The sequence below is a fragment of the Homo sapiens genome, chromosome 9 (genome assembly GCF_000001405.40).
Source record: "Homo sapiens chromosome 9, GRCh38.p14 Primary Assembly".
Classification (NCBI taxonomy): Eukaryota; Metazoa; Chordata; class Mammalia; order Primates; family Hominidae; genus Homo; species Homo sapiens.
The window spans coordinates 93,928,433-93,997,424 of NC_000009.12; the positions used below are offsets into that span (position 1 = coordinate 93,928,433).

Here is a 68,992-nt window from a genome sequence, read left to right on the forward strand (position 1 = left end):
CCACCCTAAGGGCTTCATTTTACCTAAATCACCTCTTTAAAGGCCCTACCTCCAAATGCAGTCACGTTCTGAGGTACTGGGGGTTCGAGCTTGAACTCCCAGTACATATGAATCTTGGGGACATAATTCAGCCCATCACAGTGACTTAGTGAGAGCAATGTTAGTGGACAAAGCCAGATTTAGGGTGCAGAGGGTGCGAGAGGAAGAGGACCTGAGACAGCTGGGGAGGGCAACTCCTTAAGAAGCTTAGCTGTGAATGATGTGTGCTGGTTCTCTACGGCTGGGTAACAAAGCATGCCAAAATAACAATTAAAATAACAATTTATTTTTCTGGTGACTCCTACTTGGGCTTTGCTGGGGCTCTGGGGTGGCTGGGAGTGCTAAGATGGCCTTGTGCGTACAGCTGGCAGTTGGTCTGGGCCATTGGCTAGGAGTATCTTGGTTCTCAGCCCCAGGTTCTCTCCATGTGGCTGCTTGGGCTTCCTTATGGCATGGTTGCTAAGTGTCAAGACCCAGCACTCCCAAAGGACAAGTCCAGGGTGCTAGTGTGTATTAAGCTTCTGTTTGCATCATGTTTGCCCATGGACCAGGCTACTCACATGGCCAAGCCCAGAGTCAGCACGGGAAGCATGGCTCATTGAGAGCCACCTAAGTCAGTATGCCACAGGGCCAAGACACAGCTGACTAGCGGGAGGGCACTCTAAGGTTGCAGCAGGATGTATTTTACAAATGGTTGTGACTTGCTCATGTTTAAGAGCTGACCAGAAAGTGGTCAATAGAGAAGGGAGAGGCTGAAGATAAGGGCAGCAGAGTGATGATTTAAAACATGCAGAGCTATGCTTTACTGAGCATTTACTGCATGCCATGCTCAAATCTAAGAGCTGGCAACAGCCCAGCAATGCAGTTCCTAACTGCACCCTCATTTCACAGATAGGGCTCAGTGCTCTAGGACTGAGCTGTGTGCACAGAGGGAGTCAAGAGGTCTCCTATTAAGCCTAACCTCAAAGTCCTCGTCCCTAACCACACACTTCACTGCCATGGAGGAGTGAAGTAATGCTCACTGGGTGTGATGGGCTGGTTTGTGTCCCCCCAAATTTGTGTATTGAAGTCCTAACCCCCAGGATCTGAGAGTATGACCTTATTTGTAAATAGAGCTATCCTATAGAAGTAATTAGTTAAGATGATGTCACACTGATGTAGGGTGGGCACTAATCCAATATGACTAGAGTACTTAGAAAAAGGGGAAATTGCCAGGCACAATGGCTCATGCTTCTAACCCAGCACTTTGGGAGGCCGAGGCAGGCAGATCACCTGAGGTCAGGAGTTTGAACCAGCCTGGCCAACATGATTAAACCTAGTCTCTACTAAAAATACAAAAAATTAGCTGGGCATGGTAGCAGGCACCTGTAATCCCAGCTACTCAGGAGGCTGAGGCAGGAGAATCACTTGAACCCAGGAGGCGAAGGTTGCAGGGAGCTGAGATCGTGTCACTGCACTCCAGCCTGGGCAGTAAGAGTGAAAACTCCATCTCGAAAAAAAAAAAGAAAAAAGAAAAGGGGGGAATTTAGACACAGAGACATGCACACTGGAGAATCCTTCCTAAAGATAAAGGCAGAGGTTGGGGGTGATGCTTCTACAAGCCAAGGAACACCAGTGATGGCTGCAAACTACCAGAAGCTTGGGGGTGGCCTGAACAGGTTCTCCCTCACAGCCTCAGAAGGAACCAACCCTGCCGACACCTTGATCTCAGATTTCTGACCTCCAGAGCTGTGAGACAATGCACTCCTGCAGTTTAAGCTGCTCGCTCTGTGGGACTTTGTTACAGCAGCCCAGGAAGCTAAAGCACTGGAGGAAGAGGCCAGGGAGGCTGGAGAGAGTGGACCCTAGAGCTCCGGGGAGGAAACGGCTTCAGGCAGGAGGAGGCTCCATCTTCCTCCCTAAGGGGAAGCAATTAGCGATTGCAGTGTAAACCATCCCAGTGGCCGGGCGTGGTGGCTCATGCCTGTAATCCCGACAATTTGGGAGGCCAAGGCAGGTGGATCACCTGAGGTCAGGAGTTTCAGACCAGCCTGGCCAAAGTGGTGAAACCCCATCTCTAATAAAAATACAAAAATTATCGGGGCATGGTGGCAGGTGCCTGTAATCCCAGCTACTCCGGAGGCTGAGGCAGGAGAATTGCTTGAGCCTGGGAGACGGAGGTTGCAGTGAGCCGAGATCATGCCACTGCACTCCAGGCTGGCTGACAGAGCAAGACTCTGTCTCAAAAAGAAAAGGAAGAAAAGAAAAGATGAAAAGAAAAGAAAAGAAAGAAAGAAAGAAAAGAAAAGAAAAGAAAAGAAAAGAAAAGAAAAGAAAAGAAAAGAAAAGAAAAGAAAAGAAAAGAAAACCATCCCAGGCACTCATGCCTGTAATCCCAGCACTTTGGGAAGCCAAGGTGGTCTGATCACTTGAACCCAGGAGTTTGAAGCCAGTCTGGGCAACATAGCTGAACCCCGTCTCCAGAAATAATACAAAAATTAGCCAGACATGGTGGTGCACACCTGCAGTCTCAGCTATTCAGGAGGCTGAAGTAGGAGGAACGCCACTGCAATCCAGCCTGGGTGACAGCAAGACCCTGGCTCACACATACACAAAAGTGGCTTAAAACCTCCAGTTTCTTATCTTTCACAAGTCTATGAATGCACCAGGCCTGTTCGTGGCATTGTCTGGTGACTCGGACCTGGACTGGCTGGTCCCATCTATCTCTGTTCCATGCGGTCTCTCAGGAGCTGGCAGCTTAGCCCAGCCTTGTCCCCATAGGCAAGGGCCAGTAGAGCCGAGGTTGCAAGGACTCCTGGGGCTGAGCTCAGAGCTGGCATGTCTTCAATTCCGCCACATTTTATTGGCTGAGACAGACTCAAGGGGGCCGGGGGCAAGGGCATGGACACAGGGATGCCTGGAGGGGTGAAGAATGGGATATTTTCACAATCAATCTATCACAGGTGGTGGAGACTTAAAGGCTTGAAATCATCACCACAGAGGAAAGGGGGCAAGACTGACCAGGAACCTCAGAAGGATCTCCCAACAATGCCCACTCCTCTGCAGAGGTGGGAGACCCTGAATTTGACAAACACTTGAACTGAGCAGGTGTGCACTTGAGTCAGCACCTCTGGCTTCAGGGAGAGGCAGGTGCTGGAGGTCCTGGTCTGTGTGGTGTTTGGGACAAGGCACACAGGCAGAAAAGTCACGGGAGCCCCTCAGCCTTGTTTAAGCCCTGCCTTCACCACCCACTTGCCAAGCAAGTTACTTCCCTTCTTGGTGTCTCTGTTTCCTCATCTGTGAAATGGAAAAAAGAAGAACACAGTCCCCACTTAAAATCCAGAAGACCCTGAAAAATGGGAGGTGTTTTGGTAAGTTTGTGGAAACCTGGGTTGGTGCCATGCCCCGACCTTGCATGAGGCCATCTGTGGACTATTTACCCTCTTGGGATCATCATCTCCACAATCCGTTCATCATGTTTGATAACATGAGACACATACATAATGCACAGTGCACGTGCCTTCCGACATCTGAAACACTTAAAGCCTGAACCATCCAGCACCAAGGTTTCATACTAGGCAGTTGGGACAGGAACTGCTGGAAACGTGGATGAACTGACCTCATAACGTGCCCAGCCCAGTGCCTGGTGCGTGGTGAGTTTCCCGCTGTCACAGTTGAAGGGACCCACGGGGGGAAGAATCCAGCTAGTATCCCCCTCCCTGGTGTGCTTCTTAATATCTCAAGAGGCACAATGCCTCGCAAGGGCCGACATTTGTCCAGTGAATGAATGAGTGAATGAATGTCTTAGCTCCATGACTGCTCCGCACTCTCTTTAAGGGCAGGAGCTGTGCATTGTTCCCCTCTGTACCCATGATACCTGCTATAGAAGCCAACCTGAAGCAAGCACTAATAGATATGGGATGAACAGGGACCTCATCTTTGCACCACAGCATGAGCTCCTCGAGGCCAAATTGAGGTTCATGAATCCCATGGCTTGCGTGCAGGGCTCAGAGCTGCACAGGGCAAATGTCTGGAGACTGAGTTAGCCAATGGATGAATGGAGCTCTGCACTGTTGAATCGAATCAGTTCTAGGCTGATTTCCATTTGCTTCTAAAAGCACTAAGAGAATTTCAAAATTTCTTAGGCTCAGTACTATACAAACAGGAAAAATAAAAGTCTGTGGGGCTGTACTTGTCAGCTGTGGCTGCCATAACAAAATGTCACACAATGGGAGCCTTAAACAACAGATATTTATTATCTCACAGTCCTGGAGGCTGGAACTCTGAGATCAAGGTGTCGGCAGGGTTGGTTTCTCCTGAGCCCTCTCTCCTTGGTTTATAGACAGCGTCTTCTCCCTGTATCCTCACAGGATCATCCGTCTGTGTGTGGCTGTGTCCTCATCTCCTCTTCTCATAGGACTCAGTCATGTCGGGTTAGGGCTTACCCATATGACCTCATTTTGCCTTAGTTACCTATGTAAAGACCCTGTCTCCAAATACATTCACCTTCTGAGATTCTGGGGGTTAGAACTTCAACATGGGGTTGGGAGAAGGCACAATTTGGCCCATCACAAGGATTCATGCCATACATAGTTCTGACCACAGCAACTCTGCTGTCTTAAAATTAGAAGAGCACAGACATTCACATTCCCCCAAAACAGAAAGCTCTTTCCAACTGCAATGGCAGCTCGGCACAGGGAATCAAGGGCAGACTCTTGTCCACCCTCAGTTGTGTCCCTTCCCTGACCCGGGTCTGCAGTTTTCACCTGTAAAATGGGGACACAGGAACAGCTGACGACTAACACCCCACTTGGCTTCCAGCCTGGTGAAGGCAGGAGCCAGCGCCAACCAGCTACGGGAGCCATTCTCTGTGGCTCAGTCAGGACATAGGGACGGGGCCCTGCCCTGTGGCGGAGCTGAGCCCCACGTGGGCTCAGCGCCAGAGTAGTGACTCCATCTTTTGGTCCTTTCAGCACCTCAGGGAGCCCAGCTGGCCCGCACCCTTAAGCAGAGTCAGGAGGAGGCTCACACCCAGAGGGAGCCTGGCCGTGTGTCCTGCAGGGTGAGCGGGTGCTCGCATGGCCTAGGCAGCTCTGCATTCCTCATACCTTCCCTGGGACTCTAAAAGTAGTGTTTGAGCCCCAGGTGGAGGGGCAGAGAGAGTGGGAGTGGGGGGTGAGAGTGAAGGAAAGAAAAAAGTAGGGAGGAAGAGGAGAGAACCAATACCAGGGAGATCCAGCAGCAAATGCTGCCGGGGGAAGGTCCCTCTTGTACGATTTCCACTTGACCATTTTGTCGCTGGGCCTCAGGAGCCACCTCGTCGCCAGCTTCCTGACCCTCTAGCGTGGGTCCAGCTGCAGAGAGAGGCTCCCAGGCAGGCCTGATTGGTCAGCACTTGGGACTTCTCCAGGGGGAGCCCCAGGAAAGAGTAGGGAATGTATCTGCCTGGCCCTGTCCCTCCTGTATTCCACCAGCCAAGGCCTCCAGGAAGTGACACCCCTGCACTTCAAGCCCTAGGAAGCCTGAACTCCAGGTTTGACAGTGAGGGGCCACCCAGCGTAGCCTGGCACTGCACAAGCCAGCGTTGAGGGGATCACAAAGGGTGCATGGTGTTTTACCCCGTAAATTCACACTAACCACTCTGCTCCTGGGTATCTGCCAAACGCTCTTTCAGCCTGAGAGGAGCCCTGGTGTGGTAGGGGATGGAGGTGACAATTGGGGTCAGCCCGGGGTCTACCACTGGGGAAGCAGTTCAGGGACCTCCTGGGCACAACCCAGCAGCCGTCAGGAGCAATGGGCGGGATCCCTCCCAGCAACACAGACAGACTGTGAAAAACCACAGTGCGGTGTGCAAAAAGCAAGATGCAGAAGGAGGCACGGTTACAGCACAATTTCAATGGTCTACGTTAAAAACTCATCTTATTCATTCATTTCCTTGAACAAACATTTACAGAGTGCCTCTATTAGCCAGGCACTGTCTTGAACATCCAAACAGTGATACACACTTCATAAGAACATAAAAGCAAACCCCCTAAATACATCAGAACAGTCATGCGTAGGAGAGGGAACGCAGATAAAGGAGAGATACAGGGCCCAGGGCCGGATGGCCAGTACTTTGCTTCAGCTGACTGGAGCCCACAGACCGAAGGCAAAACAACACATCCATGAGTGCCTCTGCCTATCTGCAGGCAGTTTTTAGGAAAAATAGAAGATTCCTCTTGTGGGAGGAGAATGCAGTCTAGACCCAGTACTTGCAGTTCAGCCAGTGAAACGCAGGCCAGATTTCAGCCCCACTCACCACACAGTTGTCAGCCTTGGGCAGTGCTGGACCCACAAAACTATGCATGGCTGTCCTGCGTGCAGCTCAGCAGTTAGCACACCCAGTGGTAACACACAAGGTAGTAGGATAGGGAGACAAAGGGAAGTAGAGAGATGATCGATTTTAAAAGTACAGGAGAAAGGTGAGAGTCTCTGAGCTTCAAACCTGTATGGAAGGACACACCCCAAATCCCTGTGGCTAGCAGTCTTGATAGGAGAGGAATTGGAGAGACTCACGGAGGGGGCTGGGATTTCAGGTAAATTTTATTTTAGTCTTTATTGAATCAACAGACGCTTGACTTTTTAATTAAAAATAAAGCAAAGGATCCATTTTGCCATTCTGGTTGAGTGCCATTGGGCGGGAGCTGCTGGACGGCAGGAGATGCAGCATAGGGAGGAGGGCACAGCATAGGGAGGAGGGCACAGATGGGCTCTAGATGCTGGGCCCTGTGCCCACCAGGAGGAGGAGAAAGCACCAGGGCATGGGAAGCTGAGTCTCTCTGCATCGCCCACCACCATCCTCGGGCCTGAAATGCTTGGCCTGGCCTCAAGTCCCAAGAGTGGCGTGCAGGCCCCTGGGGCACTTAGGTGGAGAGTGAATGGTTAGGGGTCATCCATACACTTTGTTTCGTCCTCTGCCACTGCATTAGAAACCTGGCATACCTTCCAACACCTGCTGGTGCCCTTTTGAATAGAGAGAGAGCAGCCCTCAGGATCTAAGGCTTCTGACTCTGCAAGATCATGGTTTAGCCAGAAGTTGATGAGCTTTTTTCTTTTATTGTATTCTTTTCTTAAATTTACTTTCTACGTACGGCAAGACGATACTGGTTTTCCACTTATTGCCATGATATAGTCTTTCTTTTTTAAAAAACAGTTTATTTACATCTTATAAAACTAAACATACTCTGACTATATAATCCAGCAATTACACTCCTGGGTATTTACCCAAAGGAGTTGAAAAATGTATGTCCACATGAAAACCTGCGCATGGATGCTGATGGCAGCTTTATCCATAATAATTGCCAAAACTGGGAAGCAACCAAGATGCCTATGGATAGGCTCATGGATAAACAAACTGTGGGACATCCAGACAACGGAATAGTATCCATTGCTAAAAAGAAAGGGGCTGCAAGTACTGAGAAGACAGGGAGGAAGTTTACATGCATATCACCAAGTGAAGAAGCCAATCTGAAAAGGATACATGCTGTGTGATTCCAACTATAGGACATTCTGGAAAAGGCAAAACCCTGGAGCAGTAAAAAGATCAGTGGTTGCCAGGGTTTGGGGGAAGGGAGGATGAAGAGATCAAGCACAGGTGGTGTTGAGGGCAGTAAGTCTACTCTGTGGGATTCTATAGTGGTGGATACATGGCATCAGACATTTGTCCAAACACACAGAGTATATAGCACCAAGAGAGAACCCTAACATCCGCTGGGGACCCTGGGTATCGCTGTGCATTAATGTAGGTTCATCAGTCGCAGCCAATACCCCACTCTGCCGGGGGATGCTGATTATGGGGAAGGCCGTGCATGCGTGGGGAGGGGTATAGGAGAACTTGCTGCACTTTCCTTCAGTTCTGCTGTGAACCTGAAACTACTCTAAACAATAAAGTCTAGTTTTTAAAAATTAGAAAATTCAGAAATATGAAAAGAAGAAATTATGGTTATTACTTTAAAATAAATGGAGAGATCTACCAACCTAAAAAACAGTGAATGGGTTTAAGGAGAAACATGAAGTAATAGATAGTCACTCAGTCAGTCAGCCAGCCAGCCAGTCAGTCAGATAATCAGTCAGTCATACAGATAGACAGTCAGATAGTCAGTTAGTCAGTCAGATAGTCAGTAAGTCAGTTAGTCAGTCAGTCAGCCAGTCAGTCAGCCAGTCAGTCAGTCACTCAGTCAGCCAGTCAGCCAGTCAGATAGTCAGTCAGCCAGTCAGTCAGTCAACCAGTCAGTCAGCCAGTCAGTCACTCAAATAGTCAGTCAGCTAGTCAGCCAGTCAGCCAGCCAGTCAGTCAGTCAGTCAGCCAGTCCGTCAGTCACTCAAATAGTCAGTCAGCCAGCCAGATAGCCAGTCAGTCAGACACAGGAGGCTCCTACTTCATCCTCGGAAGGGCTTGGAGTGCTTCCTGGAGGAGGCAGTTTCTACACTGAATCTTGAAAGGGAAGCAGGAGTTCACCAGGCCTAGAAGCCAGGCAGGCATTTCAGCAATGTGTCAATGATGTGGTTGGCCAAGGGAGGATAGGGGTATGCTGTGAGTGAAGCACCAGAGACTGAAGTAAGCATGTTCCTTTGAGACCCAGTGGTGTGGCCACTTCCCACACAGTGTCTACTTCTAAGATGGACACTCAGAGCCAAAATCACCCTCAGGAAAGAGTCACGCCCAAGACTGCCAGTACAGCCCATGAGAAGCCCAGGCTGACCCAGCCTGTCTTTATTGCAACTTGGAAATGGACCACTTGTTCCCTCAGTTGAGCACCAGCTGAATGAACAGCTTGAATTGAGGTGGAGTACTCACAGTTAAGGTTTCCCAGGACTGAGGGTGCCTGAAGAACTGACTTGCACATGCACACCCAGCTCCAGACAAGTGTGCAGGGAGGGAGGGTGGTGTGGACTTAGTGTCACGTGACTATGTTCTTACTGCAACCCATGCAGTGACAGAGGGTTTTGTGCCTAATACATAAAGACTTTTACAAGTTAATAAGAAGAAAATAGGTACCTCAGTAGAAAAATGGACAAAAGTCTTTCATTTTGAGACAGGGTCTCACTCTGCTGCCCAGGCTGGAGTGCAGTGACACAATCACAGCTCACTGCAGCTTTGACCTCCTGGTCTCAAACAATCCTGCCCTCCCAGCCTCCTGAGTAGCAGGGACCACAGGTGCATGCCACCACACCTGGCTAATTTTGTACTTTTTGTAGAGACAAAACATAGTAGACACTATGTTGCCCAGGCTGGTCTCAAACTCCTAACCTCAAGTGGTCCTCCCACCTTGGCCCCCCAAAGTGCTGGGAGTGCAGGTGTGACCCACCACACCCGGCGGAAAGTCTTGAATAATCATTTCACAAGAGAGGATATCCACGTGGCACTATATATATGAAAAGGTGCTAATGCAAATTAAAATCCCAGCAAGCTAGCACTACACACCCACCAGATAAGTTACAATGAAAGAGGCTGACTATGCCCAGTGTTGAGGAGGACGTAGAGCACTAAGGATTCTCCCAGGAGGAGGATAAGATGGTGTTGTCACTTTGGAGAACTGTTTGATCCAGGAAAGCTGAACCTATGCATATGCTATGACCCAGCAGTTCCACCCCTGGGCACAGACCCTACTGAAATGCATACGATAGATTGACGTAAAGATGTTACTTAATCCGTCAGCACATCCATCACTCATTCCACAAGTACTTATCAAGAACCTCCTATGTGCCAATCACTGTCCTGAGAGCTCAGGACACACATGATAAAAGAGACTAAAGTGCTGGGAGATTGCATTCTGGAGGAAGAGAGACGTAAAGACAAAATAAGGACAGCGGATGTGTGCCCAATAGGTATATAAGCTGTGGAGCACACTGGAGCAGTGAGTGGGGAGAGGGGGTGGGCCAGACTAGGGGTTCTGGGCTGGGGCTATAATGGGGTGCTCACTAAGGAGACAGTATCTGGGTACCTGAGCAGCTTGTGAGAGGCCAGAGGGAGTGGACTGTGGGCAAGTCTGGAGGAGGAGAGTCCAGGCAGATGGAAGAGCATGAGCTAAGGCCCTAGGGCAGATGTTGGAGGAATAGCCAAGAGGTCAGTGTGGCTGGGGGTCTTGAGCAGAAGGGGAGGCAGAAGCAGTAGAGAGGGGAGGGGGCCTTCAGGAGAGCCAAAAGAAAGGCAGGGTCTGGCTCGGCGCGGTGGCTCACACCTGTAATCCCAGCACTTTGGGAGGCCGAGGCAGGCGGATCACAAAGTCAGAAGATCAGACCATCCGGGCTGACATGGTGAAACCCCGTCTCTACTAAAAATACAAAAATTAGCTGGGTGTGGTGGTGCATGCCTATAGTCCCTGCTACTCAGGAGGCTGAGGCAGGAGAATCACTTGAACCCGGGAGGCAGAGGTTGCAGTGAGCCAAGATCGCGCCACTGCACTCCAGCCTGGCGACAGAGCAAGACTCAGAAAAAAGAAAGAAAAAGAAAAAGAAAGAAAGGCAGAGTCTACCTCCCCACAGATAGGAGCTGATGGAGGCAGGGCTGGCTCTAACCCCTCTGTGTGTCCCCAGCACAAACCAGGCACTTCACAGCTTCTCAAAAATGCAGCAAATCAAGCCAGCCCCATGGGGACAGGACCTGGGCTGCCTGGTCTTCCACTGTGTCCATCAAGTGTCTAGACCATGTCCTGACAACATTTCTTATCTGACCAGCTCCTTCCCTGGGGCCTTGGCAGTGACCACCTGGGCAGGCAAGCATCTCATGCCACCGTGTGCAGGAGACCTGCAGCCCACACATACAGGCCCCAGAGGCTGCAGCACCACAGATGGGAGGTGTGCCAAGGCCACCAGGCGAGGTACTAACAGCATCCCATAGGCAGAGCTGCCCTCCATGCTGTGGACCACTCCACAGCCCCACAAAAATCCCAGGCCTCAGCAGACAGCCTCCTGGTCATATTACAAGCAGCCTAAATAAGAAACCTTTAATAAAAAGGAAACACATACAACCCCATTTATATAGCGTGTAAAATAGATTAAAATAATTTTAAATGCATGAATAACTCACAGACTGTTTAAAAAAAAAATCACAAGCAGCACTTTGTGGTGAAGACATCCAGAAACAGAGGCTTGTCCTGCAGACAAGGGACCCCAGAAGAGAGGGGCCAGGACATAGATGGTGAGAGGTGAAGCCAGCTGGACTTCCTGGGTCGAGTGGGGACTTGGAGAACTTTTCTGTCTTACAAGAGGATTGCAAAATGCACCAATCAGCACTCTGTAAAAACGCACCAATCAGCGCTCTGTAGCTAGCAAGAGGATTGTAAAATGTACCAATCAGCACTCTGTAAAATGCAGCAATCAGCACTCTGTAAAATGCACCAATCAGCAGGATCCTAAAAGTAGCCTCCCTAAAAGGGAGGATTGAAAAAGGGCATTCTGATAGGACAGAAACGGAACATGGGCGGGGACAAATAAGGGAATAAAAGCTGGCCACCTCCCAGCCAGCAGCGGCAACCTGCTCTGGTCCTGCTCCGTGCTGTGGAAGCTTTATTCTTTTGCTCTTCACAATAACCCTTGCTACTGCTGCTCTTTGGATCCGTGCCATCTTTAAGAGCTGTAATACTCACCGTGAAGGTGTGCGGCTTCATTCGTGAAGTCAGCCATACCACAAACCCACTGGAAGGAACCAGCTCCAGACACAATGGGACCCCTACGATGTAGTCCTGAAGGCTGGCCTTTCCAGGAGTGGGACACTGAGCCTGGCTTATACCCAGGTACTACATAGAAGAGCAAGGTATATAGCGCCATGAGCATCCAGCCTGAGTCCTCCCTTCCATTTTCCGTGCTGTCCACCAGCTCAGACACACGGGCAGAGATGGTGGCCCTGAGGTTTGGGCATAGGCACGGAAATGGTGCTTTGGGTCTCACCCACTCCCCCTTGGCTTCCGTCTCATTTAGGAAACAACTCTAAGGGCTAGCGCTGCCCACTTGCTGCAGCTGTCTTGTGACCGCCCCTCTTGAATCACACACCTCGTGTGATGGGGAACTTACCCCCTGACAGACATCTCTGGCAGCTGACGCTAGGAGAAAGCTTTTCTTTGCCGGCACCAGCTTCCCTAGGAGAACAGCCCCAGAGGTTGTTTCCCAGAACTCCATGGGGGGACTGTCCCCAGCCTACCCTTGCTCCTCTCATGGGACCTGGGACCTCTCCTGAAGCCTACCTTGGTCCTCCTACCAGGACGCACGCTTTCCTCCTCGATCAAATGAGCTGCTCCTCTTCTCTGTGAGTCCCCAACCCTGTTCCTTGCCCATGCCTAATCACAGACATCAAGTCCCAGCTGCCTGGAGGGCAGCCAGCAGGGAACTGCCAGCGGCTGGCACCACTTCCCACCTCTACTCCCCAGGGTCCTTCCCACCTGCCACAGCTCAGGCCTCACATTAATGCTCCTCCAGCTCAGCAGCAGCAACTGAGCGCTCCTCAGGATGCACCTGAATCCCACCTCTGTCCACCTCTGCCACATCTGATCCAGCCCCATCATTTCTCATCTGGATGGTGGCAGTAATTCCCACGGCTCCCTGCCTAGACCCTCCTCCCACCCCCAGACACAGCAAGAGGAACCCTCAAACCTCCGTCAGACCCCCTCTCCAAGGAAAAGCTAGGCCCAAGCCTGCCCCACAAACTCTTGCCGCACTGGCCGGGCCCTTGTGCCTGCTGTGCTCCTCCCCTCCCACTTCTCGCTTGCTCCCGTGTCACCACCACCTCCGTGGGGCCTGTCGGATTGTGCACCCATTCCTCTTCCTTGGTTTATTTTCACCAAAGCACTTCCATTTTGTGACCTATTACATCTTTACTTACTAATTTTGTTCACTGTCCCCACAACTAGATGTGGCTCCAAGGGTGGGGTCTTGTCTGTCCTGCTGTCAGCTGTGTCCTAGAATCATCAGATGCCCAGCTGTGTTCACTGAATGTACTAACAAGTGAAGAAAGCAGTCATCAGCTCAGAGTAAATGATGCAGAAGGTGAGGGAATGCATGCTCTCTGAGGGAATGGGCCAAGCCCAGAATCTTGTCCAAAGAAGGCACAATAACTTTTCAGTTGTGGTAAAATATGCATAACATAAAATTTACCATTGTGACTATTTTTAAGAGTTCAGTGGTTTTAAGTACAGTCACATTGTTGTGCAACCATCATCATCATCCATCTGTGTAACTCTTTCCATCTTGTAAAACTGAAAATCTGTCCCCCTTCAACACGAATTCCCCATTGCCCCTCCTCCAGCCCCAGAGTAGGCTCACTGTGCACTGGCTAGCAAATTGTCAGAGTCCAGTGAGAGAACACACAGGCACCCAACAGGTTACATGAAGCGGGTTTGTTCCTTACAGTAGGTAGCAAGGGACAATGGAAGCCTGGGATCCCCTGTCTTGTTCATTCATGTGTGCCCCACTTGCACCCCAGCTGAAGGGTCCTGGAAAGCAGGTCTTGGGCTGGGTTTTAGACCATGGAGCAAAGAGGCTTGCTGGCTAAACCATTGAAGGACATCCTGCTTCTATGGGGGGAACTGGAACAGAGCCAGGGCTGCCCCAGCCGTCCCTCTCTATGGGTGTCATATCCACAGCACATTCTACAGTTATTCTTGAGGACTACAGGTGAGTAAAGGGGGAGAAGCGAGATTGTCCAAAGCCACCTAAACCCTGGCACCCCCGTTCTACTTTCTGCCTCTATGACTTCGATGACTGTAGGGACTTCATATAACTGGAATCACACAGTATTTGCCCTTTGCTGACTGCCTTATTTCACTTAGCATAATGTCCTCAAGTTTCGTCCACGTTGTAGCATGGGTCAGAACTTCCTTCCTTTTTAAGTCTGAATAACATTCCATTGTGTGTACAGAGCACATTTTATTTCTCAATTCATCCGCTGATAGACACTCAAGATGCTTCCACCCTTTGGCTATTGTGAATCATGCTGCTACGAACATGGGTGTACAAATAAGGCACGAATAACTTCTTATTGTAAGATCAAATAAGTGAATGAGGAAATGAATACATGAATGAATGAACAAATAAATGATATGTAAAGGGCATCCACACTTGCGCTTCTCCCACAGCCCCACTCACTCCCTGACTATGATGCTGGTTTCTGCTGCTGCTGCCGCTGCCTCCTCCTCCTCCTCCTCCTCTTTCTCCGGCCTTGCGCATCCCCCATCAGCAAGAGCACAGGAGCTCCATGTGGACTGGGCCTCCAAGAACCCGCTGAGCTGCCCAGCGGGGCCCCTTCACAATGAAGCACGCTGTCCCTTCTTTAGAAGGGATTCTGCTTTCTTATGTTCACAGGATGTCCAAGGTCTCCTTGAAGATCAGGAAATGCAGGCAGCCATCCCAGCCTCTGAATAGCTGCTGCCAGCATTACACAGACCGGGCATCAGACGGTGTGCGATCCTCCTTGCTTTCTCCTCCTTTCTTTCCCTCTTCCTTCCTCCTCCTCCTCCCTGTTACACACCAGGGAGGCTGCTGCATGATTGACGCAAAGCCAGTGGCTGCTTGAAGGGGAACGTGAGGATTCCAGAAGCTCTGAGCTGGGCAGGGTCCTCTGAAAGTCTCTACTCTTAGCTGGTCTTAAACCTCGCTTTGCAGCTATCCTGTTGTTCAGATAAAAGCCTACCCAGAGCCACAACAGTTCGGAGACATGAGGGGAGCTGCTTTCATGGTTTCCCCTCCCCACAGTGGCCCTCTATGGAGCTTGCCCATCCACTCATGTTACACAGAACAAGACCAACACCACACAGCTGACAAAGGGTGTGGGGTCCAGCAAATCAACCCAGGGGCAGCTGGAGCTTGACCTTGCAGGGGAACTCTGGGAGCCAGTGTGGACAGCACCCCTTAGCATCATCTATCTGGGGGTGAGGCGGGTGTCTATCCACAAACTCCCGCCCACCCCTGGTTGAGGACCACTTTCAAGGGTGGAAGGGGTGAATTTCTTGGCACTTTCAGGCTGCTGCAAGGGCAGGCTTTGGTGGCAGCCGAAGTCCTGAGCCAACTCAAAGCCAGAGCTTATAGCTGAAAGAACTGGGCCATCACTCATTCATTCATTCGTTCATTCATTCACTGCAGGGCCTGACGGGTTTGACTGAGAGCTGCTGAAGCATCAGTGTAGGAATGACATAGCCTGACCTATGAGACCCTGAGGAGCCCCAAGAGTGGAGCACCCCTAGGGTGACACCCATGCTGCCAAGGGACTGTCAATCACCCTGCCCCTGCCCCTGCCTCAGTTTACCACCAGCAGGCAGGGGAGGAGAGGGCATTGCATTCCACTGGCTGTGACAGGGAAGGCTAAGCTAACTATTGTCATATGAGATCTTCACACATGGGTCATAACCAGACAGTGAGAGTTTGGCCGGGACCTCCCAGTGTGTAAGTGTCAGGGCAGCAGGACATTCATTCATCTGGTCCACAGATCTTTGCTGTGCACTTGCCACATCCCAGCACTGTCCAGGAACTGGGGTGCACGACAGGCAGGGTCTCTGCCCTTCCGGAGCAGACATGCTGGTGGGAGAGATGGGCAGCTCCCGAGGACTGCCCTCGTGTAAGTGCCATGAAGACAATGGAAGGGAATTATGCCAGACCCTCAGGGACCCCAGCACAAACTTGCCTCCAAAGCCCAGGCTCTCTCCTTGACAATAGTCCATCATCAGCCCACAAGGAGAAAGGAGCAGCAAAGGCCTGCAGAGAGCCAGCCCTGTCCCCTTGCCCAGAACAGGGGTGCCCCCTGCAGTTCTGTGAGCTGCTCCATCCTAGCAGCTCCCATCAGCTCCAGGGACAGTACGCGAACACCAAGTTATACCCTCACATTTATTCCAAAAATCTTTTGGGAGGAAATCCCACTCATTGCATGTCCAGGCACCTAATGAGGACATGAGATCATGTTATCAGTTCCTATTTTAAAGAGGGGGATACTGAGGCACAGAGAAGACAGGTAACTTGCCGAAGATCACACAGCTAACAAATGATGAAGCCCTGGGTCTTAACTACAGTGCTAGGCTGCCCCATGGCTCAGCTGTGCTTGTATTCGGGGCCTTCACTGATTGAACTCAGAACAGCTGTATTCTGGAATGAATTGCAACGCAGTTCAGCCAGCTAAGCCTTCTCTGGGAATCTTCTCAGGGCTGAAGGTACAGGACTAGCTCATCAAGTTACTTTGGGCTGAATTACACCCCAGCTCTGCTTGCCATTCACTAGGTGTGAGACCCTTTTCTAAGCCTCAGTTTTCTCATCTGAGAAACAGATTTCACCCTCTCTATCTCAAGAGGTTTTTAGGATTAACCACACTGGGATTAGCCACGGCCATGCCCAACATCAATGCTTCCAAAATGGTGGAGATGGGGGTGGAGAGGCCCCATCCTGGGCCTGGCACACATAGCTGGTCCCCAGTGCAAGCTGGCTTCTATCCCTGCCTCTGCTTGGAGAGGGCCTGGGCTCCCTTCAGGCTCCAGGGCTGGGAAACGATGCCACTTGGTGCTCCTGCACCACATCCCCACATGGACCCCTGGACCATTCCCAAATCCTGACTGCAGGACCAGCCCAAACCCCTCCAGACCTTCCCCCCGCCCACACTCAGCCACCAGCCACCATTCAGACAGGAGGAGGGACTCCTACAGATACCCCTGGGGGAAAAAAAAGAACCACTCAGCCAGCATCCTCCTGACTCTGAGGTTGGGGGGCGGGAGCGGTGTCGGAGCATTTGCAGAGTAAGTTCTTTAAAGTGCAGGGGAATGCTAGGTGGACAGGAGCTGTGAGAGACCTTGCCCCAAAGATAGATCCCAGGTAGATACAGAAGGCATTGTGAGTGGTGGTGAGTGCCAGAGCGCACTGCAGTGTGAGTCAGGGTCAGAGCAGCCCTCTTCTGCGAAACGACCCTTTGGAGCCCAGGACGGAAGAAGGAGACAGTCCCTGGCAACCGGGAGCACAGGGAAGAGCATTGCAGACTGAGGAACAGCATGTGCGAGTGCCCTGGGGAAGGAGGGAGTTGGCTCATTCGAAAAGCAGAAACACAAGGAGGAAGTTTTCTGTCACTTTCCATTTTCTCCACTACCAGGCAGGGAACTCGCCCGTTTCTGTGCTCAAGGTCACATGGTGGTCTGCGGGACAGCTGGGCTGCCTTCCTTCAGTAACTCTTTCCTCACCCCAACTTTTCCACCTTCTTCTCCTATCTGCTCTTTCCCTTTCCTTTCTCCAGCCTGTCTCTCCATTTCTTCCCCTCCCTTTCCGCCGTTTCTGTGCCTCCCCACCCCCACTCTCTCACACACACTTCCCTGTTTCCCCTTTTCTCTCTCTTAGACACTGCCGCTGTCTTCCACCTCTGTCTCTCCTTTCTGCATTTCTTACCCCGTGTCTCGGTCCCAGCTCCCTCGGGGTCGAGTCCCTCTGCGTGTCCTCCCCTACCTCGGCCTCCACCTGCCCCTTGCACGGGCGGCGCCGCCTGCCATGCGCAGCACGAGCCTCGCTAATGCGTTTCGCATGGCGCGTCAGTCAAACGCCCTTCTAATGTCCTTAAAGCACGCAGAAAATTGCATCCTTATGAAAAAGGAGAAAAAAAGCAAATTGCCTGGTGGAAGCGGAGCTGCCGCGGGGGCTGGGGCGGCAGCGCGTGCGGGCGGAGTTGCGTTCGGCAGGGCGGACTTGGGGCGGCTGTCAGGGGCTCTCCCGGGCCAAGGCGCAAGAGCAAGACGCTGCCTCCTCCCAGCGCTTCCAAGTGGCGCCTGGGCCCACATCCTTGCCTGCTCTCTCCCACTCTTCCACCTCTCCTTGCTCGTTCCGGACACCCTGGCCTCCCACTGCACCACCTCCCTCCGCTAGGCTCATAACCGCCTCCGGACCTTGCACTTGGTTTCGCTCATCCCCAGGCGCTTTTCACAACACAGACCCTTCCTCCTGGTCACTCAGGTCTCCACTGAAGGGTCACTTCCTGAGACCAATCTTCCCAGACCACCCTGACTAAAGCCCCCACCCCACTCATCTTCTATCACCTGCTGCATTTTCCACATGACAACGACCACTCTCTGAAATCATCTTGTGGATTTAATTGTGGCTTCTTCACCGTCTGTCCACCCCTCCCCAGCACAGTGTCTGGCACGCAGAGGGCATGTTGAACAAATTGGTGAACAAATGAGTGAGACTTATTCCAGGCAGGCAGGGGCTTTGGAGACTCTAAGGCATGTGGGGCACTCCAAGCTGGACCTTGAGGCTGCTGAGTGAGGGGCAGTGGAGACTAACCAAGCTGAAATCAGATCCAGTTCGTTGCTAATGACTTTGTGTTCCTGGGCAAGTTGCCTAACATCTGTGAGCTTTATCTTCTGGAAAATGGGAGCAGGAGCACCTAGCTTACTGGGGTGTCCCTGGATCGATAAAGTAATTCAGAAGAAATGGGGGGGGGGTTCTGTCCCTAGCGCTAGGAATTGTCTGCCATACTCAATAAGTGCTTGTTAAAGGAATGAAGGGCTGACATAAGAGCTTGATACATATCAGCCAGTCCATGCTGCCACTGATGTCAGATGCACGATTATTTCCTGAAGCATTGAGAAAGAAACGTTGTTTAAATATTGCGAATGAAGCCATAACCCATTGCTCTCATATCACCTGGAATTTTTATTTTATACTTACTCAAATATCTCTTTTAGGCTTATTAGCACATAGATTTAAAAAAAAAAAAACCACAGATCACTATTGAGTTTACATCAAAACGGCAACTATCAGCGCAATCAATCATCAGTGGAGGTATTCCTAAAACTTCTTTGAGAAGCCTTCTTTGAGAGAGGTCAGAGGCACCTCTCTCAATGGACACCCTCTAAGCTGCTCTTCCCCTGTGAATTTCTATGCCTTGCTGAAGAACCACCCCCCACCCCGCCCCGCCCCAAGCTTCTCCTCCCCTGTGAATTCCTTGGCCTAGCTGAAGGACTCCCCTCTGTGGTCTTCCCCTCCAGTGTTGGTGCCTGAGAGGCCAGGGGCCACCACTGTTCACTGGAATGGCTAAATAACCTCGGCAGTACACCCATGGGAGTGGGCGGGAGGTCACATGGAGCATCCATGACACCCACAGCCTCTGGGACCCTCGTCCCCATCTCAACTGTCATGGAACCCAGATTTCAGAAATGGGAAGATGCTGTCTTAAAGTCGAGACCTAGGGACACTACTGTGTAAGAGCTAAGACAAATTGAACTTCTGAAGTCACACCAGTGAGGGTCCCCCTTCCAAAGTCAGAGAGATCCCAAGAGGAAAGGCCCTTCCCTGGAGGGGCCTCTGACAGTCCTGGGGCAGGAAGTTATGAGTGGCCCGGGGGACCAGAATAGAGGTAGAGAGCTGAGCCAGAGTCAGCACCTGCTGGCCCCTCGGCTGCCATTACCTTCCTGCCCCGCCCAGCGGAGCGAGGAGTCCCAGCTCCCTTACCTCCCTACAGTGGGGTTGGGGAGGTGGCATTTGAGAAGTTTTCCTTCAGCTCGGAGATCTGGCCCCGGGCTGAGCTGGGAGGGAGGGTGGGGGCTGTAGGTGGGACCGCTGGGGAACCCAGCCTGAACAGAGGGGACAGAGGTTCCCAGCATCAGCTAGTCTCCTCCGTGGACACAGGAACCCAAAGTGGGCTCAGGGGATGTCCTTTGCGTTCCTTCTCCGGTACTGTCATTTCTAGGGCAGAGGCTCCCTGACCTGTAGAAAGGAAATCAGGCAGGGGAGCAACTGAAAACAAAGGCGGTACCAGGTTTCTGCTCGGACCCTGGAGCTCCAGGGAGATGGGGAGAGATGGCCGAGTGAAGGTGCTCACTCGGGGTTGAGAGGACCACATTTTGGCCACTCCTAGCTGGCCCTGCTCGGTTTCCCTGTAGGCACAGTAAGACAGTGCCCTCCAGCTCCAGGGGACAAAAACTTCAGATTCTGCTGTTGTCGACTTGGGCTGGGACCCGCGCTTCTTCTTTTTTTTTTTTCTTTCTTAGTCCCCACAAGTGACCCTCTAGGGGAATCCAGAACAGGGAAGGGAGCAAGCCAGAGGAACTTTTTTTTTTTTTAGGTGAAAAGCCAGGGGGAGGGATGGGGCGCCCCCGCTCGCGACTACGCCTGCGACTGTCCTCGCGCTGCGGGGGCTGTGCGTGGAGCCCGCGGTAAGCTGGAATATCCAAGCCAGCTGCAAGTGGCCTTCCGTTCCCCACACGCCTCCTGCGTGCTGGGCCCAGCTGGGCGCCGCCCAAATCTTCTCTCTCCCGAGACTCTCCAGCTCCCCTTCTACTGACCAGGAGAACGTCTTGCTCCGGCCAGGATCACACCAGTGGAGAAGCGACCCCCTCCCCCATCCCGGGCCGGGGCCCTTCTGACAAGCCTCCCCAAGGACTCCCTCATTCCCCAGGCCACCTTGAACAAAGCACACTGAGCGCAAACTTCGCGCCTCTGGGGGAACGCTGCGGCCAGGCTAATCCCAGCCCTCTCTCCTCCCCCAGCCCTTCGCGTCCCCAGGGTCCAGGCGGTCGCAGGCGCTCCCCACTCCCGCAGGGCCACAGCTCTCGCGAGACTCCTGAGCCCTCTCCCTCCCCTGGCTGCGGCCCCCGGGCTCCGGGAAGCTCAGCCACCTGGGCCCACGCCATATCTGGGTTTTTTTCCCAGGACTTTGGGGATGAGAAGAGACTTGTGCATAGAGCGGAAGAGGAATGGGATCCAAGGGACCTTTCCTTCAAGTCCCGGGCCTGAAATGAAGGATGCGACTGCTGCCTGCAGGCAGAGAGACAACCTCAGCGCTCGGTGGCTGGGGCGCAGTGGCACGCAGGGCGGGCGCCAGGTAGCTCCGGTCGGGCACGCGCAGTCCGACAGACTGTGTCACCTTGGAAGACAGGATGCGGCCCTTTACCTAGAGTGGCAGCTTTGTGGGCTAGGTCAGCACGGGGTCTCCGGGCCGGCGGGCAATCGTCTGCCTCTGCGCCTTAGCTCCCTGGAGCGGGCCTGGAGCTTCCGTTGGGTCTCAAGGGTTCCACCAAGCAAGGAAGCCCTGAGCTGCCCAAACACAATGGCGTGCAGCCCTCTCCTCTTCCCCAGTCTCGGGGACTCGGTCTGCCTCTGCGTTCCCTGTCCCGGCAAGGAGCACAGAGGTGAAGGCAGTGACAACAACTCCACCCCTCCCGCACTGCAGGGCCTGGAATCTGGTCTCCCTCATTTGAGGCCCAACTTCCCCACTGACCCACAGGTGACCCCCGGACCGGAGTTCCCGCATCAAGTTCCCCTCTGTGCCGGGAGGTGGCTGTTCTCGCTGAAATATTGGGGCCCTTGTGCTCTGACTCCGGATTGGCCAGACCCCCTCCCCAACCCCTCAGAGCCCTGGTCCTACAAAGACCACTAGGTCCAGAACAGCAAGGCACCTTGGGAAAATGCCAAAGATTCGCAAGGCAGCTAATCTGCTGAAGGTTGCCTTCCTCGGATTTAGTAAAACCGGAGAGCCCTGAACTAACTGTGACTGATGCTGGTCAGATCCCCCTCCTTTCCCCTCTTGACTGGTGTAGGTGCATTCTACCTTCTTTCACAACTCTGTATGGTAGAGACATAGCTGGAAACCAGGTCCCTCAGGCCTCCCTTTCCACAGAAGTCAGACCTTCACTTCCTGTCCTTTCAAATGGAGAGGATTAAATGCAGTCACGTAAGTCACTTGGCTGCTGGGACCAGCGCAGGAAAGTTACTGTAGGGTCACTAGGTTGAAAGACGTAGGAGTAACCCCAAGGCTGGAAGGGATTAAGGGCCGCAGTCACAGACTGATGATTCATTCATTCCAGGCGGTCAAGGTTGGGTAGGTTTTCTGGCTCCTCAGGAAAAGCAGGCGAGTAGTCTGGGAGCTGTTTGCAAGGCTGAATTAAGAACTCAGAGTGAGCAAGAGCTGGTTTACCACACCTGGCAGGACTGGGGTGAGGAAAGTGGCTGCAGCCTTCGGAAAGTGCTTGCTGTCTCCCTCTCCTCTCCCCACGCCGCCCTCCCCCCGCCACCCCCCCGCCCACCCCTCATTCCTTCCGCCTTGAGGTACCGGCAGGGGAAGTGCAAGCTCAGGTTCTGGGAAGAGCCTATCAAGCCAAGATCTGAAAGGAAAGGTGTTGCCACAATAGGTGGGGGCCAGAAGAAGTCACTTTCACATTCTGAAACACAAAGCCTGCAGCTGAGTTGTTTGTTTGTTTGTTCCTGAATCTCTTTTGTTGTTGTTGTTGTTGTTATTGTTGTACCTAAATCTCTTTTCCTGTTTGAGTCTGGAAGGACCTGGCTTCAGGAACTCTGAATGGCCAAGTTTCATAGTCTTCCTGAGCTTTAACCAGTAAAGTGGTCATCGCTCCATCCCCACCTCTGGTCATCCTCCCCACCCCCAGCTTCAGGAAGCACAAGGACAGGAACCCACAGGCAGCCCTGAGCCCAGCCTAGACTGCGGGAAGGCAACTGAGACCTCCATGAGAAGGGGGCACCTGAGAGCACATGCAACCAAGCTGTGTCCCTGCAAGGGACCACCCTCCCTAGGCCGGTGTCAGCTGAGTCCTCTCTCTCCGTCGGCCAGGTGCCCTCACTGCCCAGAGGTGGAACTCAGCAGCCCAGGCGCCGCCGCCCTGAGTATCCTGCGGAAAATGTGAGAACTCTGGGGAGCCATTGCTGCTGCAAGGACCCGCGGGCGGGCTACCGCGCTGGTGGGGGGGCTCTGTCCAAACCTTGCGTCCTCGACTTCCCATCCGCCTCATAAAGGGTTGGTGAAGACCATCTCAAGGACCGCACGAACTGGTCCTTCAAGTCCCAGGAAACCGAAACAACAACCGAGGCGGCTCTCTGTCCGGGCCACTTCCGGAGCGAGCTCTGCGGCGGACCTCTGGCTCCCGCTCCTTTGGGCACCCGCGGTGCGGCCAGACCGCTCCTGCCAGCGACTCTCTGGCTGGCAAGGGAGAGGAGGTGGAGTTCAGACTGGCCCCTCACGCCCAGAGTGGAAGCGATTCCTAGGATCCTGCAGCCACCGAGCCGCCCGCCGTGCCTAGCCCGGGCTTGATGGTGAAGAGCACAGCTGCCTTCGACAGAGCCGGAGGAAAGGAAGTTTAAGAAGCAACTGCCCGCGTTCCGCTTATCTTGCCGAGCCCACCCCCACCCCCACCCTCACCCCCTGCGGATTCAGAAGCTGCTCCACCGAGCCCGATTGTGTCATAAAATATTTTATTGGAAAAAAAGTCACCGTCTTCGCAAGAGGGGGTAGGGGCCCCAGCGACATCGGGGACCCGGCCTCCAGGCCGAGCCGACGGGTTGCCCCGGGGCAATCTCAGGCCGTTGTGGCCTGAGCCCAACCGCTGGGTCCCCGACGTCCAGAAGCGGGTGTGTGCCTGGAGGCTCCCCGGCCGGGAGGGCAGGCCCCAGACGGGGTGGGGGTGCAGGCGAGGAGCGGGGCGTGAATACGCGTGGAGCGCTCTGCGCCACGGAGCTCAGGGTAGAGACTGTAGCTTCCGCCGGGCTGGATGCGAGTCTCCCAGGTTAGAGCCCAGAAGCGCGCTGGGACCTGGGTCTGGCTTTTGGGTCTGTGTCCTTCCTCGTTTGGCCCCAATTGTCCGCATTCAAGATCATAATAAAAAGGCTTAGGAAGTAAACTTCTTGGACGCGGAAGGGCCGGCTCGCGGGTTTCCGCCGAGTGAGGGGGCTGCGGGTGGCGCGGGCATCCCAGGCCCCGCACCGTATACCGCCCTCAGTCCTCGCGGCTCCTGTCGCTGGGCTCGCCCGGCACCTCCGCCGGTTTCTCTGCATCCTTGGCGCGCTCCTGCTCAGTAAGCTGCTCGCTCGTTGGAATTGAGTTCTTCTTGGGCCGCCCCTTGGGCTTGGTGGGAGACTCCAGGCCGCCGCCCTGCAGCACCTGCACGGGGGACCGCCAGCACCTGGGTGAGCCAGCACGTGGACTGGGGACCCCCGAGGAGACTTGAACCCAGGTAGGACTAAGGAGTGCAGGGTCCATATGAGGAAATGGTGGGGAAATGTCCCGGGAAATGGCGGCCATTTGTCCAAATGCCGCCTGGGGAGCGGCCCGGCCTGGGGAGCATAAGACTGCCAGGAGGCCTGAAGGTGCCGCGGGAAAGGACGAAATGTTGGCTTACCCAAGGGGCAGAAAAAACTGAGAGGATTCCGGTGCGTACCAGGCACCGAGGGAATCGGGGGGTTGGGCAGAGTCTCAGTGGGGAGAAAGAGGAGAGCAGCTCTGCATGCACCGGGGCATGGCCCAGGAAGCTGAGGGGTGGGAAGCCACCAGGCACACTCACTATTTTCTTCCACTTCATCCTCCGATTCTGGTACCACGTCTTCACCTGCAACTGGCTCAGGCCCAGGGACTCAGCAAGATCTATTCTGGAAAGAGCAGGGCGCACCCTCAGCAAGGCAAGTGACCACACTCCCACAGCCCGCTGGCCCCAGCCTTGTACCGCCCTACCTGTCCGGCGTGGAAAGGTACTTCTGCTTCTCGAAGCGTTTCTCCAGGCCCATCAGCTGCAGCTCGGTGAACACAGTGCGGCTCCGACGCCCCTTCTTGGCTTTGGTGCCTGGCTCCCCAGGGCCTGCCGCCTCCAGCTTCCCGCGGAGCTGCAACTCGAGCGGCAGGTGTGGCGCACCCGCGGCGCCGGGCAGCCCGGGCCCTGCCGCCAGCAACGCAGAGCTCAGCCCTGAACAGCCCAGCGGCGCCAGTGGGAACTTGAACACCGCCGCCTGCTCGGCCTTCAGCACGGCTGCGAAGAAAGAGAATGAGGACCCGGGTGAGCTACGGCCGCGCTCCTCTGCCCCAGGGACTGCCGCACCACGTGCCGCGGGGGTGCTCGCGCTTGGCCAGTGCCTCCCAGCGCAAAACCTCCACGCCCTGCCGGTCGGCGCCGGTGGCGCAGATGGAGACCCTCCTCAACGTTGCCGTTCCCCAGATTTGGGAGGGAGTATCTCCTCGACCCTGTCCGTGTTCTGTCCTGGAGTTCCCCAGGCCTCAGCTGCCTCTGAGATCTCGGGGTTCCTGATGAACATGTTTGCAGCTGCGAGAAACTCGGAGTGTGTCTTGTCTTTCGGGGAAAGTAGAAACCAAAAAGAAAACGGCAGCTGGTCCTAAGAAGATGGCGTTTGCTCCAACCAAATCAGCCTTGCTGCGTTAGAAAAAGAACATGCACGGAGCGTGCACATTTGCTCTTCCGTGCGTGGCACAACAGCCATGCGGTGGCCAGGAGTCATCTGGGCCGGAGTTGGGTGCTTCCCGGAAATTCCAAAGTACCCTGAGAACCTGGAAATTATTGTTCACGTTTTCTATTTTCAGACGCTTCCCCATGCAGATGTTTCCATTTTCTTCAGTCCTAAAATGATTGTGTGCCCGCTTCAAACGAATTAGTAGCAACAGAGCAGATGGAGACGAAAGGTAGCCGAATGGCCGAGTCCCAGCTGGACTTAGAAGGAGCGCGCTGGCCCTGCCGTCTCCAGGCTAGGGAGCACCGACTAGGAGGTGGGGGGGTGCAGGGAAGGCGACTTGAAGGGCTGGGGTCCCGGCTACAGCGTAGGAGCCTCCCTTCCCCGACAGGCCTGTCACTGAGGTGCGAGTCCTAGCCTGGCTGGAGTCGGAAAGGGCAGGGCAAGGCGCAGGTAAATGTGGGGCAGAGGACCCGTAGGGAAAAGGTGGGAGATGGGAGGCAGGCCGACCCCAATGAGAGAAGCGAGGGAGGCCGACCGGCAGACGGTTGGAAAGCGAGATAGGGAAAGACAAGACGAGGGTGGAGTGCGATGGAGACAGCACCATCAGGGCAGAGCAGGCCCCGCCAAATTAGAAGAAAGGGCAGAAGCTGAAAAGGTCTGCGCAGGCCGTTCAAGCCCTGCAGAGGCCCAGCCGACCTGAAACCAGAAGGGACAGCCAGGCAGCTGCTCACAGTCAGGCCTCTGGCCCCAAGGCAAGGCCGAAGCAGGTCCGCACTGCGGCCAAGGCCGCGTTCCTCGCCCGCTGGAGCTCCCGGGGACTCCGGGCCGGCTTGGGCCCGCGTCAGCACCCAGCCCTCGGGAGCGCAGGCCTCCTCCCCAGAGGTCCGACTTCCCTGGGTTGGGCAGCCGCGGCCACTCCCGGCCATCCCTCTGCGGCGAAGCCCAGGCGCCCGTGGCCTGAGGTCGCTTCCACCCACGAGAGTCCGTAGCCTGGCAGTGCGCCTGCACTGGGGATGCTCACTCGGGGTCCCCGGGCTGGAGGCCGAAGGGAAGCAGTGAAGGAAAGAGCGAACACCCTCCCCGGGCGGCCCGCGGGCACGAGGCCTGGTTTCTGTGAGGCCTGGAGCTTGCACCCTCCGCCTCCCGCCTGGAGGGCTCCGAGAGACGGTCCCAGAACCTGCGCTCCCAGAGCAGCTTCCCGGGGCTGCTTCGATGCCGGAGGAGGCTCGGGGCGCCCCCGCGGTTCAGCTCGCTGTCTCCCGCCAAGCCCGGCCCGCGACCCCGCGGCCGCCACACGTACCCAGGTGGCTGTGGAAGGGCCGCGCCGCCAGCAGCGCCTGCACGCCGAACTTCAGCAGCTCGCCCGCCGCGGCAGCGGCGGCTGCGGGCGCGGCGCCCTTGGGCCCGGGTGGCTCCGTGAGGATCTCCTCAATCATGAAGCTGCGATAGCGGTGCGGCCGGTGGTCCGCGCAGCCCTCGGGCGGGCCGAAGCGCGCGGCGCCCGGCTCCCCCGGCCGCTGCATCGCGGCGCCCACTGCTGCGCCCGCGGTTTGGCGGCGGCGGCGGCGACGGCTTGGCTCCGGCGCGGGGCCCGCGCGGGGCTCTAGGCCGGCCCGCAGCTCGGGGCGGCGCGCGGGCGCCGGCTCATGCCCCCTCCCCCGCCGGCCGGCCGGGCGGAGGCGCAGGGCGCGGGCGGGGCGCGCGGGGCTCGGCCGGTCGAACCCGGGACTGCGCCCCCTCCCCACGCCGCCGCGCCTCTTGCCCGGCCAGCCCCGCGTCACCGCCCCGCCCCGCCCCGCCCCGCGCCGCCGCCCCCAACCCCTAGGCTGAGCCGGAGGGAGGGACCCAGAAGGGAGGGAGGCGGAAGGGAGGCCAAAAAGGAGGGGGCCACGTGAAAGAGGCCGGCCGACCGAGACCGAGGGAGACTGAGCGGAGCGCACGCCCTGGAAGGAGAGAGCCGGAGAGTTCGGGAGGCAAGACCCCCAGAGACGAGAGTCGGAGGGATCAAACGACACAGGTGAGAGAAGGGGCAGAGGCAGACGGCGTGGGCCAAACAAGATTCCAGACAGTGATGTGAGGGCACCAGAGACGCCACCGAGATGTGCGCAGAGAGACCAAAAGAGGCGTGAGAGCCAGCGGGCTGTGACGTGACGGAGGGCACAGAGGCAGGCGGGGCAGAGGAAGGGGGCGGTAAAGAAATGGGAACAGCTAGAAAACCGGCGGCTTGATCGGCTTTTAGGTAGCCCCGGAAAGGTCGGGAGGAGGAGGGGCAAAGGCCGCGCTCCTCAGCTGGGAAGGAGGTGGTCTCAAGCAGCCTCCAGTCCCGGGCTCAACACCGCCAACCCGGCAAGGGTGAGGCAGCGTTCAGGGATGCAAGGGGCAGAGCGGTAGCGGCACCTGTGCACCCCTCCCACCTCTGCCTCAGTTTACCATGTACGGCCTCATTTCTCTCCGGGCTGCCCTGAGAGAAAAATGTTCTCCAGCCGAGATTTGCTTGAATTGGAAATTCAAGTGATCCATGGACACATCCTCCTTGACAGCCCCCAGAAGACTGTAGGCTGGTTACATCCCCCTAGTTAGAAAAGGAAAAGGATTCGAGGAGAAGGGAAGGATGCAGCTTTGCCTTTTCCCAGCTTTGGGGCATCAAGAAACTGTTACTGGGCGGAGTTGGGGCCAGGGGGCCAGTGGGTGCTCTGAGAGTGTAAAGACCAAACTCTGGTGGGACCTGGCTCCATTGCGGAGCCTCAAAAGCTCCAACATGGTGGAGGAAGTTGGCAGTACCTTCTCTAGATCTTTCTTTCCATCCTTAGAAGAGTATAAGCCCAAGCCGTGGAGTGAACAACCCCAAAGCTACCCTACGCTGAACTCCTCTCTTTGGTCCTGCCACTACTGGTGAAACCACTGACCCTTTCTGGGCCTGTTTCCTTACCTGTCCTGAGGAGATGCTGACCTTTGGCTCCAGAGAGACTGTGAGAACTCAGTGAGGGGGTCCTGCACTCCGAGGGTCCTGCACCCTGGGAGCCCTTAGGTCTGTTTGGAGAGAAAACAGTTCCTCCAGGCAAGAGGGGAGAAGTGTCCCCAGGAGGTTGGGGGAGGAGCATCTGCCCTCCTCCTTCTCAGGAATCACAGGGCCTACCTCCTAGCCCCATCCACCATTGCCAGTCAGCGCCTGATGCACTGGGGGTGTCCTGGGCCACCCGGACTTCCTCTGTGAGCTCCATGTGGGGCCTCAGTCTTTACCTCAGGTAACTAGGGCTTACCACACCTACAGCCATGCCCCCCACCCAAGTTGAAGTCCTTTCTCCAGCTCCAGCTGCTGGTGGGGAGGCCTTCAGGCTGGCCCTCAGTCCCTGGCACCTGCCCCAGACTCGGGAGTGGGGGTGGGGGGCAGGTGGGGACTAGGAAGTGGCCCAGATCCTTTGTCTGTAGGGCCTGGAGTGAGGACAAAGACTACCTTACTCTGGTAAGATCCCAGTCCCAAGAGCCCACTGTCTCTCCTTCCCAGTTGTTGCATGACTTTCTGAACTCAGAGTTACCATTGGGACTGAAAGAAGGTGGCCTCAATGGCCGCCAGTTGCTTCGGACTCCCTCGGAGAGTGGTGCTGTGAGCCTACATGGTTCTTTGGAAAGGGTGGAGAGGGGCGCACTAAGAGCAACAGTATCCCACACTGAGCAGGCCTCCTCCTGAGAGACCAAGAGACCAGGAAGCTGGCCCTGTCGCTGTTGGCCAAGCAGCCACTGACATCCTACCTGGCAAATAGAAACAAGCCAGTGTCTCCTGGGAGGCTGGGGCAGCCCAGTCAGGCTCCCCCTATCAACGGGTAGACTCAGAGAACCCTCCCTAGATGAGTGCAATAGTATCACTCAATCCAACCATCTCCTTTTTCAGATGGGAAACTGAGGCCCAGCAAGAGGCAGCCCTGGTGCAGGGACTCCAGTGAGTAGGGCTGGTTTACTATTGCTTCTTGTACAGAGCCATATCAAGCTCCTTTTTCCGGCTTCCTCCCTCACCTCCCCCATCTTAGCAGGGCCCCTGCCCCTTCCTCACCCCCTGGCTTCTGCATCTCCCTAAGGGCATAGCCTAGTGGTGGTTTCTCCCCTGAGTAGGCCCAGCTAGCCTCTGTCCCATCCCCTGTTATTTGGGCCCTAACAGAAGCTACCCAAATTTGAACCATCTCTGCCCCATGCTCAAGACCTGAGGGTCTCACATCCTCAAAATGGGTCCCCAGATTCCAGATCCAAGGATTTGGGGATCACACTGTTCATCAGCTGTCACTAAACTTATTTTACTATGAGCCATCCCCCTGGGGTAGCTTCTTGGTCAGCTTGTGGGGAAGGGGGTCATTTTCAGGATGGAGGCCTCATCTCTAGATTTTGGGGAGTCAAAAGAGTAGTGCAGCCCAGCCCTCACCCCATTCCACAGGTGTGCACCCCCAGCTCCTTGGACTCTGGCCAGGACCATTTCCTGCAGCCCCAGGCCAGCCCTGCAGCATGAGCAGAGGGTGGCTTTGGGAATGAGGCCCTGAGGGCTGGAAGGAGAATGCCCAGCGCCTAGGGAACTTTGGGAGACCGCAGCTGGCTCCAGGGGCTGAGAGAGCCAGGGTCCTGCCCCCGGTCGCCCAAAACACCTCCCTTGTAGGTCTGTCCCTGATCCCCCGGCTCTTGATAGACACAGCCTCCCCGTCGCCCGACCCCAGGGCAAACCAGCAGATAAACCCCTTTTAGGCGAAAATTACACAAAAACGGCGGCGGCGGCGGGGCCTCCTCTGCTCAGGCACTGCCGCGTTGGCGGCCGAAAAAAGAGGGTCCCAGAGAAGGGGAACCCCCTCCCTGTCGAGGACACCGAGGCCCAGAGAGGGGAAGCCTCCTCCCCAGTGGGGTGCAGTCTGGGATTGCAGTCCCCACCCCAGGGGCGCAGCTGCCAGCCCAACGCCTGGGACACACCCCCTCCCGAGGCCTCTAGCCGCCGCCGCGAAAATCCCGGAAACCGTCCTGCTCGCGGCGGGCGCAGTGGAAAAGGTGACCTCAGCGCCCCGGGCCAGCCGCCCTCCCTAGCAGCCGGGCGGCGAGGGGCTCCGGGCGGCAGGGGTTCCTCGGCGCCGCCCGGTCGCTGGATGAGGGGCCCTCGGAGCGCAGAACCGGCCCCCTCCCCACCCATGTTCTGCCCCTCAGACCCTACAGCCCCTTTGGAGGCTGCGGGACAGGGAGGGGACCACCTCATTCCCACAACCGAATCCCCTAAGCATTCAGGTGTAGGTTCCAGAACCACCTCCCCTCCACCCACACCCTTCTCCTACTCCAGCGCCTCCCAGACGGGATTGTGAAATGGCTCCGCGTGCGAACGGGTCCAGGAGCCGTTCGTTGTACAGAGGAGGAAGCTAAGTCTGGAAGGAGCACTCGAGCAGGCTCAGCGGCCAGCAGCCAGCGGCAGGGGGATCGTGCATCGCTTGGAGGGCGCTGGGCTCTCCTCCATCCGCCTCAGCCGTGGGCAGTTTGTTTCCGCTCCCACTTGCAGCGGGTCTGCATCTTAATTGGCAAAACGAAGTTGGGGCCGCGGTGGAGCGGAGGCTTCTTCCAGAACGGTCAGCTCACCTCCGGATGCGGTCGTCCGAGCAGCCGCCTGCGGGGGGTCCCACGCCCTCTATCTAACAGGTTGACGTCCAGCCCCTAGGGGCCCAGGCGGCCCCGGGCCGCCCCACCTCGCGGCCTTCTGCTCCCCGCGCAGCCTTGCGCGCCCAGCCACCCAGCACACGGTCCGTCCCTGGGGACGCGTCGCGAGCGCCGGGAATGGAGCTCGTTTCCTCTTTTCTTTTTTCTTCTTCTTCTTTTTTTTTTTTAAACCTTTGGTTCTGATTGTCCTTGGCCCAGCAGGCTGTTGGTGGCGTTGGTGGTGCTGCTGGGACTGGGGCACCGGCCTTGGCCGCAGGTGTGCTGTGCCCGACAGAGGCCGCCTGGACCGCGCCCGGAACGCCCTGTCCGGGTGGGCTGCGGCGTTCGCCCTGCTTTTGCCCCGAGCCGAGACTGGCAACATCTTTTCTAGCTTCAAAACAGAAAATTTTGGAATTATAAAATTACCCCCTCCCCACGCTTACAGGTCATTATCTCCTGGAGACCACCAACTCGCTTTCTCTTTGGAGAAGCCAGTCTCTGTGACCCTTTCTTTCATGAAAATTTCGAACTCAAATGTGGGCATTCGTTTTGAGTCATTTCAAAGCCCTAGAAGCTCGGGGTCAAATTGTGTTTCGGGTGACAGCGCCTTTAGACACATCCCCCTCTCTTTCCAAGCTCCCCCTCTTGGAGCAATTTACAAATTTGTTCCTTTGGAATTCGCTACTTTATTTTTGTTTTGTAAGTTTTGTTGTTGATTTTTTTAATGTTTAATTTTCTATGGAAGTGTTAGTTTAAATACATCCAACAGCCCAGCGTGGTGGCAAGCGCCTGTAGTCCCAGCTTCTAGGCAGGTTGAGGTAGGGGGATTCCTTGAGCCCAACAGTTCGAGGCTGCAGTGAACAATGATTGCCCCACTGCACAAGCCTGGGCAACAGATCCAGACCCCGTCTCTTAACCAAAATAATAAATAAAAATAAAAGACAGATCCTTAGATAGGAAATAAATAACTCGCTCCTGTGACCCGGAGATGACCCGGTTCTTAGTGGTCCAGGAACCTGAGGCGATGCTCCTGGACTCGCGGAGCCGCCAGCCCGCCGCTCCCAGCCCTCCAGGCCCTGGACGGGTCCCGCCTCCATTTCACACCCACCGCTCGCCAGCCCCGGCGGCTCCCGCAGAGACCTTGCATCCGAGTCCAGTTACGCGAACCAGCGGCGCCTGAGGCCACACCCAGAGCCAGGAAGTAGCCGTCTGGGTGCCGGGGCTCTGTGGGCACGGCCGCGCTGCTGGGCGCGGACTGCAAGGCCGGGCGGGGATGGTGTTTGCGACCCGCACAGGCGCTCTCCCCCCGGCGAGTGTGGACCCTTCGAGAATGCTCCCTTGGCCCAGGACTGATCCCCACGAGCATACAGCTTCGGCCTTCCGAGGAGAGTCAGGGTCGGTGCGGACCGACTCCGCAGGCCCTCCCTTGCCCCATCTGGGCTGGTGCCAGGCCGCAGCTCGAGACCTGGTTTCCACCCCGGGCTCCCACAGAGCCCATGAAGCGCTGGTCACAGCCCCTGGAAGCTGCAGACCCGGCTTTTCGAGGAGCCTCCCCGACGTGCAGAGCCTGAGACCCCAGAGAGCGGCCGGCTCGTGCGGGCCAGAACGCGGCGAGGCGCCCGCGGAAACGACTCGGCTTTTCTTTCTTTTCCCCTTTTCTTTCTTTATTTGCTTTTTTTTTTCCTCTCTTCCCTTCTTCCACCCATTTCCCCCTCCTCTTTCTTTTGTTTTTTTTTAGTCCTCCCCCCACCCCTCTTCTTTCTTTTGTTGCTCGTTCACTCTCGCTCTTGTCTCCTCTTCTGCTCCCGCTCCCCCCACTTTCTGTTCCTTTTCATCAGAAGGACGGCCAAGCCACAGTCCCGTCCTCCTAATAAGAGAAGAGGCCTTCATGCTCGCGGTGTGCCCACCAGGTGCCAGACGCTCTGCAGATTTAATACGTTTAATAGGCACAGAGCTCTTGGAGGGTTCTATAGCCTGTGTAGGGGGTGGGGAATTCTTTCCAGCTTGGGCAGCCTGGGGAGCTAGGCCTGGGATTGGGGAAGGGGTCTGGGCCCTGGCCCCTTAGCCAGGTGAGGTGGACCACAGCATCTCCTCCAGAATGTCTCCTGGTGGCAGGGAGGCCAGGCCAGATCACATTGGCCTGCCCACATTCCAGCAGGGACTCACACTTGCATCTGTCCTTCCTGACACAGGACTCTACTGTGGCTACCAGTCCTGTCTTCACCTGCCACCTCCCCCCTCCACCACCTTGCCAGGACTGGAAGGGAGAGGGGGCTGGGTACTGCCTCCTCCAGCTGCACCTCCCACTGGGTGCTGCTCGGGAGGGGATGGAACAGGGGGCATGGTGCTTCTTTTACAGGCAAGAGTTCTGGGGTCTAGGTGGGGAAAAGGAGGCTACAGCCACACCACCCCTCAGATGCCAGGCAGGATCAGCCTCTGGTACCCTGGCTCCAGGCCAGCCCTCCTGCCTCCTGCTGGTTTGAACTGACTGAAGATGACACACGAAGAGGATGGGACAGGAGCTGGTGCCACCTCCACAGGCACTGGGCTTCCCTGGGCCCCCTCTCCCATGTCACATCTGTACTTTCTGCCTTGTTCCTGCCTCTTGGTGCCAGGAATGGGCTTACAAGCCCAGTTCCCAAATGGCCAAATTCCACATATTTGCAGATTGGCAAAGCACACAGGGGACCTCGAGATGAGCTGGACCCCTGGTTTGCAGACCTCTTCCTGCTACTGCCCTTGAGCAAGCCCATTTCCTGTCCAAGCCTCAGTTTTCCCAAATGAGAAAACAAGAGGGGGTTTTTAGGTGAATCTTTCTCCTTGCTAGTGTTAACAGCTTAGGTCATGGATTGAAAAACTTGTTCTGTAAAGGGCCATATAAGCAAATGTTTTAGACTTTGCAGGCCACATGGCCCTATTGTGGTGACTCAGCCCTGTCTTTGTAGTGTGAAAGTAGCCCTAGATAATGCATAAATGAGTGGGTATGGCTGTGTTCCAACCAACTTTATTTATAGATATGAAAACCTGAATTATATCTAATTTTCACATCGCAAAATATGATTCTTATTTTTTTTTCAACCACTTAAATATGTAAAAACCATTCTCAGTTTGCTGGCCAAACAAAAACAGGCAATGGGCCACAGTTTGCCAATTCTTGTGCAGTTTCAATTATTCTGATAGCACAAATATTGCACTTCCATATCAGACATGTTGCCTTATGTTAACATTTTTTTCTTTTAAATTCTTTTCTCCAGGAAAGCATCTATTAATTTAACAGTATTTGGGACTTAGGAACACAGAATCACCTGACTCATTTCCTACACCCATTTCTGAGTTCTCAACAATTTAAATGTTTCCCTTATTAATACTATACCCAGACACCGGATTGCACAACGTACAATCACCCTCTCAATCCTTGCAACAGCCTTTGGAGTAGAAATAGTTTACCCTGCCTTCCAGCTCCTTGCACACCCCTGGAGACAGGGCGCTCACTCCCTTCAGTGGCTGCCTAACGAACTGCTGAGAGCCCAGTGACGTAGGCTTGACGCCCCTTAAGGGCGAAGGCCACCCCCGGCGACAGTGCTTCTTCCCAACCAGCCATTCCCAACCCCTGGCAATTCCATCTAAATCCTCTCCAGCTGTTGAAATGTGGATGGACAGGGGGCGGTGGCTCTGATTTTCTGGGAGTTTCCCAAGCCTTGAGCCTTTGCAGCTGCCAAGTGACAAATCTTGCAGGGACTAGGCAAAGGGAAAGAATATGACAGAAAAAATAGAGATTATAAATGTGTTGCTTGCTAGAAGTGTTTCCAGGAAATCTTGCTCACAGGGAGGCCTTATCGCCCCGCCCCCGCATCTTCCTTGGTTCTTGCGCCCTCTGCTGGTCATATTGAGTCTTAACCATGCTCACTCGGAACCGTTCCACTTATAAAGGAAAACAAGACTGCATGATCTCACTTGTATGTGGAATCTAAAAAAGTTGACATCATAGAAATAGAGTGAAATGGTGGTTATTAGGGCCGGGATGTGAGGGAGAAATGAGAAGATGTCGGTCAAAGGGTACAAACTTTGAGTTATAAGATAAATTCTGGGGATCTACGTACAGCATGGTGACTATAGTTAACAATCACGTATTGTGTGCTTGAAGTGTGCCGAAAGGGTCGGTTTTCAGTGTTCTCACCAAAATGGTAACTATGTAAGGCGATAGATATGTTAATTAGCTTGATTGTGGTGATCATCACGGTATATACATATACCAAAACATCACATTGTACACATTGAATACATCCTTTTTTTTTTTTTTTTTTTTTTTTGAGACAGGGTCTGACTCTGTCACCTAGGCTGGAGCCCACTGGTGCCCTCTCAGCTCACTGCAACCTCCACCTCCTGCGCTCAAGCAATCCTCCCACCTCCTGGGCTCAAGCAATCTTCCCACCTCAACCTCCCTAGTATCTGGGACTGCAGGTACACACCATGCCCGGCTAATTTTTGTATTTTTGGTAGAAACAGGGTTTCACCATGTTGCCCAAGCTGTTCTCCAGAACTCCTGAGCTCAAGCAATCTACCTGCCTTGGCCTCCCAAAGTGCTGGAATTACAGGTATGAGCCACCATGCCCAGCCATATATACAATTTTTATTTGCCAATTATACTTCAGTAAAGCTGAGGGAAATTTTTTTTTTAAAAAAAGAAAAATAATCCAGTATTTACTTTCCCTCTCTATGTATCAAACACCTTGCTGGTTGCTGAAGATACAAAGAAAAAGGCATCTTATCTGCCCACGGGAAGTGCAGTTTAACCATGCAGAGACGTACAAATGTGCTCACAGCCAGTGGCAAAGACACAGCACGCAGAAGGTGGTGGACACAGCAGGAGGGAGCATGCCATGGAGCAGAGGCGTGCGGGAGGCCCTCAGTCCCGGGGGTGGGGAGCTTCCAGACATACACAGTGAGCTCATGGCTTCCACTGTGGGGTGTTGGTGTTGCGCTCAGCAGGCCAGACAGCACAGGTTGGATTTTAAATGTTTGGATACTTTTAGAGCCAGCTACTTCTGACCTTCAGGGACTTAAGAGGCTGAGCTCTGTGCCCCGTATTGAAGCCCATGGGGATGCTCTCTGGGCCTGCTACTGAAAAGGGATGTCTGTCTCTCAGTACAGTTGTGGGTTCCACTGCACTCCCCAACCTGGAAAAGCCCTAGTCAGTCTTCTAGAGAGCACACCCTCTGTGCAAGGCCTTGTGCCCCATGTTACATGATCTCATTTAAACTTATGTCTTCCACTGTAGGAGACTGGCAATTTTACCCTTAATTTACTAACAAGGAAACTGAGGCACAGAGGGGTGACCTCATTTGCCTGAGAGGTGGAGCTGGGATTGGAACCAGTGCTCCCTCCACAGTATCACAATGACCTTTTTGGGGTCCTTCACCTTCTGACTTAACCCCTACTTTCCCTCGCTGATTGCCACTGAGACAGACCTATAGCTCCAGCTGCCCAAAGGTCACCCGCACACCACGCTCACTGTGTCCAGATCTGGACTTACTGTTACCCACCTCATCCTGCTCTGAGTGGAGAAGATGGACTGGAGCAGCCATCCCCTGCAGACACAGCTCACTGACCAGGGAGTGCCCTGGGAGGCAGCCCTGTTCCTACCCAAGCACGAACAGCAGGCAAGGCATCTCCAGTCAAAGGGCAGGGCCCTGTGGACTCAGTTCTGGTCAGGACACCCATGGTACTGGGCTCCTTCCATAGGTTGGCCCTGTGCTGGTCCCAACCCCATCCCATTCTGGCTCAGTCTAGGAGAGCAGGACTGCCATTTACAGACTACGTAACTCCCAGGCGTGTCATTGACTGTGCTGAGAATAGCACTTCTTGATTGTGCAGTGTGCAACCCACACAACTGTTCCCAACAGTCCTGCCAATTATTTGTTTGCTTCTCTTCTCATCAAACCAAATGGGTAGAAAAGGTTGTTATCATTGTTTTGAGTTCTGCCTGCTCCTTCCCCAGATGATAAGCAACATATTGAAACAAGGGAAGAAAACATATCCTATCTGCATACTTGCTGTTAAAAATCCACCTTAATTTATAAGTCTACTGGCTTTCCATTTTATGTTTCTATTACAGATTAGAGCAAAATTCATCCATCAAAGTGTTTGTGGCCTACATAATCCATCCCTTTGAATATAGGGGGCCTATCAGTGTGATAGGATAGCATCACCCTGATGGTGCTACCTGATATGGCAAAAAGGATTTTGAGGTCCCTAACTGGTGGACTTTGAATTGATCGAAAGGGAGATTGTCCTGGGCCTGACTACCCCTTTAAGAGACAACCCCTTTAAGAGGGACTGGGGCCAGGCACAGTGGCTCGCGCCTGTAATCCCAGCACTTTGGGAGGCTGAGGCAGGCAGATCACCTTAGGTCAGGAGTTCGAGACCAGCCTGGTCAACATGGAGAAACCCCATCTCTACTAAAAATACAAAAATTAGTCGGGCGTGGTGGCGCATGCCTATAATCCCAGCTACTCGGGAGGCTGAGGCAGGAGAATGACTTGAACCCAAGAGGCAGAGGTTGCAGTTAGCTGAGATCACACCAGAGCACTCCGTCCCGGGCAACAGAGCAAGACTCTGTCTCAAAGAAAAAAAAAAGTGACTGAGGTCTTCCCTGAGGTCAGAGAAGTTCTGCCAGCCTTGAAGAAGCCAGTTGCATGTTGTGAGCGGCCGACAGAGGGCCCGCTTGGCCAGGACCCAGAGCAAGCAGGTAAACTCAGCCAACAGCCTGAATAAGCTCAGAAGTGGGTCTTCCTTAGCAGAGCTCCAGGTGAGACCGCAGCCTGACTGGCACCTTATTGCTGCCTTATGAGACCCTGAGCAGATCCTGACCCATGGAGGAGATAATAATATGAGATAATAGCAGTGTTTGCAGAGCTTTGCTGTGCTGCAGTAGCACCCAAGTTGAGCCAGGGAGGTGTGTGTGTTGGTGGGGAGCCTCATGTCTGCCACAGGAGAGAGACCACAGGAGGGCAGACATCCTGTTTGAATCTTCGCCCTCTCCCATCACCCAGGGGCAAACCTCGGAGTCCACCCCCGGCCAGTGACCCTGCCTGCAGAGGGACTGTGATGTCCTTCATCCCTACAATGCCCGCTGGTGCCTGAGGAAGCCCCTTTGGCAGGAGGCTGGCCACAGCATGGACAAGAGAACAAGGGGCCACATTCTGGCCAGCCCTGGTGTTGTGATGGCCTGCAGCCGCCACCTTGCTGTGATTAAGAAATAGCAGATCCTTGGCTCACACCTATAATCCTAGCACTTTGGGAGGCCGAGGCAGGTGGATCACCTGAGGTTAGGAGTTTGAGACTAGCCTGGCCAATATGGTGAAAGTCTGTCTCTACTAAAAATACAGAAATTAGCTGGGCCTGGTGGCGGGTGCCTTATTCCCAGCTACTTGGGAGGCTGAGGCAGGAGAATCGCTTGAACCAGGGAGGCAGAGGTTGCAGTGAGTCGAGATTGCGCCACTGCACTCCAGCCTGGGCAACAAGAGTGAGACTCTATCTCAAGAAAAAAAAAAAAGGAGCAGATCCGAGGAAGACGCTGCCCGGAGAGGGGAGGCCCCTCTCACCCAGGCAAGTCCCAGGGCAGAGGTGGTGGCCATCCTCTGCTGAGGCGGCAGAGCTGCCAGCAGTGGACGCAGACCAGGGAGCACGTCTGGTTCCTTTTTCTCCTACCCCTGGTTTCATTGTCCTGGGCTCCAAGATGCAGGACAGGGTGGCATGCAGAATTTGACTATGTTCTCAGACCCTAGTTCTGGTGGCTGGGGCCACCCTGCTCTGCGCCCACCACAGCCTCCACCCCACCCAGCCCCACTCTCAGGGCACAGGTGCTGCCCATAGGAGGTCACCCCTCCCTCTCCATGCCCTGCAGGACAAGTGCCTCTCAGCCTGCTGGATCCAGTGTGGGCTCTCAGGAGGCTCCTGGCACCAGCGCCGGCTGCGGCTGATGCCTGACACAGCCTGTGAGATGCCACGTTCTGCCAGCCAGGCCTGGGCTGGAGGAGCACCCTGACCACTACTCTACCCCTTCCTGTCCTCCCCTCGCTTCTCCCAGGTTAGGGGAAAGCAGGGATGTGTGCAGGTGAGGCCGACCCAGGCCTACCCCAAGGGCTTTGAGCTACACGGGCTGTCTCAGCTGATGTGAGCATGGCACTAATCAACAACACACCCCAGCAGGAGTCACTCCCTCCCCAGGCACTTTCTGTCTTTCCAATCATGCTAAGTCTTGAGTCTGAGTTTGGTGCCAGTGTGGTCTCACTGTGCTCACAGGCCCATCACTGCCTCACTGGACCAGTCAGGTCCCCCCGGCCAGCCGTGCCTGGGAGAGTGAAGGCACAACACTCTGCAATGGGATTCAGACCCCAGTTAACTACGTCCACAATTGCTAGGTGATGCTGAGCTTTTATTTTTATTTATTTACTTATTTTGTTTGTTTGTTTGTGTTTGTTTGTTTTTTCTGAGACGGAGTTTTGCTCTTGTCGCCCAGGCTGGAGTGCAGTGGAGCGATCTTGGTTCACTGCAACCTCTGCCTCCCAGGCTCAAGTGATTCTCCTGCCTCAGTCCCCCGAGTAGCTGGGATTACAGGCACCTGCCACCATGCCTGGCTAATTTTTTGTATTTCTAGTAGAGACAGGGTTTCACCATGTTGGCCAGGCTGGTCTCGAACTCCTGACCTCAGGTGATCCACCCGCCTGGTCCTCTCAAAGTGCTGGGATTACAGGCGTGAGCCACTGCACACAGCTTTTAAAACTAAGATCCAGATCACTTTTTTTTTTTTTTTTTTTTTTGAGACGGAGTCTCGCTCTGTCGCCCAGGCTGGAGTGCAGTGGCGCGATCTCGGCTCACTGCAAGCTCCGCCTCCCAGGTTCACGCCATTCTCCTGCCTCAGCCTCCCGAGTAGCTGGGACTACAGGCGCCCGCTACCACGCCCGGCTAATTTTTTGTATTTTTAGTAGAGACGGGGTTTCACCGTGTTAGCCAGGATGGTCTCGATCTCCTGACCTCGTGACCAGATCACTTTTAAACACATTTATTCAGTAAGAACAACATTGTCATTTAAAGAGAACAATCAGATAAAGGGAGCACCAGTTATGCATGAGGAAACAGCAAGAACATGAAGATGAAGGTGCAAGCGAGGTGGCACAGTGTCCGGTTCAAACCTTGTCCCGCTCAGTGACAGAGGCACATTCCTTCTGTGTGCCTCAGTTTCTCCCACTGAGAAACGAGGATACCACTAGCACTTGCGTCCTGGAGTTCTCGTGAGGCGAGGACCAGCTGATGCACATTCCTGCAGCCCCAGACCAGCCCAGGCCCCCAGCACATGCTGGTGAGTCATCTGCTAAATAAACTGAACGAATGAGGCGGGGGAGCCCTGCACCAGCACAGTGAATCCAGGCTGGCTACCACTGCCACCAGCTCGTCTTCCCTCCACCAAGCACTCGGGGCCCTGCCAGAGGTGGCCTGACAGCCGTTCCTTCAGGGGACTACGTGACCAGCGTCAGCCAGAGCTGCCCCAGCACCGAGACCCACAGCCTCAGCTTCCTTGATACTTGCTTTTCTTGTCCCTCCAATGGAGGACTCAGCTTCTATGGGAAGAAGTGATTGGCCCTGGCAGGGCTTTCCTCAGTCAGTGGAGTGAGAACGAATGAAGTGAATGAATGAAGCACCCAGGAAAGCTCTGATGCTGCTATGCGTGCTACCTTAATGCCCTTGATCTGAGCTAGGACAGTGTCTGCTGCGTGTCCTGCAAGCCACAGAGAGAGCCCTGGGCCTCCAGCAGAGGTCCACATAATCCGTCCTGTCTGAAGATGACCCCTGGGCAGAGGCCTCACCAAGAGGTGGGGACAGCAGCTGCGGCGGCCCATATGCCAAGGATACCATCCACAGTTGGAGCACATTCAGGGTCCACTTGCTTCCCTAACCAGCAGCAAAGTGAACCAGAGTCTCTTTGGCAGGAATCAGATGGCCGTGGCCACCGGGTGCGGCCTGACGTCTGGGGTGGGTGCGAGTTGGGGGCTCCCGAGGCCTGCGCCTTCTGGAGCATCCATGCAGCCCGGTGAGGGGTGAGGTGTGGGCTGGGGCTGGGGGAGGAGGCTGGTTGCTCTTTGTTTAATTAATTAGTTTAATTAATTAATATTAATTAGGTTAATTAGTTTGATTGATTAATTAGTTTAATCAATTAGCTTAATATTAATTAATTAGTTAGTTCTGTCCCTCTAGCAAACCCTGACTAATACAGATTTTCATACCAGGAGTGGTTCTAGAGGAACAGAATATTAAGGATGGGGTTATTTCGTTGGTTTTGGGGTTTCTGGAGTTGGCTGCTTAATATGACTATGCTAAAGACCCTATTTCTTTTTTTTCTTTTTCTTTTCTTTTTTTTTAGATGGAGTCTTGCTCTGTCACCCAGACTGGGTACAGTGGCACGATCTCGGCTCACTACAAACTCCACCTCCTGGGTTCAAGAGATTCTCCTACCTCAGCCTCCCGAGTAGCTGGGACTACAGGTGCGTGCCAGCATGCCCAGCTAATTTTTTGTATTTGTAGTAGAGATGGGGTTTCACTGTGTTAGCCAGGATGGTCTCGACCTCCTGACCTCATGATCTGCCCGCCTCTGCCTCCCAAAGTGCTGGGATTACAGGAGTGAGCCACCGCACCCAGCCGACCCTACTTCTAATAGTATGGAGAACGCTAATAGTCCTTGGCACGAACTGTTTAGAGAATTAGGCAAAATAAATGCATTTGACACTCCTGATTCTTCATTCATGAGAGGCAAGGAGTTTAGTGACTCTATACATAATACCTTTGACCATATGTGGAGAACCAAGGAACATAAGGAAGCTGGTTGGTTGCTCCTAAGTTCAGAGGACAAAGTGATGAAAGAAAATGATGAATTCAGGGATTCTGTCTCCCGGGTTCAGAAGCAGATACTGAGCCTCAAATCTGCTAAGATTGCCCTGAGTAAGAGTCTTATCTCTTGTAGAGAAAGAGCTGAAATTGTGGAAAAACAGATATAAACTCTTATCTTGCAAGTGGCTGACCAGCAATGAAAGACGCATGTACAGCCTCACCAGGTGTCTCCTGTTAAAGTGAGGGCATTGATTGGAAAAGAATGGGATCCTGCAACTTGGAATGGGGACATGTGGGAGGACCCTGATGAAGCTGGGGACACTGAGTTTGTAAACTCTGATGAAACTTTTTTGCCAGAAGAAATAGCTTCCCCATCCCCAGTAGTGGCAACATCCCCTCCCCAACTCATGCTGCCATCAGCCTTTCCACCTTTGTCTGAGGAGATAAACCCTGTACAGCCTGCAGCAACAGTGATGGCCTCCCCTGAGGCAGTTTCCAGGCAAGATAATGTTGATTCTCCTCGGGAGCCACCCCCAACATCCCTGTTTGCTTCCAGACCTATAACTAGACTAAAGTCCTGGCAGGCCCCTAGAGGTGAGATTTAGAGTGTGACCCATGAGGAGGTATGCTACACTCAAAAAGAACTGCTTGGTTTTCTAATTTATACAAACAGAAATCTGGAGAACAGGCATGGGGATGGGTATTAAGGGTGTGGGATAATAGTGGGAAGAACACAGAGTTGGATCAGGCTGAATTTGCTGATTTGGGCCCACTAAGTAGGGACTCGGTGTATTAGTCTGTTTTCATGCTGCTGATAAAGACATACACAAAACTGGGAACAAAAAGAGGTCTAATTGAACTTACAGTTCCACATGGCTAGGAAAGCCTCAGAATCATAGTGGGCAGTAGAAGGCATTTCTTACGTGGCAGCAGCAAAAGAAAAATGAGGAAGAAGCAAAAGCAGAAACCTCTGATAAACCCATCAGATTTCATGAGACTTATTCACTAACATGAGAATAGCACAGGAAAGACTGGCCCCCATGATTCAATTACCTCCTACTGGGTCCCTCCCACAACACATGGGAATTTTGGGAGATAAACCTCAAGTTGAGATTTGGGTAGGGGCACAGCCAAACCATATCACTCCACCCCGATCCCTCCCAAATCTCATGTCCTCACATTCCAAAACCATCCATGCCTTCCCAACAGTCCCCCAAAGTCTTAACTCATTTCAGCATTAACTCAAAAGTCCACAGTCCAACATCTCATCTGAGACAAAACAAGTCCCTTCCACCTATGAGCCTGTGAAATCAAAAGCAAGCTAGTTACTTCCTAGATACAATGGGGGTACAGGTATTGGGTAAATACAGCCATTCCAAATGGGAAAAATTGGCCAAAACAAAGGGGCTACAGGGCCCATGCAAGTCCAAAATCCAGTGGGGCAGTCAAATTTTAAAGCTCCAAAATGATCTCCTTTGACTCCAGGCCTCACATCCAGGTCACGCTGATGCAAGAGGTGGGATCCCATGGTCTTGGGCAGCTCCGCCCCTGTGGCTTTGCAGGGTACAGTCTCCCTCCTGGCTGCTTTCATGGGCAGGCATTGAGTGTCTGCGGCTTTTCCAGATGCACAGGGCAGTGAATCTACCATTCTGGGGTCTGGAGGACGGTGGCCCTCTTCTCATAGCTCCACTAGGCAGTGCACCAGTAGGGACTCTGTGTGGGGACTCCAACTCCACATTTCCCTTCCACACTGCCCTAGCAGAGGTTCTCCATGAGGGCTCCACCCCTGCAGCAAACTTTTGCCTGGGCATCCACATGTTTCTATACATCTTCTAGAATCTAGGTGGAGGTTCCCAAACCTCAATTCTTGACTTTTGTGCACCTGCAGGCTCAACACTGCCAAGGAACATAATGGAAGCTGCCAAGGCTTAGGGCTTCCATCCTCTGAACCCACAGCCTGGGCTGTACGTTGGCTCCTTTCAACAACTACTGGAGCAGCTGGGACACAGGACACCAAGTCCCTAGGTTGCACACAGCATGGGGACCCTGGACCCATCCACAAAACCACTTTTTTATCCTGGGCCTCCACACCTGTGATGGGAGGGGCTGCCATGAAGTTCTCTGATATGGCCTGGAGACATTTTCCCCATGGTCTTGGGAATTAACATTAGGCTCCTTGCTGCTTATGCAAATTTCTGCAGCGAGCTTGAATTTCTCCCCCAGAAAATGGATTTTTCTTTTCTATCACATAGTCAGGCTGCAAATTTTCCAAACTTTTATGCTCTGCTTCCCTTATAAAACTGAATGCCTTTAACAACACCCAAGTCACCTCTTGAATGCTTTGCTGCTTAGAAATTTCTTCCACCAGGTACCCTAAATCATCTCTCTCAAGTTCAAAGTTCCACAAATCTCTAGGACAGGGGCAAAATGCCACCAGTCTCTTTGCTAAAACATAACAAGAGTCACCTTTGCTCCAGTTCCCAACAAGTTCCTCATCTCCATATGAGACCACCTCAGCCTGGATTTTATTGTCCATATCGCTAACATCATTTTAGGCAAAGCCATTCAACAAGTCTCTAGGAAGTTCCAGAGTTTCCCACATTTTCCTGTCTTCTTCTGAGCCCTCCAAACTGTTCCAATCTCTGCCTATTACCCAGTTCCAAAGTCGCTTCCACATTTTTGGGTATCATTTCAGCAACACCCTGCTTCTGGTACCAATTTACTGTATTAGTCTGTTTTCACTCTGCTGGTAAAGACATACATGAAACTGGGAACAAAAAGAGGTTTAATTGAACTTACAGTTCCACATGGCTGGGGAGGCCTCAGAATCATGGCAGAAGGTGGAAGGCACTTCTTACATGGCAGCAGCAAGAGAAAAATGAGGAAGAAGCAAAAGCGGAAACCCCTGATAAACCCATCAGATCTTGTGAGACTTATTCACTATCATGAGAATAGCATGGGAAAGACCAGGCCCCATGATTCAATTACCTCCCACCGGGTCCCTCCCACAACACATGGGAATTCTTAGAGATAAAATTCAAGTTGAGATTAGCGTGGGGGCACAGCCAAACCATATCACTCTGCATTTAATGTTGCAGCTTGGGGAGTTAAAAAAGGTTCTAATAGTTTATTTGCTTGGTTAGCTGAAATATGGATTAAAAGATGGCCCACTGTGAGTGAGCTAGAAATGCCTGATCTCCCTTGGTTTAATGTAGAGGAAGGGATCCAAAGGCTTAGGGAGGTTGAGATGATGGACTGGATTAGTCACGTTAGACCTAATCATCCCAGCTATGAGGGTCCAGAAGATATACACTTGACTGATGCCTTGCAAAATAGATTTGTGAGGCCAGCACCTGCACCTTTGAAGAGCCCTTTAATTGCTCTTTTCTGTATGTCAGATCTAACAGTGGGAAACACAGTCACTCAACTACAAAATTTAAATACAGTGGGAATAATTGGATCCCAAGGTGGCAGGGGCCAAGTGGCGGCACTCAACCGTCAAAGGCAAGGTGGGCATAGCTACTGTAATGGACAGAAGCAGCAAAGCAGCAATCACAATAGTCTGAATCATGTAGAGCTCTGGTATTGGCTAATTAATCATGGTGTTTTTAGAGGTGAAATTGATAGAAAGCCTACTGAATTCCTACTTTATGTAAGCAGAAAACTTCTTGATCAAATTGACAAAAGACTAATTTGAATTATAAAAACAGAGAATCATGGCCCCTCAATCAATTCCCAGATTTGAGCCAGTTTACAGACCCAGAACCCCCTGAATGAAGGGGAGGCCAGGTCCCCTTGAGGAAGGACCCCACTACATTGCCAACAATTTATGCTGTGAATCTTTCTCCCATCCTTCCCCAGGGAGACCTCTGGCCTTTTACCATTGCATTGGGGAAAGGGAAATTATCAGACATTTCAGGGACTACTGGACATTGGCTCTTAGCTGATGTTGATTCCAGGGAACCCAAAATATCACTGTGGTCCTCCAGTTAAAGTAAAGGCTTATGGAGGTCAGGTAATTAATGGAGTTTTAGCTCAGGTCTGACTTACAGTGGGTTCAGTGGGTTCCCAGGCTTATCCTGTGGTCATTTTTCCAGTGCCAGTATGCATAATTGGCAAACTAAGACATACTTAGCAGCTGGCAGAACCCCAACATTGGCTCCAGTTCTGAATCTTGAACTCAGTGGTGGTTACACAAATCTGCACGTGATAAAATGGCATAGAACAACACACAGTACCAAAGCCAACCTCCTGCTTTCAATTTCGATTAACAATAGCTAATTAACCCAGCATGCCCCAATGGGGCCACGGGGGGGGGGGGGGGGGGTGAAAGGTATATGGACCTCTCTCTGTCACCTGTGCAACTTCCTGTCAATCTATATTCAAAACAAAAAGATTTTTTAAAGGGACAAGAATAATTCCCCAAAACAAACAGTGAAACAGTGCCAATTACAGATGTAATAGTTTTGCTCATGAGTACAAATTGTTTTGTACATGAAATATTTTACTGAATTTGAAATTTTGAAATTGAAATGTATAATTGTTTTATTTATTTTTATTTATTTATTTTTTTGAGACACAATCTTGCTCTGTCACCCAGGCTGGAGTGCAGTGGTGGTGATCTCGGCTCACTGCAACCTCCGCCTCCCAGGTTCAAACGATTCTCCTGCCTCAGCCTCCCGAGTAGCTGGAATTACAAGTGCCCATCACCATGCCTGGCTAATTTTTATATTTTTAATAGAGACGGTGTTTTGCCATGTTGGTCAGGCTGGTCTTGAACTCCAGACCTCAGGTGATCTGCCTGCCTTGGCCTCCCAAAGTGCTGGGATTACAGGCATGAGCCACTGAGCTCAGCCATTTCTTTTAAAACTCTGCTGCTTGTTTAATTTTTATTTGTTACTAGACCATAACAGACCAATATATGGGTTGAAGGCTTTCCCCCTTTAGAGAGTACATGATTGTACATTGAAAGGACTAATCCATTAGGCTTTTTTCTATTCCTTCTCTAATAGTATTATTTATTTAATTATTTTACTGGCATGAAGTTCAGTAAAAGTTTACCATTCCAGTTCCTTGCTTGCCATTATTATGATTATGATTGTTACTCATGTCATTTCATAATTATTATTAAAAAATTTTGCAGTGCACTGAAGGGAGGATGGGATAGAGGTCCACGTGGACTGTCAGATCTGCCAGATGCTACTGTGGGTGCAATTGTCCGTGTTAACCAGAATGATCTTCCCTGGCACCAGGGTCTGACCCTGGCTCTGCCCAGTGCCCCGCCCCTGCGCCTCTGGACCTGAGTGGTAAAAATGCAGAGGCCCACACGATCTTGAGTCATGAGGAAAAACTCACTCTGCATTTGGTTCTTAGAAGGAAACACATGTTGGAAAGCTTTATCCCCCCAAAAAGAAAACTCAACAGTCTTCATGCCGACAGGGGTAACTTTAGATGATTTGGGACACAAAACCCATGGATGCCTGGGGAGAAGCCACGTGGGCCAGAAACCATCAGGCCTGGGCCAGTGGGAGCCCCAGGAGCAGCCCTGGGTGCAAAAGCTGGTGCTCAGCGCACAGTGTTCCCTTGGTGGGCTCAGGCTCCTTGTGTGTGAATGGTGCCTGGCGATGCCTGCCTCCACTGCCACGATGAGCTCAGTCCCCATGGCCCTGTGTCATCATTGCCACAGATACACATTACTGGTCTCCTCCCACACAAGGAAAATTCAGGGCCACACAAGCCCTAGAGCCCCGAATGCCACTTTGCAGCTTTGTGGCATTAGCAAAGCTGCTTCACGGCGGAACCTCGGTTTCCCTGTCTGTGACAGGAAGGCTGGATTCAAGAGTTCTCAAGGCCCCTGCCAGCCCTGGCATTATTGGGTGAGTCACCAGCAGCACCAGCCACATTCCCTGTAAGCTCTGGGTGCTCTGACAGCCCTGGGAAGGCACCAGTAGAGATCCCCTGGCTTCCTTTTAACTGGGAATCTTATCATCCTAGGATCGATGTCCTCTAGCAAAGACCTTACTCCAGGCCCAGAATCACTGCTTTGTTCCTCAGCCTGTTATCATATTTCCTGGGCAGTGTCTTTCCCCTCCTGTGTCTGATCCTACATCCCCTGCCTAGTCAGCAGTTTATTTCTAATGGCTAGAGTATTGCTACGTGCTTTAACAAACCCGATAGCAGTTTATGTTTCATTTATGTGCTTGTCTGATATGGATGCTGCTGATCTGTGCAGGGTTTTCACCATGCAGTGACTTAGGAATTCAGGCTGGTTCCATCTTGCAGTAAGTACCTCCATCCTCTGGGCCCTCAGAGTCCTCTATGTCTAGGAGGTAGGAGGCTGTGATGAGCTGAATAGTATTCCCCCAAAATTCATGACAAAGCCCTAAGTCCAAGCACCTCAGAATGAGACTATATTTGGAGATAGGGCCTTTACAGGGTTGAATAGGATAATATGAGGCCTTTAGGGCAGGCCCCAGTGCAAAATGGCCAGTGTCCTTATCAGAAGAGGAGATGAGGACACTTGCACAGAGGGATGACCATGTGAGGACACAGGGAGAAGATACCATCTGCAAGTCAATGAGAGAGGCCATAGGAGAAACCAACCCTGCCAACACTTCGACCTTAGGCTCTGTCCCCCAGAACTGTGAGACAATAAATGTCTGTTGTTTAAGCTCCCCACCACTGCCAATCTGTGATACTTGTTATGGTGGCCCTAGGAAACTGGTACAGAGGGGAGAGAAAGGATGGAAAGAGCACCTCACTGCAAAAGCAAGATGCATTACTTCTCCCATTCCATTATCCATTTGTAGCCATGCAGCCAAACGTGGATGTGAAGGGGCTGGGCAGCTGCCGCCCAGCAACCACCTCCTGCTGGGGCAGGGGAAGCCCAGTGCTGGTGGACAGCTGGCCGTCCCTACCACTGGACTTCATTCCAGGCTGAGGGGATCTCAGGTGTAACCTGCACCAGGTGAGTCAGGGGAAGACAGGAGCTGAGAATGTTCCCATCATTTCCTGTCTGCTTCTCCATGCAAATCGAGCTGCTCTGACTCACTTGTTCCAGTTGTAGAGAGGTGAGAACCATCAGAAAAAGCTAGAATAGGTGACATTCTCCAAGGAACCCAGCCCCGTTTCTTCTACAAGTCAGTGGCATGAAAAAGGTGTGCCCTGTTTTAGACTGAAAGGCCATAGAGAAATAATAGCTAAACACAATGCATGGTCCCTAACTGGAGACTGGCTTTAACAAATGCAACGAGGGAAGCTGAGCTTGAATCACTACACTGGATCTCCTTCTTCTCCACCAGGCCCACTCTCCTCCTTCCTTCTGCTCTGCGCCCTGGAGCTGACCTCTATAAAATACATCATCAGGCTCCCAGCTGAACAAATTGTATTTTTCCAAATATTCATTTCTCCTCACACTCAGAATTTACAACCCTACCTATTGCCATGAGAAAGGGTCTTACCTCTGGTCCTGCTGACAGCTGGCTGGGTTGTGTGTGTTGCTTTGGCCAGTGGGATATGAGTGTAATTGATGGGCACCACTTCCTAACAGAAGCTTTAAGACCCGAGGTGTGGGTCTTGGTGTGTCCCAGACAAGAGGACTGCCCAATCCACAGTCAACATGGAAGCAGGGAAAGAATGAACAGATGCTGCTGGAAGCCACTGAGATGTTGGCACCATTGTTCAACCTTAGTTAGCAGAAGCCTTGTTTCCAGTGGGTTGGCTGATGGGTGCACCTGGAGGAGGGCAGCCCCTGGGAGACGGAGAGGATGGGGGTTTATTTCTCTTGCACTCGCAGGTGCTCAGGTGGATTTTGTGCCTCCACCAAAAGCCACTGCTCCAGGCAGGCGGCTGGCAGGCTCCATCCAGCTGCTTCTCTGAATTCCAGCCAACTTTTTCTCTTGCCCTGCAAGCCCATAGCTGGTGACAACTATTTCCCTAATTGTCCATCCTTGTCAATTGTCCTTTACTCTTCTCTCCCTGATGGCCTGGCTCCAGCACACCACCTGCTTCCTGCCAGGCCTTAACCAAAAGAACCAGGTAGGAGTGCTCTTCAGGTTTTACTGCTAATTTTTTAAGCTGTGATAATCGGGGTTATGTTTAAAAGTGAAGGGTTTCAATGTCCATAATTAATTTAAGATGGCTCTGCAAAACAGAAAAAGAGAAAAAGCAAACTATTAACAATTATTAAACCTAGGTAGAGATGACTGTTCATGGTACTATTCTTTTCACTTTTCTCTGTTTGAAAATTTGCATAATAAAAGGCAAAAAGAAAAATTGTGGGTGGCAGGGGTCCCAGTCCTACCATCGAGCAAGCTGAAGTTCCTAGCTGTCATGCTCCTTCCTTCCCTCCTCTGAACTTTTGTCCAGACTATTCCCTGGGCCAGGGCAATGCCCATCCTGCATGCCTTCGCCTGGAAAATTCCTCCTCATCCTTCTAGTATGTACTCACCTTAAGCTGCTCCCATGCTCCCTGCCCCAACCCAGACAGGGGGAACCCCATGCCCCAGAGCATTCAGCTCTATCCCAGAGCTTCTCTGCCCCACATGTGCCAAACAGTGCATGATGCAAGCCTGAGCAATGTTGCTTTAAGTCTTCTCCAGGTCCTGATATTTACAACATTGTTCCTGACAGCACCCTCCCAGCTCACCCTCTCCTGGTCCTGAGCCCATTGTCACCACCTCTCTTCCTTACTCTGCCCTGAGGGACATGCTTCATTGGGAAGCCATTCATTCATTCGTGCTCTCATGAGCTCATCTGCAGTCACCAGGACACACAAGTGAGACAGGGTGGTGCTGCTTCCCTGGGGTACTGTCAGCTGAAAAGACACAAATCAACCAGCCACACAGATGATCACCCGGCTTTGGCCACAGTGAGTTTCACCAAGGGATATCACTTTGTGCAGCAGTGAGGCCATCTCAGGCTAGGAGAAGGCCTTCTCGTAAGAACCCTTAGGATGCTGGCTGGATATATGGATTCCCAAATCTTCCACTCAGAACATCCAGTGGGGGACCCAGGGAGTCTGCATTTTCCACAAGTAGCTAGAGTGACATTTATAGTCAGCCAAGTCTGGAAAGCACTGGCCTCCAGGAATAAGGAGGAATATTTCATTCGTGCAGCACTAGGGCAAGGGCTCAAGTGGACCCCAGGCCCTCCCCACTGTGCACACAGATAACAGCACTCTGGAGGCCATCTGGTGATGGTACGGAGGGCAAGTGGGTGCAGCAGGTACAAGGGCTCCCCCAATGCCAGGCCCAATGCAAAGTGGTGTGACAGTCAGTGGAACTCAGCCCCATTAGGTGCAGTCCCTTGGCCGAGGCCCCCAGCTCATTGGCATCAGATCTAGAACAAGGGGTGACCACTGACCAAGTGCTTCCTCGGGATCCCCAGTGACCTGCAGGCTGCTCCTCCTGTTAAGCCCCCTTACAACCCATGTGGCTGTCACCTCAAACTCCCTCCTGGCCCCCATACTCACTCTGCTGTCCCAGTCCACCCTTCCCTGAACTCCTGCAGCCTCCACAACAGCCCACTTACTCTCGTCTCCACTCTGCTCCACATCCCATTTCCCTAAATCCTGGTCTGCATCCTGTTGCTCCAAGTTTAAAAGCCTCTTCTAGCTTCCAAGAGCATTCTCTCCTACTGGCCACAGGCCTAGCTGCCTCCCCTGCGGCACCCCTCCTCTTGTCCCCAAGCTCCGGCCATGCAGGCCCCTTCTTGCCCTCTAGTCAGCAGCTCTTTCCCTCCCTGAGAATGTGCATCTGCTCTCCCCTCCTGCCTGCATTTCTCCCTTGGCAGGGCCTCCCTATCTCAGCTGGAGTGTGAGTTCCTCAGGGCAGGCTTTCTAGACCCCAGTCCAAAGGGCAGGTTTTCTGTCCCATGTATATTCCTTCACAGCATGCACCACAGTCTGCATGTGCACGTTTCCTTGAGCGTTACTCATTTAATGTGCATCCTCCCATTTGACCAAAACCTCATGGAGGCAGGGACTGCACTTGGCTGGCTGTGGGGTCTGGCACAGGAGGTGCCCCAAGGGACTGTGAACGTAGATGAGTGATGTGAGATTTAGGGAGGGGAGACCTATTATCAAGGCTCTGTGGTGCTTGATATGGGCTGAATCGTAATCTGCTCTGAAGATAGGCTGATGTCTTAATTCCTAGTAGCTGTGAATATGACCTTATTTGGAAATAGGGTCTTACAGATGTAATCAAGTTAAGATGAGGACATTCGGGTGGGCTCTAATCCAATATGAATGGTATCCTTATCAGAAAGAAAAGTGCCACATAAGGAGAGACACACGGGGGGAACGCCATGTGACAATGGAGTTATGAAGCTGCAAGCCAGGTCATGCCCAGGAGTGCCAGCAGCCACCAGGAGCTAAGGAGAAAGAGTGGGATCCATCCTGCCCTGGACCCTGCAGAAGGGGCACAGCCCTGCTGGTGCTTTCATTTCAGACTTCTGGCCTCCAGAGTTGTAAAAGAATAAACTCACTCTGTGGTTCTAAGCTGCCCAGTTTGTGGTAGATCATTACAGCAGCCACCGGAAACTAATACGTGATTATATCATTAATAAGTGGTAGTGTCAAACTCAGACTAGTTTGGCTATAAAATTTCTGCAATGCTACTTTGTTGTTTTGGTGATTTCAAGCAAATTATTTCACCTCACTTCTCTATGCCTCAATTTCCTTTTCTGTAAAATGGCATTACTGATGAAACTTATTTCGTGGAGTTGCTGTGAGGTTTAAATACAGTAGGTGTGGTATCAGAGGTGAACATGCCCTTTTCCGATAAGGTATTTGCATGTATCATGGTGGGAAATTTCTTCTGCCTGAAATCTTCTTAGTTCAGGGATTCTGAACTAAGGATTCAGATTTTCATCTGCTTTATTGAAGGGTGTGTATACTATAGTTATTTAGGCACAGGTCTGTTCCTTGTTTGAGGTCTTGATGTTCAAAAATTTAAAGTTAGCCTTGAATACAGGGAAGATTTTGGTTGCATGTATTTCATTATGGGGTATACCTTTGCCCTCTCCAGCACAAAAAAAATATTACTAAAAGAAAATTGATAAATTCCTGGCAACATACAACCTCCCAAGATTAAATCAGGAAGAAATTGAAACCCTGAACAGACCAATAATGAGTTCCAAGATGGAATCAGTAATAAAAGACCTACCAACAAAAAGAGCCCTGCACCAGGTGAATTCACAGACAAATTCTACCACACGTACAAAGAACAGCTGGTACCAATCCAACTGAAACTTTTCCAAAAAATCAAGAAGGAGGGTAATATGGTTTGGATCTGTATCCCTACCCAAATTTCATGTTTAAATGTAATCCCCAACGCTGGTGGTAGAGCCTGGTGGGAGGTGATTAGATCATGGCAGTTTCTCATGGTTTAACATCATCCCCCCTTGGTGCTGTGGTCACAAGAGTGAGTGAGTTCTCATGATATCTGGTTGTTTAAAAGTGTGTGGCACCTCCCCTTTCTTCTCTTCCTACTGCTCTGGCCATGTGGAGTGCTTCATTCCTTCTTTGCCTTCTGCCATGATTGGAAGCTTTTTGAGGCCTCCCCAGAAGCAGAAGCCACTATACTTCCTGTACAAACTGCAGAACCATGATCCAATTAAACCTCTTTTCTTTATAAATTACCCAGTCTCAGGTATTTCTTTACAGCAATGGGAGAACAGACTAATACAGAGGGATTCCTCCCTAACTCATTCTATGAAACTGGCATCATCTTGATACCAAAAGTTGGCAAAGACACAATAAACAAAAACTACAGTCCAATATCTCTGATGAACATAGGCACAAAAATCCTCAACAAAATACTAGAAAACTGAATCCAGTAGCATATCAAAAAGTTAATTCATCATGACCAAGTAGACTTTATTCCCGGGATGCAAGGTTAGTTCAACATACACAAATCAATAAATGTGATTCACCACATAAACAGAATTAAAAACAAAAACCATATCATCATCTCAACAGATGAAGAAAAAGCTTTCAATAAATCCCAGTATCCCTTCATGATAAAACCCTCAATAAACTAGGCATTGAAGGAACGTACCTCAAGATAGTAAGAGCCATCTATGACAAACCTACAACCAACATCATATTAAATGGGCAAAAGCTGGAAGCATTCCTCTTAAGAACTGGAAAAAGACAAGAATGCCCACTCTCACCACCCCTATTCAATATAGTACTGGAAGTCCTAGCCAGAGAAATCAACAAAAGAAAGAAATAAGAGGCATCCAAATAGGAAAAGAAGTCAAATGACGTCTCTTTGCTGGTGAAATAACACTATGCCTAGAAAACCCTAAAGACTCCATCAAAATGCTCCAAGACCTAATAAATAACTTTAGTAAAGTTTCAGGATACAAAATCAATATTCAAAGATCAGTAGCATTTCAGTACACCAATATGTTCAAGCTGAGAGTCAAATCAAGAATGCAATTCCATTTACACTAGCCACAAAAAATAAAATATCTAGTGATATGGTTTGGCTGTGTCCCCATCCAAATCTCAACTTGAACTGTATCTCCCAGAATTCACATGTGTTGTGGGAGGAACCCAGGGGGAGGTAATTGAATCATGGGGGCTGGTCTTTCCCGTGTTATTCTCGTGACAGTGAAAAAGTCTCATGAGATCTAATGGGTTTATCAGGGGTTTCTGCTTTTGCTTCTGGCTCATTTTTCTCTTGCCACTGCCATGTAAGAAGTGCCTTTCACTTCCCACCATGATTCTTAGGCTTCCCCAGCCATGTGGAACTCTAAATCCAATTAAACCTCTTTTTGTTCCCAGTTTCAGGTATGTCTTTATCAGTAGCATGAAAATGAACTAATATATCTAGGAATATATCTTACCAAGGAGGTGAAAGACCTATACAAGTAGAACTACAAAACACTGCTAAAAGAAATCACAGGTGACACAAACAAATGAAAGAACATTCCATGCTCATGGATTGGGAGAATCAATATTACTAAAATGTCCATAAAGCCAAAGCAATCTACAGATTCAATGTTATTCCTATCAAACTACCAATGTCATTTTTTCCATTTTTTCACAGAATTAGAAAAAAACTACTCTAAAATTCATATGGTACTAAAACAGAGCCTGAATAGCCAAAGCAATCCTAAGCCAAAAGAATGAAGTGAGAGGCATCATATTACCCAACTTCGAAGTATCCTACAAGGCTACAGTAACCAAAACAGCATGGTACTGGTACAAAAAACCAGACACATAAACCAGCAGAACAGAATAGGAACCCAGAAATAAAACTGAACCCTTATAACCAACTGATCTTTGACAAAGTTGACAAAAATAAGCAATGAAGAAAGGACTCCCTATTTAATAAATGGTGCTGGAATAACTGGCTTACTACATGCAGAAGAATAAAAATAGAACAACTACATGCCACCATATACAAAAATTAACTCAAGATGGATAAAATGCCTAAATGTAATACATAAAAAGATTAAAATCCTATAAGAAAACCTAGGAAATACCCTTCTAGACATTGGCCTTGGGACATAATTTATGACTAAGTTCTCAAAAGCATTTGCAACAAAAACAAAAATAGACAGATGAGACCTAATTAAACTAAAGAGCTTCTGCATGGCAAAAGAAATTATCAATTTAGTAAACTGACAACCTACAGCATGAGAGAAAATATTCACAAACTATGCGTCAGACAACGGTCTCATATCAAGAATCTATAAGGAATATACACAAACAAGCAAAAAACAATAGCCCCATTAAAAAGTGAGCAAAGGAAACAGACATTTCTCAAAAGAAGACATACAAGCAGCCAACAAACATAAGAAAAAAAATGCTCAACCTCACTAATCATCAGAGAAATGCAAATCAAAACCACAGTGAGATATTATCTCAAACCAGTCAGAATGGCTACTATTAAAAAGTCAAAAGATATTATGTTGATGAGGCTATGGAGAAAAGGGAATGCATATACACTGTTGAGGAAAATGTAAATTAGTTCAGCTACTGTGGAAAGCAGTTTGAAGATTCCTTAAAAAAACTAAAAATAAAACTCTTATCTGACTTAGCAATCCCATTACTGGGTATATACCCAAAGTAAAATAAACCATTCTACCAAAAAGACACATGTACTCATATGTTCATTGTAGCATTATTTGCAATAAAAACAAGGGCATGGAATTAACCTAGGGCCCATCAATGGCAGATTGGATAAAGAAAATGTGATACATATACAGGATAGAATACTACACAGCCATAAGAAGGAATGAAATCATGCCGCAACACGGGTGCAGCTGAAGGCCACTATCCTAAGCAAATTAATGCAGAAACAGAAAACCAAATACTGCATGTTCTCACTTATAAGTGGGAGCTAAATATTGGGTACACATGGACATAAAGATGGGAACAATAGACACAGGATTATAAGAAAGGGGGAGGTGGGGAGGGAGCAAGGGTTGAAAAACTACCTATTGGGTTCTATGTTCACTAATTGGGTGATGGATTCAATCATACCCCAAAACTCAGCCTCACATAATATACCCTGTAACAAATTTGCACATGTGCCCCCTGAATCTGAAATAAAAGTTGAAATTTTGAAAATACGTATTACTAAAAAGAAATTAAGACTGAGCTTTATTTCCTGCAATGGTGGACTAGCTTGTTTCAAATTAACACCAAGAACAACTAGGAAAGCTGGACAAAATATAAATAAATATATTTTTGACAGCATTGCAGAGAGACAGCAAGCCCAGAGAGGGGAGCTTGATAACTGGTATATTTTCTCCTCAAGACATTTGCCAGTAACAAATGCTGTTGTAGCTGAGAGGCCTAGAAGCTGAGCAAGATTGTAGGTGGTGGCATTGGCCTAGGGGACAATAATTGTCATGCAAAGTCAGCCAAACAGAAAAGGCCCTGTCAAACATCCAGGCTCTCAGGTAGGCAAACAGGAAGAATATCAGCTCTTACAAGGACCAAAGCCAGCTTTAAATCAGCTCAGCCTTTTGTTTGATTAAGGTGATCTGCCTCTCATTAACTTCCTGCCAGAAGCAAAGACAAATCCTCTCTGTATGAGACAGAATCCAACGTCTTTTGAGACGTTCCCTCTGTGATTTTTAAACCACAGTCTGACACTCAATCAAAGTTAGGCTGGCATTCAAAAAGGCAAGAACTGACCAAAATTTGAGAGAAAAAAGTAAGACCAAAGACAGACGCATAGAAGGGCCAGATATTGGAATTACCAGACATGTACTTTAAAATAATTATGTTTCATATATCATATCATCAATACATCAAATAAGAAACTGCTTAATTTTTTTAGAGAACTGGTAACTATTAAAAATAATCAAATGAAAATTCTAGAATTGAAAACTATAATAACTCAAATTAAGAACTCAATGGATGTCTCCACTTCTCTCCATAACAGAGTAAATGCTATGGGAATTGCTGTCAGCTATCAAAAAAAAAAAAAAAAACCAGAAAACCAGATAAAATATCCAAAACAAAAGTTTTCAGAAACTGCCAACGCAGGTGCCAGCATACACTACCCTGAGGCACAAACAGGTATCAGTGTAAAGACACACGAAATGTGAAAAAGCAAGGAAATACGACAGCCCCAAAAAAACACAATAAGTATCCAGCAATAGATCTTAAACAAAAAGAAATTCTTGAAATCCCAGATAAGGAATTCAAAATATTGATTTTAAAGAAGCTCAATTAGATGCAAAAGCAAATTGAAAAACCAATACAAAGAATCCAGGACAATTTATGATATGAATAAGATATCTATTTACCAAGGAGATGGATTTTTTTAAAGACACTAGATATTCTGCAACTGGAGAATTCATTGCAGGAAATACAAAATACATTTGAAAGCTTCAACAATAGATTAGGTTAAATAGAAGAAAGAATTTCAGAACTTAAAGAAACGTCTCTTGAAATAATCCAGTCAGACAAAAATAAAGAGAAAAGAATAAAAGGGAACAAAGTCTTCAAAATATTTTGGACAATATAAAGCAATAGAATTTATGAATTATTGGTATCTCCTATGGCAAATGTTAGATATAGTAACTCCAAGTTTCTCTTCAAAGAATCAGTATATCAGTATGTTCAGCTCTCTTATTCTTTGATTCTCCATTTTAAAGTTTAACTTCTTGGTTCTCTTTGCCTCCAGTTTCAGTAAACAACTTTCCCACCAGTTCTAATCAGTAGTTCACATCTGTTCCCCTGGTCACCTGCTTTGACCTGAGTCACCCCAGTCACCTGCTCCATCCTGAGTCACCCCTGGTCACCTCCTCTGACCTTAATCATCCTGAGTCCCCTGTTCTGTAACCACCCTTCCTGCCAAATTATCCACCCCGCTACTCCAGCTCGTAGCCCTGCTCTCTTTAAAACAGCCAGTCAGAATTAGCTTAGACTGTGCGGTCCAACCCTAGCCAATAGCGGAATGACACAGCAGTAGGGGCTACCTGCATCAGGAATAAGAACCTCTTCTCCTCCCTTGTCCAGGCGTGCTCTTGCCATTACTCCATCCATGAGCTGCACCCTTCAATAGAAGTAAAAATTGCCTTGTTGAAAAACTTAAATTTATGTTCGAGTGCTAAGTCTTTGCAGCACCAAGGAACAAGCATTTTGTTTCTAACACGAAGAGAGATCAAAAGGTTTAGAAAACATATTTAACAAAATAGTAGATGAAAACTTCCCAAATATGGCAAGAGATTTAGATATTCAGATATACGAGGCTCAGTAACCCCCAAATAAATATAACACAAAAATGTCTTCACCAAGGCACATTATAATCAGACAGTCTAAAACAAAGTGAAAGAGTGAATTCTAAAAACAGCAAGAGAAAAGCATCTAGTCATTACAAAGGAAACCCCATCAAACTAACAGCAGACTTCTCAGCAGAAACCTTACAGGTCAGAAGAGAATGACATAATATATTCTAAGTCCTAAAGAAAAAAAAAAAACCCATCGTCAAGAATACTACATCCAGCAAGATTAACCTTCATAAATGAAGAAGAAATAAAGTCTTTCCCAGACATGCAAATGCTGAGGGAATTCATCACCAATAGACTGGACCTACAAGAAATGCTCAAGGGAGCCCTAAACATGGAAGTGAAAAGATATTATTTACCATGATGAAAACACATGAAAGTATAAAACTGACTGGTAAAGCAATCACACAAAGGAGGAAGAGAAAATAATCAAATGGCACCACTACAGCATTCCCCCAAACCACAATGACAAACAGTAAGAGAAAAAGAAAAAAACAAAAATTTAGAAAACAATTAACAACATGACAGAAACAAAACCTCACATACCAAAAATAACCTTGAATGTAAATGAATTAAAGGCTCCACTTAAAAGACAGACTGGATGAATGGATTTTTAAAAGTGGCTCAACTATATGGTGCTTACAAGAAACCCAAAATTCACCTTATCTGTAAAGACACATATAGGTTGAAAGTAAAGGAGAAAAGATATTCCACGCAAACAGAAACCAAAAATGAGCAGCAGTAGCTATATTTACAACAGATAAAACAGCTATATTTACAACAGATAAAACAACAGATAAGTCAAAGGCAGCAAAAAAAAAAAAAAATTCTATAATGATAAAGAAATCAACTCAGCTAGGCACAGTGGCTCACGCCTGTAATCCCAGCATTTTGTGAGGCCGAGGTGTGTGTATCACCTGAGGTCAGGAGTTCGAGACCAGCCTGGCCAACATGGTGAAACCCCGTCTCTACTAAAATGCAAACATTAGCCAGGTGTGGTGATGCACACCTGTAATCCTCAGGAGGTTGAGGCACAAGAATCACTTGAACCTGAGAAGCAGAGGCTGCAGTGAGCTGAGATCATGCCACTACACTCCAGCCTGGGTGATAAGAGCAAGACTCCGTCTTAAAAAAAAAAAAATCAATTCAGCAAGAGGAAATAACAATTCTAAATATATACGTACCCAACACTGGAACACTAGATTCATAAAACAAATATTACTAGACTTAAAGAGAGAAAGATAGACCATAATACAGAAATAGTAGTGGACTTCAACACCCCAGCAGACAGATTACCTATGCAGGGAATCAACAAAAAGCCTTTGGACTAAACCTGAACTTTAGACTAAATGAACCTAACATATTTACAGAATATTCTAAGCCAACAACTGCAGAGTATACATTCTTTTCATCAGCACATGGAACATTCTCCAAGATAGACCATAGGTTAGGCCACAAAAAGGTCTCAATAAATTTTTAAAAATCAAAATCATATCAATTATCTTCTCAGACCACAGTAGAATAAAACTAGAAATCAATACCAAGAGGAACTTTGGAAACTACAAACACATACAAATTATACATAAAAAACATGCTTCTGAATGACCATGAGGTTAATGAAGAAATTAAGATGAAAATCAAAACGTTTCTTGAAATAAATGAAAATGGAAACACAATATACCAAAACCTTTGAGATACAGCAAAACAGTGCTAGGAGGGAAATTTATAGCATTAAATGCCTACATCAAAAAAGTAGAAAGATTATAAATTAACAATCTAATGATGCACCTCAAAGAACTAAAAAAGGAAGAACAAACCAAACCCTAAATTAGCAGAAGGAGAGAAAGAACAAAGCATAACTAAATGAGATAGAGACTAAAGAAAATACAAAGGATCAATGAAGCAAAAAGTCAGTTCTTTGAAAAGATAAACGTAATTGATAAACCACTAGCTAAACTAACCAAGAGAGAAGACCCAAACAAAATCAGAAATGACAAAAAGATATATTATAACTGGTAACACAGAAATATAAAAGATCATCAGATGACAACACTAACACCTTTATCATGCAAGCCTTGGAACCCCAGCCTGGCCTGCATGAGTATGCTCAGACAGTTGCAAAGCAGTTCCACTCCTCTCAGCTTTGTATCGACACCTACCCTTACTACACCCCTGGTCAGCAGGAAGAAGTTACAGCAGATTTTGTCCTTTTTCCATCTTCTTTAGCCAACACCTTAAGATTAAGGTGTTATAAAACCCAAATGGAGGGATTGAAACCTCCATTGCAAAATTGTAACCAAGGCAGTCAAAGAGATCTGATCTAACCAACTCCATCTTGCTTCTAACCTCCAAGCCATCCTTGTTTATTCCTGGCCATAGGCTGAACTAACTTTAGGAGGAATTGAGTTTATAGTTTAAAACAAAGACGATAACAGGCCTTTCCCAAGGCAAATCCCCCTTTTGCCTAGGGATTAGACTGTCTTTGTAGGACTAACAAATTAGCCACAAGATTAGAAATTATGGTTTAGGAGTCATGCAGCTGGAGGTTACAAGATTCTGACCCTCCCTAGACTGCTCCTAAGATCAGTGTTTAAAATATTTCGCAGACTCTGCAGATGATGGATCAACTGGCACCACCCAGATCAATAAACTGGCTCATCTGATCTTGTGGCCCCCACCCAGGAACTGACTCTGCACAAGAAGAGTCAACTCCCTATGATTTCATCTCTGACCTGACCAATCAGCATTTCTGGCTCACTGGCTTTCCCCACCCACTAAGTTGTCCTTAAAAACTGATCCCTGAATGCTCAGGGAGACTAATTTGAGATTTGAGTAATAATAAGACTCTGGTCTCCTGAAAAAAAAAAAATCATCAGAGACTATTACAAACAACTATATGCTCACAAACTAGAGGAAATGAATAAATTCCTGGAAACATATAACCTCTCAAGATTGAACCAGGAAGAGATAGAAAACCTAGAAAACCTGAAAAGACCAATAACAAGTAGTGAGATTAAATCAGTAATAAAAAATCTTTCAATAAAGAAAAGTACAGGACCAGATGGATTCACAGCCAAGTTCTACCAAATGTATAAAGAAGAACTAATATCAATCTCCTGAAATTATTTCAAAAGAATCCAGGAGGAGGGAATTCTCCATAACTCATTTGATGAGGGCAGTATCACCTTGATACTAAAACCAAACAAGGACACAACAAAAAAGAACACTACAGAACTACAGACCAATATCCTTGATGAACACAGATGCAAAAGTCCTCAACAAAATATTAGCAAACTGAATTCAGCACCACATAAAAAAGATAATACACCATGATCAAGTGGGTTTTATACCAGGGATGCAAGGATGGTTCAACATATGCAAAATCAATAATTGTGATACATTGCATAAACAGAATAAGGACAAAAACCATATGATGATTTCAATAGATGCAGGAAAAAATTTGATAAAATTCAACATCCCTTCATGATAAAAATCTTTAACAAGTAGACTTGGAAAGAACATACCTCAAAATAACAAAGGCCATATATGACAAACCCCAAGCTAACAACATACTGAATGGGGAAAAGTTGAAAGCATTTCTACTAAGAACTGGAACAAGACAAAGATGTCCACTTTCACCACTCCTATTCAACACAGTACTAGAAGTCCTAGCTAGAGCAATTAGGCAAGAAAAAGAAATAAAAAGCATCCAAGTTGGAAAAGAGGAAGTCAAATTATTCTTGTTTGCTGATGATATGATCTTATATCTAGAACCCAAGAAGTGGCAATGAAAGCACAGAATGTTAACTTAGGTCACAAGGAGGAGTGGCTTTTATTGCTAACCTTGCAGGGATTCTAAAGCAGGCAGTTTGAGTGTAGGATTTTTAACTTTGTTTTAAGTCAGATTTTTGTTCTTTAATTTAGTAAAGAGAATTTTTAAGGTTAGCCATGACACTATTACCTGTCTTTTTAAAAATTGATCTTCCCATCAATTGTTTACAATAATAAATCTCTAAAATATATATTTTTTAAATTTAGGAGTCTCATTTAAAAGATCCATCTTCTGATCACTGACAATTAGAATTTCCGATGGCATGCTTATTCCAATAGCAGCTAAATCCAATAGCCTCTTCAGAGAAGAAGCAATCTCAAAGATCCGCCTCCGTGGCACCCCACCACTCCCAGAAAGAGGCTAAGATAGACAAATTCTCCCAAGAGCTTGGCACATTTGGAACAAAAAGTCTAAGGTTTCTAGGGATTTTTAGACTGGCTGCCTGACATGACCCAAAAATCATGCCCCCTTCCCCCACTGGGTGGCAGAGACCGAGAGAGTGCTCCCACTTGATCACAATTGAAACTCTTGAGGAAATAAGACAAGATGAGAGGGAAACCCCTCTGGTACCTCTCTTTAAGACACAACAACACAGGAAGACAAAGACAAAGAGAAAAAGATGATTTGGAGGCATAAAGGGATCAAACAATATGACCACAAAATACCAAAAAGTACACCAGAGTCAATACATCAAGATTAGTCACACACAAATCCTTTTATCCCATTAATGAAAAGTTTTGCAAAGGAAGCTGATTTTTACTATCCACTTGACCAGATTGCACAGAGAGAGAGGTCAGAGCCTGGCTGGTAAGAAATTCTTACTCCTCTGCCAGCTGCTCAGGTCCTGGATTCCCTTAACTGTGGCTTCCAGAAGAGCAGAGCTTTGATCATTCTGCTCACAGCATTAGAGTTTCAGAGCCAATGGAAAAATTCCCTTTTTTCCTTCTGAAGTTTCGCTGAAAAATTAACCCACAAAAGGCAGGTTAATTAGAGAAAAGGCATACACATTTATTTAATTTAATACACATAAACCTTTAGAATGAAGGCCCAAAGATGCAGGGGAAATTGTCCATTTTTGTGTTTAGGTTTAACAAAGTAGGGACAGCCATGTAAAATAGAATTGGACTAAAAAGGTATGATCTACTGCTAATAGACTGAGTGGGAAAACCCAGCAAGGCCTATCTGTCTAGATTTTTCTTGGCCTCTCTGAGTATGCATTTTTTTCTTTGGGGTGTGAGGCACGAACCTCTCTGGAATGGGGGTCTTAGGACCTACAGTCAAACAAGGTCAGATTATTTCTTTATGGCCAGTTTTTACACAGAAAGGCAGAGGGAATGTTAGAGCAATATTTTTATGTTTCATGGCTGGCTTTGGGGAAAAGGCATTCTGGTTTTCATGACCTGCCTTGGGGAAGAGAGATTCTAGTTTCTATAGTTAGCCTTGGGGGAGAATGGGACTGAGAAATAGGAGGGCAGGACAGAGTTAGAGAAAAACTTTTGCTTTTGAGGCTGTTTTGAGGGCTTCATTTGGGGTATTGTTTTCTGAGTCCCAACACCAGCATTACTTTGATACCAAAATTAAACAGAGGCATTATAAGAAAATTACAGATACATGTTTATTAGGCCAAAAAATCTCTAATAAAATTTTAGCAATTTGAATCCATCCATAGAGAAAAACTAAAACACATCATGACCATGTGAGGTTTATCCCAGGAATGCAAGATTATTTTAATATTTGAAAATCAATGTAATTCACCATATTAATAAGTAAAAGGGGGAGGTGATTAAGTCATGAAGGCAGAGCCTCATGGGTGGAATTAGAAACCTCATAAAAGGACTTCAGAGAGTAGTTTGTTCTCTTCTGTCTTTCCATCATGTGAAGACACAGGGGTTTGCCCTCCTGTCCCTTCTCCTCCAGAGGACACAGCATTCAATACTACCTTGGAAGCAGCGACAGCAACCCTCACCAGACACCAAGCCTGCTGGCACCTTGATCTTGGACATCCAGCCTCCAGATCTGTGAGAAGTAAATTCTGGTTTTTTAAAAATTACCCAGTCTCAGGTATTTTTTAATACACACATTAATGGACTAAGACAAGACTCAACACTGTCAAGTTGTCAATTTGTGCTAAATTGATCTATAGACTTAATATGTTCTCAATAAAAGTCCCAACAAGGTTAATGTGGAAATTGACAAGCTGATTCTAAAACATAATGAAAGGCAACGGACGTAGAATAACAAAAACCCTTTTGAAAAAATGAATATTACCTGAAATGAAGAGTCAGCATAAAGTTACAATGATAAAGACAGTGTGTTACTGGCACAGGGATAGACATATAGACCAATAGAACTGAATTGAGAATCCAGATGTATATATCAAGTCAATGGGGGAAAGGTATAGAATAAAGAGGTATTCACATAGGAAAAAGCAAATCTCAAATTTTACTTCACATCATACACAAAAAATGACTCTGAATGGAGGGTAGTTCTAAAGGTAAGAGCTAAAGCTATAGTACTTCTAGAACAGGGGTTACAATTTTTTTTCTTTAAAGAAACAAATAGTAAATATTGTATGCTTTGCAGGCCAAAAGATCTCTATTGCAGCTACTCAACTCTGCCATTGTAGCACCAAACAGTCACAGATAATACACAAACAACTGGGTGCAGCTATGTTCCAATAAAGCCTTCTTTACAAAAATAGGTGGTGTTCCAGTAAAACTTTGTATACCAAACTGGGGGCTGTAGTTTGAAGATCCTCGTTCTAGGAGAAAGCAAAAAATGAAATATTTTTGACCTTAGGTCAGGCAAAGATTTCTTAGATTTAAGACAAACAGCATAAACCATGAAAGAAAATAAATTAACCTTCATCAAATTAACCCTCGTCAAAATGAAAACTTCAACTTTTCAAAAGAAAATGAAAAGATAAGTCATAGGCAGGGAGAAACTATTTGGTGTATATATATTATATATAAAATATATATAATATATAAATTATATATATATATATATATAACATTTCTGAGACCAAAATTTGTGGAGGAAGAAAAAGGAAAGCTTTATATCCTATAAAAGATTATAACCTGCAGATTGAGAAACAAAGATCCTAGCCCAAACTAAAAGCATACGTTTCAAAGATGAAGGGGAGAGGCTGGGATTTATGCCTGATAGGGTTGGTGATATATACATATTTCGCAGGTTATAGGAGAATCTATGAATATTTATGAGAGGAGCTAAACGCATGCTCAGTGAGTAAACATATATGTTAAATACATTCCATGTTCACTTTGGGGTAGAGATTTAACATTAAAATGAAGTAAAATTTGGCTTTTTATGTCAAGAGGTGAAAGACAGGACACAAAGGCATCCCATGCACAGCCTCTGTGGACTGGTCAGAACCAGGCTCTGGTTGGTGGTCATCTACCAGGAAGGAATGTTTTGTAAGGCTGGTCAGTTGTAAAGGCAAGACCATAATAAGAGAGGGGAGGTCAGCTACGATGTCAAGCGGTCTGTCAAGGTTGGTGGGGAAATCTTCCAAACATTGTTTCTCAGGAACTGGTTTCTGTTTAATTACAGGAAAGAAAATCTTGCGGCAGTTGGCAAGGTAGGGGAGTGTTGAGGGGTCACTGACCTCCTGCCTGGCCAAAGCTGTAGAATCTGGTTTTAACATTTTCTGGGTCTCTTTTTGCCACAGGGAGTCCATTTCAAGGGCTTGACCCAATATATAAAGAACTCTTACAAGTCATTAATAAGTTTAACAATGCAATTTAAAAAGATTGAAACAGATACTTGACAGAAGAGAATATATACATGTACAATATGTACATAAAAAGACACTCAATACCAGCGAAATTCAACTTGAAACTACAATGAAATGCCATTACACACCAGAGTGTCCAAAACTTAAAATACTGGCAATGTGAAGTGTTGGAGAGGATGCAGAGTAACAAGAGTGCTCATACACTGCTGGTAGGAATGCAAAACAGGACAGCCACTTTGGAAAACAATTTGGCTGCTTCTTAGAAAGATAAACATACATTAACATATGACCCATCAATTCCACTTCTAGATAATTACCCAAGAGAAATAAAAACATATGTCCACACAAAGACTTTTACATGAATGTTCATAGCAGTGTTCTTCATAGTAGCCCTGTATCAGTTATGTGCAATCAAGAGACAGAAACCACACAGTAATTTTTATACAGAAGTTGAACATAAAGAATTACTAAACCATGATAAGAGAGTAACTTATCATATAGTTATATGATCCTAGAACTGAAGGAGAATGCTCGAAAAAGGATTAAACTTGGAAGGGGGGATTCTTCCTAAGCCTAGGATTTGGATCTTTGTTGGAGAAGGGGTGATCACAGCCTGCTGGATGGGGAGGAATTTTGATTGGTTGCCTTGGCCGGAGCTGGTCCATAGTTCCTGGGCAGCTGACAACAACCCTCTGGGGCACAGGCAAGCTGATGCTGGTGGGCAGATGTGCAGAGGGATCAGGGCATCACTGTGGGCACAACGCCTAGAACATGCCAGTGTCCATGTCAGGAAGTGCAAGCAGAGGTTTTCACTGGGCCTAGCCAGGGCTGTTTGCTAAGGGAATGAATACTCTGAGTCGATGGCTGGGACAAACACCAGTGGATCTCCCTGCCCACCCCCACACACACTGCTGAGACCATATTTCAAGAACAAGAAAGAGCAAAACATAGCACACCACCATCAGAAAGAGAAGCCCCCTTCCTCCTGCAGTGTCCTTCCAGCATCCTCTGCTCACGAAGTTTAATTAACACCATGTTCACCATGAAAGATAAATGCTTATAGAATCTAGGCCATTATTGCACAGCAGATATCAGAGGGTGAATCTGAACTGAGAGGTAATAAATTAGTCATTGCCACCATCCACTTCTATGGCTACTTATTTTTCATATGTACTCTTTATATACATTTGAACTCCTGTACAACAACAAAAGAACTTCACACTTCTTAACAAAATACAACCATCCTTCTTACAAGTGAAGTTCTCATCCTTACCCCAAATGAGAAGACTCATTCTCAAAAGTCATTGTATCCACTGCCAGTTATATTAATTACTCCTCAATTTCATTTAAGTTCCACTGAATATTCTACTACCTAAAGACTAAAATGCAAAGTTAACTTCCAGCAACTTAAATATTTAAAAAATAGAAGGAGGAGAGTGAAAAAATGGTTAGTATGTATAAATAAACACATGCATTTAATAAGCAGAGAGAAAATATCCAAAGCTACCACATTTCCATTTCTATAATTGGTCATGAGGTTGTAGCTGATATCTATGGCTTCCTTCTTCAATTACCCATTGCATATTTTCCTTTTCCTCGCAAGAAGTGCAACATCTCTGCAATATTTACCTTGTGCAGTGACCCAGGCCTTTATTCCCAAAGGGCCTGTGTCTTCAATTGTCCTGCCCCTTCTTTTAGTTGCTGTGGTTTTCCATGAACTTCATGACTGGGCATGGATGTATGGAGAGGAGCCCCCGGAAAATCTCCTGGGTTCCAGACCTGGTTCTCCTTGTCTTTATTGTGCAGGAGTAACCCCATTTCCCCTTCATAACCACCACTTTGTAAAATGATCAGAATCAATCACTCTTGTGAGTAGATTCACCCCTTTCTGCCTATTGATTCAGTGGCATAAACAGATCAAAATGGCACAGCGGCGGTCTCATCTTCCAGTTTAATGGAATCATTATTGTGGCCCCTAATGGAAGCATTCCCTTCTTGTGGACTAAGAGCTCCAACACAGCAAAGTTTAAAATTAGACAGTAAGCAAACAATCTGTGAATGATTGTTTTATTTGGCCTGATAGTGGAAGGAGCCACTCCCGTTTCCACCTCTTGATACCCAGATCCATGTGTTCTGGCCATGGAGGTGACAGGACCATATAACAGTGTCTGATTTACTGCATCCTGCAAAACAGTACCCCTTCCTTTTGGGGTGCTGTTTCCAAACTGGCATTATAAGTGAGTCTTCAACAAGCCATCCCACATTTCAATTAGAAGAACTGCTTCTGGGTGATGGAGTATTGGCAGGACCAGTTAATTTCATGGGTATGCGCTCACTGCCACATTTTCTTTGCTATGAAATTAGTTCACTGATCAGACACAATGTTGTGAGGGAGGTCTTGATAGGGAATAAAGTATTCTGTGAGTTTATGGATGGTGGCACTGACATTATGGATGAGGAAAGAAAATCTATTCCAGAATATGTGTCTATTCCAGTGAGACCAAATTCTGGCCCTTCATATAAGAGAGGCTTAATGTAATTAACCTACCACCAGGTGGCTATGGAGCCTTATCAGGGCTCAATGTTGTTCCTTCTGTTGGCAGATTAAGCACTCAACAGTAGTAGTATCAGCCAGGTCAGTCTTGGTAGGGAAAGTTTGTGTTGTTGAGTCCATACATTATCTCCACTTGGCCACCATGACAACTTGTTTATGGGCCATTGAGCAAGCACTGAGGTGGTTTGGGAAAGAGGCTGACTGACATCTACAGAACAAGTTATTTTTTCACTTGGTTAGAAGCCTCCTCTGCAGTGAATGTCCCTTTGGTGGTCATTCACATGGCACACAAATATATCTTCACATTCTGTGCCTGATCAAAGAGGTCTGTCCACATACCTTTTCCCTCGATTTCTTTATTGCC

The 68,992-nt window shown here is 49.4% G+C and overlaps 1 protein-coding gene and 2 long non-coding RNA genes across 4 annotated transcripts, besides 10 other annotated features; 2 read left to right on the forward strand and 1 right to left on the reverse strand.

Annotated features, from left to right (window-relative positions):
* Window positions 19,677-20,604: an enhancer, noted in NCBI's record as "H3K4me1 hESC enhancer chr9:96710391-96711318 (GRCh37/hg19 assembly coordinates)". NCBI's record gives its function as "activates a minimal SCP1, AML or CMV promoter by ChIP-STARR-seq in primed H9 embryonic stem cells {active_cell/tissue: H9 hESC(primed)}" and the evidence as "EXISTENCE:reporter gene assay evidence [ECO:0000049][PMID:30033119]".
* Window positions 20,605-21,530: an enhancer, noted in NCBI's record as "H3K4me1 hESC enhancer chr9:96711319-96712244 (GRCh37/hg19 assembly coordinates)". NCBI's record gives its function as "activates a minimal SCP1, AML or CMV promoter by ChIP-STARR-seq in naive H9 embryonic stem cells {active_cell/tissue: H9 hESC(naive)}" and the evidence as "EXISTENCE:reporter gene assay evidence [ECO:0000049][PMID:30033119]".
* On the reverse strand, window positions 23,195-26,923 carry BARX1 (BARX homeobox 1). Its single transcript, NM_021570.4, has 4 exons — window positions 26,492-26,923; window positions 24,464-24,755; window positions 24,297-24,381; window positions 23,195-23,896 (listed from the first exon to the last, which is right to left on the reverse strand). The coding sequence occupies exons 1-4, from the start codon at window positions 26,712-26,714 to the stop codon at window positions 23,732-23,734; spliced, it is 765 nt and encodes a 254-aa protein (NP_067545.3). The 5' UTR covers window positions 26,715-26,923; the 3' UTR covers window positions 23,195-23,731.
* Window positions 24,377-24,941: an enhancer, noted in NCBI's record as "H3K4me1 hESC enhancer chr9:96715091-96715655 (GRCh37/hg19 assembly coordinates)". NCBI's record gives its function as "activates a minimal SCP1, AML or CMV promoter by ChIP-STARR-seq in primed H9 embryonic stem cells {active_cell/tissue: H9 hESC(primed)}" and the evidence as "EXISTENCE:reporter gene assay evidence [ECO:0000049][PMID:30033119]".
* Window positions 24,942-25,505: an enhancer, noted in NCBI's record as "H3K4me1 hESC enhancer chr9:96715656-96716219 (GRCh37/hg19 assembly coordinates)". NCBI's record gives its function as "activates a minimal SCP1, AML or CMV promoter by ChIP-STARR-seq in primed H9 embryonic stem cells {active_cell/tissue: H9 hESC(primed)}" and the evidence as "EXISTENCE:reporter gene assay evidence [ECO:0000049][PMID:30033119]".
* Window positions 26,917-27,448: an enhancer, noted in NCBI's record as "H3K4me1 hESC enhancer chr9:96717631-96718162 (GRCh37/hg19 assembly coordinates)". NCBI's record gives its function as "activates a minimal SCP1, AML or CMV promoter by ChIP-STARR-seq in primed H9 embryonic stem cells {active_cell/tissue: H9 hESC(primed)}" and the evidence as "EXISTENCE:reporter gene assay evidence [ECO:0000049][PMID:30033119]".
* Window positions 27,094-52,222, forward strand: LOC124902216 (uncharacterized). 2 transcript variants are annotated; one of them, XR_007061672.1, is made up of 3 exons: window positions 27,094-27,208; window positions 41,261-48,691; window positions 51,987-52,222. It is a non-coding gene; the product is annotated as an uncharacterized LOC124902216 (long non-coding RNA). The 2 variants fall into 2 exon arrangements; XR_007061671.1 differs by having other exon boundaries at window positions 41,261-52,222.
* BARX1-DT (BARX1 divergent transcript) lies at window positions 27,402-29,490 on the forward strand. The gene is made up of 2 exons (NR_144455.1): window positions 27,402-28,436; window positions 29,081-29,490. It is a non-coding gene; the product is annotated as a BARX1 divergent transcript (long non-coding RNA).
* Window positions 27,449-27,979: an enhancer, noted in NCBI's record as "H3K4me1 hESC enhancer chr9:96718163-96718693 (GRCh37/hg19 assembly coordinates)". NCBI's record gives its function as "activates a minimal SCP1, AML or CMV promoter by ChIP-STARR-seq in naive H9 embryonic stem cells {active_cell/tissue: H9 hESC(naive)}" and the evidence as "EXISTENCE:reporter gene assay evidence [ECO:0000049][PMID:30033119]".
* Window positions 38,037-38,206: an enhancer, noted in NCBI's record as "experimental_110021 CRE fragment used in MPRA reporter constructs". NCBI's record gives its function as "activates a minimal promoter by MPRAs in K562 erythroleukemia cells, with activity observed for the introgressed 9:96728836 variant allele {active_cell/tissue: K562}" and the evidence as "EXISTENCE:reporter gene assay evidence [ECO:0000049][PMID:34662402]".
* Window positions 40,275-40,807: an enhancer, noted in NCBI's record as "H3K4me1 hESC enhancer chr9:96730989-96731521 (GRCh37/hg19 assembly coordinates)". NCBI's record gives its function as "activates a minimal SCP1, AML or CMV promoter by ChIP-STARR-seq in naive H9 embryonic stem cells {active_cell/tissue: H9 hESC(naive)}" and the evidence as "EXISTENCE:reporter gene assay evidence [ECO:0000049][PMID:30033119]".
* Window positions 51,095-51,594: an enhancer, noted in NCBI's record as "H3K4me1 hESC enhancer chr9:96741809-96742308 (GRCh37/hg19 assembly coordinates)". NCBI's record gives its function as "activates a minimal SCP1, AML or CMV promoter by ChIP-STARR-seq in naive H9 embryonic stem cells {active_cell/tissue: H9 hESC(naive)}" and the evidence as "EXISTENCE:reporter gene assay evidence [ECO:0000049][PMID:30033119]".
* Window positions 57,626-58,825: an enhancer, noted in NCBI's record as "CDK7 strongly-dependent group 2 enhancer chr9:96748340-96749539 (GRCh37/hg19 assembly coordinates)". NCBI's record gives its function as "activates an origin of replication core promoter dependent on BRD2, BRD4, P300/CBP, MED14 and CDK7 cofactors, with strong dependence on CDK7, by STARR-seq in HCT116 cells {active_cell/tissue: HCT116}" and the evidence as "EXISTENCE:reporter gene assay evidence [ECO:0000049][PMID:35650434]".

Coding starts and splice junctions, on each gene's coding strand:
- BARX1 (NM_021570.4), bottom strand. CDS start 26,714: ATGCAGCGGCCGGGGGAGCCGGGCGCCGCGCGCTTCGGCCCGCCCGAG. Junction 24,756..26,491: donor GCCCTTCCACAGCCACCTGG/GTACGTGTGGCG, acceptor CTTTCTTCGCAG/CCGTGCTGAAGGCCGAGCAG. Junction 23,897..24,296: donor GGATGAAGTGGAAGAAAATA/GTGAGTGTGCCT, acceptor TCCCCCGTGCAG/GTGCTGCAGGGCGGCGGCCT.